This window comes from Bubalus bubalis, chromosome 13 (genome assembly GCF_019923935.1).
Source record: "Bubalus bubalis isolate 160015118507 breed Murrah chromosome 13, NDDB_SH_1, whole genome shotgun sequence".
NCBI classification, from domain to species: Eukaryota; Metazoa; Chordata; class Mammalia; order Artiodactyla; family Bovidae; genus Bubalus; species Bubalus bubalis.
The window spans coordinates 54,306,893-54,377,898 of NC_059169.1; the positions used below are offsets into that span (position 1 = coordinate 54,306,893).

The window sequence follows — 71,006 nt, forward strand, 5'->3', positions numbered from 1 at the left end:
ACTAGGTCTCAGTCTCTCAGCGAGCTGGAGTCTGGGATTTCCCCTCCCCCATGTTGAAGGCTGGAGGGGCTGGACTTGGATATTCCCTTCCCTGCAGGTGTGTTAGGAGCTGGTAAAATAGTTCCCCTTGAAGGCAAGCTATGTTAAGGAGAACAGAGAGCTCTGGGCATGTTTCAAAATGGTTACTGTTTTTCCTCTTCCTGAAGGGAGCAGGAATTTTTTTCAGATCTCCTCACTGAGAACCTGGTAGGATTTCTGGAGGTAAATCTCAGGAAAGTGTGGAGTCCCTTCTAAGACTGGGGCTCTTCTGAGTTTTTAATTGTCAAACTTGTCCACACTGAGCCCCCAGAAATTCATCAATTATAGTTGAAAATGTTCCTACTGATCCTGGTTCCAGTTGTGGGCTCCAGTTAAGAATTCTCTGCATCCGTCTGTCTCTCCAGTTTCCAGACAAGCAGTTTGTCCTGTGACCTCAGTTCTCTGATGGATCTAAGAAGAGCTGTTGACTTTACTTTGTTCAACCTTTTTCTTTCTGTGAAGAGAGACTTCCAAGCTCTGCAGGTCCAGACTGAGACCAGAAGTCATATTTGTCTTATTGATTTGTAGGAGCTCTTTGCATATTAGGAAAATCAGTCCTTTGTCTTGATATAAGATGACCATTTTTTCCCGTTTTGTCCTTTATATTTTAAATTTGTGTTTTCTCCCCATGCAGTTAAACAAATGTTTTGTGTGTTGAATTTATTATTATTCTCTTTTAGACATTTTCATTCTGTGACACAATTAGTAAGGCCTTCATAACTCAGATTATAAAGGAACTCTTCCATTATTCCTTCTAGTACTTGTTATGGTTTTATATTTTATGTTTAAATATTTGCTCCATTAAGGTTTCATCTTCATGTAGAATGTGAAGTATAGATACTACTATATACTATTTAGATATCTACTCTCCATTCAGTTACTCAATAGTTCACATTTTTCCCCCCATTGACTATTATGTATTAAATTCCAATATGCATTTGTGTCTATTTCTATGATTCCTATTCTGTGGTATTGCTTTATCTCTTAATTCACATGCTAAAATGAATGTTATAGGATAATGCTACTCTGTTTTAATTAGTACAACTTTAAAATATTTATGGCTGCTACTTACTTTCTCATTTTTAATGTCAATTTCAAACTTTTTTTGTCAATTTAAAATTTCTATATTAATTTTAGCATCAATTCTTCTAATAAAACAGCTGTTTTTATTATGATGCTGTTGTTTTTAGATTAATTTAGGAATGATTGCATATTTATGAAATAGTTTTTCCACTTAAGAACATTGTGTGGCATTCCATTTGTTCATGTTTTCTTTTGTGTCCCTAGAGAGCTTTAAACACATTTATTCATATAAATCTTGTGCATTTCTGTTAAGTTTTTTCCTGTGAATCTTATCTTTTTTTTTCCTATTTTAAGTGTGCCTTTATTTCTTCCTTACATATTTTAATTCGTTGTTTTTATGTGTATATGTTTATTTTACAGAAACATGCTATTTCTAAATGTTTACAAGCATATATCCAGTAAAACAGAGGGCAGTTGGGGTCTGCACCATGGAGGTCTGAGGTCTGTGGACTTGGCTCCACGACTTAGGAGCACCGTGGCACTGGGTACTGTTACTTAACTTTTATAAGCCAATTTCCTCTGGTGTACAATGGGATAGTAACAGTACCTTCCTCGTAAGGTAGTTTGCAGGTTAAAAAGATAAAGCAGGAAAGCCCTTATTAGAGTCTCTGGAGCACAGGAAGCCACGGATCAATGTTGGCTACTGTGGCTCTGTCCTCACCATTAAAGTTCAAATCTAGTCCATGGGGGTCAGAGTGGGAACTGACTCCAACCTGCGGGAACTACTGCCCGCCTCCCAGTTCTCACACGAAGCCCACCAGTAGAGGAAGGGCTATTGTGTGGGGGGATGGGGGGATGGAGATGGAAGGACAGGGATCCCTTACCTGGTTGTTGTAGGAAAAGAATGAAAGGGTTCTGGATGGTCTGCGTTTGGGGGGTCCAAGGAAATCAAAGGAGACACACGCGGATGGAGTAAGCAGCAGGTTACCACCCCAACAGGGGTGGGCAGAGCACTATTTCCAATGTCTCAGGTTTGTAGCGAGTCAATAGCTTCAGGCCACTTTTACACACAGGTATCCTAGCTCCATCTTTGCATCCGCTCAGCAGGACCGCAAGGGAGGAACCGGAAGTCGCAGGGAGCGGGTGGGGTGGCAAAGCCGGGTGCAGACATGCCACCCCGTCCTAGTGCGCACTCCCCTCAGAATCTCTTCATTTCCCTTGTCAAGTCTCCTGTTTGGGTCCGAGGACTAAATTATCAGCAGGAAAGACAGGGGGCAAATTGGAAGGCGGGGGAACCAGAAGGATGAACGTACTGGGAAGAGGTAGCCTAACGTGGCTTTGGGTTCAAATCAGTAAGTGTTTGCTGAATACCCCGCGCGCAGATGAAGCCACGGAGCTGTGTTAAGAAGAGTGTGGTCACAGCCACCACGTCTTAAGCGTCTATTGTGTGCTGCCTGTTCCATGACATTTTCTCTTTTATTCCTAACAACAGTCTTCCGAGGCGGTGACACCGCGTGCCTCTAAGAAAGCAAGGCCTGGGTCCTCTCAGAGCTGAGCCTCTCTGCACTAACTGAAGAATACCCGTGCAGCATACGCACAGGCCAGGGCAGGGGAGTCGTGCACCACGGCGGAGCCGGGAAGGTCGGCAGGGCGTCCGCCCCGGGCGGTGGGTGAGGTCCGCAGAAACGGGGTGTGATGGGCGAGAGGAAGGACACGGCATCCGTCCCTGCACGAGGGGCAGGGGGAGCTAGCCGGTGGGCGAGGGAGCCGTGCACGCTGCCTGCAGCCGGGGGTGGAGACGCAGAGGAGCGCGGGCGGAGAGACTGCGGCGGAGAGGGGCGCCCGGCAGCGGGGAAGGCGCTCCACCGGCTCGCCCGCCGCCGCAGCGCTTTTACTGGGGCCGTCACGCGGCTGCGGGGTTCGGAAGCGGAAATGCACTCGGCTCATTGGCTGCCGGTCCAAATCCAGACCGAAAGAATGCGCTCGGGGCCGGCGGGTGGGAAGCGTCCCCAGCCCGGCCTCAGGGCCCGTGCCCACGTGCCGCTCGGCCTGCCTAGTCGGGCGGCTCCCTCTCTCCGCATCGCTCCTTCCGTCTGCCCGCCCGCCTGTCTTTCTTCATTAGGTTTTACCAAAAAAAAAAAAAAAAAAGTAAGCAACCCGGCGCATTGTACCCAAGTGGTTCAGTAACGCCCCCGCCTAGCCCAGCGCCGCTGGCCGCCTCCGTGGTGGATGCGAGCAGCTCGGGTGGTTTCTGAGAAGGGACACTTCCTCCCCCGCCTCTGATGTCTGCTGCCGGGCAGTTCAGGTTCAAGCCCACCGTCGACGTGACTGCTGTAAAGGCCGCGGGGCAGGGCTCCGGAGCTCCGCGCACACGTAAGCGAGACGCACGAGGCAGCCCCGGACACGCAGTGACCCGGGACTGCGGCGGCGGGTGTGGGCACGGAGGGGCAGGACGCCGCGCCCCCCTCCCTCCCCCCCGGCAGGCCGAGCACGCCTTCCAGCCTGGGGGGCAGGGGCAGGTCGCCCCGGGTCGCCGGCACCTCCGGCGCCCGAGAAATCTGCAGATTCATTGCTCCCTTTCGTCTTCCGGCGACAGCCCTCCGTGCCGAGTAGGGCCAGCCCGGTCCTTTGCCGCCGGCCGCAGAGGCGGACCCGACTTCTCCCCATAAAAACGCTGCGGTTACTTCTCCCAGCGCCGGGGCCCCGGTCTGCGTCCCACCTTGCTTCTCCCTGGCACGTCCCGCGGCCTGGAGCGGTGCTCAAGTCTCGGCAACTTTCACCGTCTGGCCCCGAGAGTCTGGCCGTTTCAAAGACAATGTGAACAAAGAGGAGCAGGGGCGAGCGGGGCGCGCTAGCGGGCTGGGGGCGGGCGTGGGGGCGCCGCGCTCCAACCGGCCCCGCGGGGATCGGGCGCAGGGCGCGCCGCGCGGCTCCCTGGCCGCTCGGGCGCCGGATTTCTTTGTCCCGAGCCCGGGGTTGGGCGCGAGGGCCGCCGGCCGCGAGCAGAACCGAGCCCAGGGCTCGGGGCTCCGGCTTCCACGTGCGTCCCGCGGGTTTAGAGTAGGAAGCAGCATCTGCGACCCTCGGGCGCTCCCCGCACCGGGCTCCCTCAGCTCGGCGGCGGCTTCGGGGCCGCGAGGGACCCGGGGCCCTCGGCTTTCTCATCTCCCGAGGGCGGGCCCAGCTGGCCCCTCGGAGCGCGGTCCAGGGTTCCAGGGTAGGGGGAGCCCCCGGCGCGCGCTCCTGCACCCGGACTCTCCGCAGACACAGGCGAGCTCGCGGAGCGAGGCGGTGCTCGGGCGCCCCCCTACCCAAGCCGGCCGCGCCGCGGGGCGGGACCTAAACGCAGCGCAGGCTCGAGAGACGCCGGGAGAGCCCCGAACCCGGCCAGGAGCTGCCACTGCGGCCGGTGTGCGCGCGTGGGAGGGGGCTGGGCGCAGAGTCCCCCGCCCCCGCCTCGCCGGTCCCACCTGCCGCGCCACTTGCAGGAGAGATGAGAGCGGAACTGTGGGGTCCGTTCAAGCTCATTAAATCAGCCCCCTTCACTCCAACTCTTAGCTAAGTTTTATTTCTTAACTCAAAGCAGCCCCCGAGCCCCAAGTGGAAAACTAGTTCTCCCGATTCAGTCTGCACCTCCGCCGCCGCATCGAACGAGGGGTTAGCTTCGCGGCTGCGACTCCGTGTGAGCGACGCGGCCGCAGTGGCCCGGGGGCCCGCAGCCTTGAGCTTCCTTTGTGAGACTGGGGGCTCAGGGCGCCCCTGGGTCCCCGCGCTCGGGCGCACGGCGCGGGGCTTGCCGCAGAGCGGAAGGCGCGGCGGGCGCTAGGACCGCGGGGAGCGCGGGCGGCGCGGCGCTACCTTAAACCCGGCCCAATGCCGCCGCCTGCGCCACTCTGCGCGCCGCGGGGCTGCGCAGGAGGAGCGCTCCGGCCACCTCGCCCCGCGCCCCGGCGACACCTGTTCGCGGCCGCCGGCGGCACGCGGGTCCTGCCGCGGCGCCCCTCGCTCCCGCCGCCGCCGCCGCCCGCCGCCCGCGCCCGGCCGATGGACGCCAGCCGAGCCTCCGGAGGACTCTGGACACCAGCCTTGGACGCTTAAAGTTTTCCCTTCTTTTTGTTTTATTATCATCCTTCTCGTTTTTGGAGGAGGGGACGGGGCTGCAGATTCGTCGCCGCCACCAACGTGAGATTTTTTTTTTTCCTCCCTTGAAGGATTCCTGCTGATGTCTGCAGAGTCGGTTAGAGTAAAAACAGCGCATGCCTTCCTGGAGTCAGGATCCGTAAATTCTGACGTAGCCCGTGCATCTTAAAAACCCCTATAATAACGCCTAGGCATTTAAGTTGCTATGGTCATTCTGGTCGCAAGCCTAATGGAGAAACTCCGGATTTTTTTCCCTCCCTACGGTCGGATGAGATGAAGACCTGCGTGCCTGCCGAGAGCTGGGGATCTGTGTGTAGAGATACATAGATACGGTTATCAATATGTCAGTGTGCGAGTATAAAGTGGTGCTTGCTTAGACTATCCGCGGTTTGACCTTGAACCTGAGCCAGCGAAACGGCAGGTTACTTTTATTGATGCATTTCATGGATTGAAGAAAAGGACCTTTTTTTTTTTTTTTTTTTCCTTTTCTTCTCTCTGCAACTGCAGTGAGGGACGGAGTTGGATTTACCTCGCCGAGTACCTCCTGGGTTGGCACCATCATCATTGTTTATCGCTGTGTTCGGAACGCCTGCCGACTCTGCCGATGGCTCCCTTGGGTGAAGTTGGGAACTATTTCGGCGTGCAGGATGCGGTGCCGTTCGGGAACGGGCCGGTGTTGCCGGTGGACAGCCCGGTCTTGCTAAGTGACCACCTGGGTCAGTCCGAAGCAGGGGGGCTTCCCAGGGGACCCGCGGTCACGGACTTGGATCACTTAAAGGGGATTCTCAGGCGGAGGCAGCTGTACTGCAGGACTGGATTTCACTTAGAAATCTTCCCCAACGGTACTATCCAGGGAACCAGGAAGGACCACAGCCGGTTCGGTAGGTGCACCGTTAACCCTTGAGGGCCCGAGCTGGCAGGCTCGGACTGCAGCTGCCTTGAAGGCGGCCGGGCGCGGGTGGGGGATGCGGGAAGGGGTCTGCCTCCCTTGTTTTCGGACTGACTCGGTCTCGTTAGCTCCAGGGGAGAAAAAGGCCTCCGGAATTGCAGACCTGCTGCTGGCACTGATGCGGGTCTACACTGGAAGGCTTTTTTTTTTTTTTTTTTTTAAAGGAGGGTATGATTTATAAATATAACACATACCCCTAATTCTTTTGCATCATAAAGGCGGGCAAGATCGGGTTTAGGAAGTTTCTTTTGAATGGACTGATTCCACGAGTTTCAAGCTTTAATCATTAACTACGGAGAACTTAAAATGCATTTTGCTCAAGGCAATGGTTACCATCTCGTGCCAAATGAAGTTTTTGCCCCTTCCCTCTATTCCTCCAAGAAGTGTCCTGCTTAAATTGTAAATGAAGCGTATTGCTGATTCCCACCGAGAGGGACTGGGGCGCTTTAGGCGAAGGTTGCAGATTGTTCCGTGGGAGGAGAGACTGAAGTATTTCAGACTCCGGGGCTGCAGGGGCAGGGCGCAGGGGGGATGGGGGACGGACTCGGGCAGGGGCAGGGCCCTGTCCGGGGTCGTTTGTCCTTCCAGCCATCGAGTCATGCCCTGTGTTCTGTCCAGTTCCCACCGCGCGCAGCCCTGTGTAGGATTCCTGGGTGCCTCTGGTGTGCGTGTGTGCGCGCGTGCAAAAGCGGCGAGCTAATTTTAAAGGGCATTCCTAGGGCTTCATCTCCCGAGGAGGGTGTCTGTGACTCAGCACGAGGGCTGCAGACCCCGGAGGCTGGAGACCGTCCGCTCTAATGACTGCACACACGTGCCTGCTGAGCCGTCGGGCCCGACGGCAGCGCCCCGGGGGTGGTGGGTGGAGGGGCTTCTCCTGTCCCCCCCCCCCCACCATACTTACAAAATAAAGCGGGGGTGGGGGGGTGGGGAAGGTGGCGGCGTTTGGGCAACCGGACTGTTGGAAGGAGTTAACTTATTGAGCGAACCCACCTGACAACTTAAACTAGGTCGTAAAAGCAAAGTCCTATGGTGCTTTCTCTTCGTTAAGCTTCACGCCAGATGCTGAGCATGGTCTGAACTGTCCGTGTACCTCGTGGGCTGCAGACGATGGCCGAGGTGAGGCCGGCCCGGGCCTGAGATGGGCCGGCCCCGGGGTTTCCTGCCTCTGTCCTCCCTCCCCGAGCCTCAGCCCGGAGGGACCCACCAGGGAGACGGCTCAGGGTTCCCCCTCCCCGCCCCCGCGCCCCCGTCCGCTTTGCAGTCTCCAGTTACCCAGAGGAAGCTCGAGCAGTGGAGGCGGCTCCGGCCGCTGCGGAAAGAGGACGAAACTTCGCGCAAGCGCTCACCCCGGCCGCCCCCAGGCCGCCAGCGCTCGCGCAGCGCTCTGGATCAGGGAGGGCGGCCCGGTGCGGGGACATCGCGCCCAGCCCGGGCCCCCACGCGCCGGCCGGCAGGTGCCACTCGGCCGCCCGGGCCCCGCGCGCACTCGGCTGCCGCCGGCTTGCTCCGCGCGGTCCTAGACGCGCTCGGGTTCGGCGGCTCGCCCCCGCCCCGCGCGCCCTGGGCTGCTGGGACCGCCGAGTCCGGGGCGCCGGGCCCGGGCGTGCTCCGGCCGCGTTTAGGGATCGGGCTCCTTGAGCCCGGGGCCGCGTCCCTTCGCGTTCTCGGTATAAGAACGCAGGTCCAGCGGATCGGGCCGCGGCCGGGAGCAGCGTGGCCGCGCGTGGCGCGGGAGCCGCCGGAGGCGCGCGCGGCGGGGCCGAGGCCCCGGAGTCCCGTCCCGTCTCGGACCCCTCTCCGTCCTTCGGAGCGCACAGCCGGGTCCTGGAGCGGTGGGCTTAAGGCGCCGGAGGTGGGTCGAGCCGGCCAGCAGGGCCGGGGCCGCGGGGGGGAGAGAGGGGACAAAGGGCGGCGTAGGCAGGGGCCCGCGTGCCATTGTTGCGGACCCGCCGCCCCTCTCCGCTTGGGGAGCCCGCCATGGGCTCCCGAGTGCGGCCGGCGACCTCCGGTGCGGAGCAGCCGAGCCCGCCCGGGGAGACCGGGAGGCTCCGCTTGGGGCTTCTCCTCCCCACCGTGCGCTTTTTTTTTTGTTTTTTTGTTTTTTTAAACGCAGTCACCTTTCGGGTAGGACGTTCGCTACACGCAACCCGGTCATTAGGAATCCGGTGCCTCTGCCTCGGGGACAGCGAGGGACCGGGTTGGACGGAGGGGGCTGGGGGCCGGATGGGGGGGTGGGGCGGCCGAGAGGCGCGCTCCGGGGTCAGCCGACAAGGACGCGGGCCCGGCGGCTGCACGGAGACCGTAAAACAAAACGCGGCCTCGGCACCCCCGCCCCCAATCCCGGAGGTGACGCGTCCTCTCCCTGTCCGCCCGCGCGGCCGGCGGGCAGCTGGGGGCGGCGCTGGCTGGGGGGCCGGGCAGCGGAAGCCCGGGCCAGGGGCTGGGGTCGGCCGCAGCGGGCGGCGGGGGAGGGGCGCGCCCGCGCCGGGTTCGGATGCGGCGGAGCGGGCGGCGCGCGCGGTGGGGGCGGGGAGGGAGGGCGCCGCGGCCGGCTTCTTGCGGCTTCCATCCGGGGGCGGCGCGGAGCAGCCCCCACGGGAGCCGTCAGCGCTGCAGGTTCGGGTGTCAGCAATGTCCGCGGCGCGGCGCCGGCCGCCCACCCTTGCTCCGGGCCCCGCCCGGGGGCGCGCGCGGGGAAGTGTGGGCGCTAGGACCCTGCCAGGGGCGGGGGGGCCGCGGCCAGCACACCTGGCGCCCACCTCGCCCCGCCCGCAGCACCTAGGACCCCCTCATCTCCCCCGCGCGCGCCCCCCCAGCCGCGCCCTGGGGACCTCAAGTGCATCCCCGGTTTCTCTTCCGAGCCTCTGGAGGAGAGGAGCTGTGGGTAGGGGGCAAAGGGGGCTTGCACCTCTGTTAAAACATAAGGTGCGTTTTCCACCTGACAGGGGAAATGGCAGAGGAAGCGGGAGAGACGCCTCCCCCGCGCCCCCACGCAGGTGACTGCGGCTGCGGCGGTGACACAGCAGCGGCAGTGCGGGCGGGGGGCGGGGAGCCTCGCGGCTGTGCCTGCGGGAGCTGTGCGGCCACGATGCGGGCACGGGGAGCGCGGGGGGCCCTTTGTTTTCCCCGGGTGGGGGGTGCTGGCTTGGCGCGGAGGCCAGGCCCGGAGAAGGGGACCCGGGATCCCATCTGGGGTGATAGGCCCAGGGGAACCAGACGGTTCGTTCCCTAATACTGCTGGACGGAAAAAGTGAGCAGAAAAATCAGTGGAAGAAATGGTAATGTGGATAATAAAAACAGGGAGCCTGGGGCCTGATCCGCTATTTGACTTGGCACAGGAACCCGAGCCGGCTGACCCAGCCTGGTGCGGAGCCGGCTGGTCCTCGCTGGAGCCTTGGGGCGGCTGGTCCTGGGGGTCAGGTGTAGTAGTAGTACCAGAGAGGAGAAATATGATCAATAGCCGTGCTTTAAAAAGACAGGTTGAACAATCCTCTTTCCAGGGGTCTCACTTGAAACAACTTAGTTCTGTGTATCTGTTCTTCAGTATCTCAGTAAGGGAAAGGATGCTGTTCTCAGGGTAGGCCCAGATTCTGGAAAAATCTGTGAGGTGATGGCTCCCATTCAGCTAGTTATTTCCCAAATGAACCCTGGGCTTTGCTCAAGGCCTCAGGCTCTGAGATGACTGATCTGGCAGCCCTGGTGTGCGGTTCTCCCCAAGCAGGGGGCTGGAGGGGGGAGGTTAATCTATTTTAGAAAGCCTGCCCTGGTGCCTCTCTCCACAGCCTGCACACATTCTTGTCCTCTGAAGAATGCAGGTCTGTTAAGTGTTGGGGGCTTTTAGGCTGGAGGGTTGTTTCACATGGCCCACGCACTTCCCAGGGCCAGCGGAGGTGCGGCCCAGGGCTGAGGGGCTCCTGGGAGCAGGGCCAGCTTTGGGGTAATGGTCCATGTGAACAGAGCCTGGGGCCAAACACTACTTACCTAGTGAGTCTGGGGTCAGGGGGATACTGTGCCGAGGTCCTTTTCCTGAAGGGGTTCAGGAACAGACCTGGCCTCTTGTGGACCACAGATGACCATGGGCCCCGTCAGACCCCACCAGGCCTCCTGGGCCTGGGGACTGCATTCTCATGGGAGTGCTTGCCTGCTGTGGAAGGGCACAGCTAGATGCCACCATCACAGAGAGTGGCTGCCCAGGTCACTCCATCAGTGCCTATGGCTGTGGCCCTTCTGCACTGCCTAGAAGAGACGGGCTGCTCCCTCCCTCCCTCCCTTCTACTCTTCCTAGTTCTTTCCTTCTTGCCCTTCTGTGTCTACACAGAAGCCTTCTCCCCAGGTTCTTCCTGAACCAACAGCCACCCCCAACCCTGTGTCTCATGCTGGTGGAATCAGCCATGGAGGGGGGCAACCCCACTCAGATCAGTGCACTCCGTAGCAGATGCTTGGCACTGGCTTGGGCCCAGAGAGAGGGTAACCTACCTGCTGGAGGTTCTGGAGTTCCTGGTGGACAGGATAGTACCAGGAATGTCAAGGATTCCAGTCTGGGTGGGGCGGGGGCTTGTTGCCATGTTGCCTTGCAGCTCTGATGAGCTCTGCATGTGGGGGAGCAGCTGTGACTCAGATGTTCTAGATTCTGTTTGCCCCCAGATCACGAGGTGACCTCATGAAAAGCTGGGCTGTTCTTTTGAGGTCTCTGCGTCTTAAGGGGCTGCAGAGCTAAGGATGCTAGTTTGAGGTGATGACATCCTTTTCAAATGGGGTCCCTAGATGTAGCTCCTTCTCATCTGGAGTCTCTCTCCTCGAAGACTTGTCTCTGGTCTTAACCCTTGGAAGCACCCCAGACTCCCCTTTCCCAGCCTGAGTGAGCTGCCTGCCTACCATGAATACCCACCTCTCATTGCATCCCCACCCCCATAGTTATTACATTTACCTGGTTGTCTGTCCTGCCCACTAGATGGGAAGCTCTTTGAGGTCATAGTCTAGTCCTTGCTCATCGTCATATTCTCACAAAGGGTGTGGTGCTTGGCTTACAATTTGTTGTTGTTCAGTTGCTCACTGGTGTCTGACTCCTTTGTGACCCCATGGACTGTTGCCCTCCAGGCTCCTCTGTCCATGGAATTTCCCAGACAAGAGTACTGAAATGGGTTGTTATTTTCTTCTCCAGGGGATCTTCCAGACCTGGGGTTCTAACCCACGTCTCTTGCCTTGGCAGTCAGATTCTTTACTGCTGAACCACCGGGGATGCCCATTGACTTACTCCTTAGTTTGTTGATTTAATGAATGAGTGCATGTCTTATTGATGCCAGGAGATAACAAGATTGATCTCTTACCACTTTCAATTCCAAAATGTGTAATAATCATTTCAGAACTTATGTGGTGTGTGCACAAAATCAGTATGTTAACACGTGGAGCTGCCCACCTTCCCACGTCCTGTGTGAGGAGAGTGCAGACACAGGAGCCCACCTGCTCTTCATTTCCTCTGCTGCTGCTTGTCCTGAGCGCTGGCTCAGCCAAGTCTCATCTCGCCAACATCTTCCATTTCACTAGTGAGAGAATGACTATATATATCAGCAGATGAATGGAATAGAAAGCTGTGGTACATATACACAGTGGAATATTACTCAGCTAATAAAAAGAATGCACTTGAATCAGTTCTAATGAGGTCGATGAAACTGGAGCCTATTATACAGAGTGAAGGCAGTCAGAAAGAAAAACACCAATACAGTATATTAACGCATATACATGAAATTTAGAAAGATGGTAACGATGACCCTGTATGTGAGACAGCAAAAGAGACACAGATGTAAAGAACGACTTTTGGACTCTGTGGGAGAAGGCGAGGGTGGGATGATTTGAGAGAACAGCATTGAAACATGTATATTATCATATGGGAAATAGATCACCAGTCCAGGTTTGATGCGTGAGACAGGGTGCTCAAGGCTGGTGTACTGGGATGACCCTGCAGGATGGGATGGGGAGGGAGGTGGGAGGGGGTTCAGGATGGGGAACACATGTGCACTCATGGCTGATTCATGTCAATGTATGGCAAAAACCACTACAATATTGTAATTAGCCTCCAATTAAAATGAATTAATAAAAAAAAAGTGGTACAGAAATCCCAGACTTTTGAGGAAAGGTAAAGCTGATGGGAAGATGTGCGTGGTCAGTAAGGACCCTAGGCCTTGGAGTCTGATTGCTCCTGGGGAGGTTGTCCTTAAGCCTAGTACCCCCATATGTCATCTGAGGGCTCGTATGTGATGACGCCTTGGGCTGTTATGTGGCCCGAGTGGCAGGCCTCTCACTGGGCTGTTGGGGTTGTCACTGACGAGACTGGTGCTCCGGATGTCCTGTAGACCAACCAGGCACATGGCTTTGTGAGAGCTCATGTACTTAGGTTTTGTTGGGGCTGATGGGCAACGTTGGTTGATAGCTGTTATTAGTTCTCTCAGAGCTGCCTCATGTTAGGGAAAGCAAAGATCATCAAATACCCTCTTAGAAGGTGCAAGTATCTTTTAGTTTTATGACTTTCAGTTGACATAGTGTATTAAATTGTTCAGCTGCAATGGGGCAAAATGTTTCCATTTTACAATGAAAATTGGATGTTAATGAATTCCTTATCCTATTTCAGGATTACTATGATTTACAGTGTGTGTTTTCAGGTAGCTAAGAAGAGACTCACACTGTAGTATGTGACTCCTTTAGTAATAAAATGCCACAGTGTAAGTTATTTTTAATCCTAAGAGTTGGATGTGGCATAATGAAATAAAATGATTCATCAATAAGGGCGTGCATCTCACATGAACTGACTCTCATGGAAATATTGCTTTATTTGTCTTTCCATTTGCTTTGTGAGGTAGGGAATGGCTGATTAATGAACTTATTTCAGATGTGTTTTTCATTCGAGACTCACCGGTTATCAGATTCAGAAGGCAATTTCTCATCATATTTTCCCACACACTATTTCACATTCTGTTAAAAATACATAGTTTTTTTGTTTTTTGCAGGTTCAGATGGACAGTCTGTAAACTAAGCTCAAAGAATTTGTTACATTTTGTGCTTATAACAGGACTAGGAACACCCTTTTATAAGCAGTCTCTCTTTGTCCATCACCTTGGAACCTTTGCTTTATTAGATTTATGTACTCCATGTCTTGCTATGATTGCTGCACAGTCTGTTTTGTGAGAGTTGCAAAATTAATTGTTTAAAAATCCATGTAAGTGCTTTTTTACAAGTCACAGGAGACTGACTGTAGTGCAGTGTTATCCCTATTTTTTTCTAAACTTTTTAAATGTAAGTAAATTATTTTAATATTTGCAGATATTTCTGCAAGGTAATGCAGAATTTGGTATGTGTTAATGCAAGGTTTACATAGAGTGTAGCACTTTAATACAAAATGTGGAGAAAATGGCTGAGCGTGAGTGTCTTACTGTTGTCCCCAAAATGCCACTGGATAATCATGTTAAAACAACACTATTGTTACGGAACCTAGAGCTGCTGTTGTGTGACTATAAAATTCTGGATTTATGCCCAGCTTAGGCAATGTTATTCTTAGTGAGGTAAGCAAGAGGAAAGAAGGAAATAAGATTGTTATGTTGATTTGATTTTGGGTTATAGTAATCCATGTCTATTTTAAATCAAGAGCATTTTTTTGGAATGAGCATTTTTTTTTCCTCCAAATATTGTGTTATCTTAATTGCCTAACTATCTCTTTGCGGCTTAGATAAGCACAGAGAAAAATCAATACTTTGTTTAAGCAGGAATATTTGGGATGTAGGCCTTTTAGTTTTCCAGATGGAGCATAATACAGTTATACTGGATAGAGAGAGCTGGATAAATTTTGATGTAAACCAGAGAAGTCTTTGGTTGGCATCTCCATTCTTACTTGAAGAGACATAGACTTCTCTCTGAATAGAACTTTTTTCCAATCCATGTCCATACACGGATACTTCATTTCACAGCTTTAAAGTAGAAGTTAAGTTTTCTCTTACATTATGCTCATATAAGTTAGTTAGAACATGTACACTGGCTTATCTGACCTGTCATTTCTTAGCACATCTGTGTAAGTACCAGGTTTTTTCTTAGAGAATGAACTTATGGTTATGAGGGTGGGGGAAGGTTGGGGGGAAGATCAGGGGGAAGGGATGGCTGGGGGGAGTTGGGGAAGGACATGTCCACACGGCTGTAGTTAAAATGGATAACTAACAGGGACCTCCTGTACAGCACAGGGAACTCTGCTCAGTGTTATGTGGCAACCTGGATGGGAGGGGAGGGTAGGGGAGAATGGATACATGTATATGTATGGCTGAATCCCTTTGCTGTCCACCTGAAGCTATCAAAACATTGCTAATCAGCTATACTCCAATATAAAATAAAATAAAAAGTTTAAAAGAGAAAATAAATGCTATTTTTTATTTAAAAACTTTTTTTTGTTATGTGTCATGTTGATAAGTGTTTTTGTCTCATAACTAGAAGCTAAGATCTAGTGGAAAAATCAATGCTTTGGGGCAGTGGTTTTAAGAGAAGACGGTTCCTGAGTAAGTGCTCCTCTTCGGTGCTCCCGGGCTTGTGGACACGCAGAGGGCAGTGCTCCACGCCCTGACCTGTGTCCCTCTGTCTCGGTCTTGCAGGGATCCTGGAGTTCATCAGTATAGCCGTGGGTTTGGTCAGCATCCGTGGCGTGGACAGTGGACTCTACCTCGGCATGAATGAGAAGGGGGAGCTGTATGGATCGGTAAGTGCAGCGGGCCACCTCGCCAGCATCCCTGACTCACGTTTGCTGGGAACCACACTTTCTCGAGGTTATAAATAGAGATGAAACTGGTGGTGGTGGGAAGGGGAGTGTAGGCTTTCACTTTTTGAAGAAAACCACTTCATTGTTATGAATAGATGTCAGCCCTGAATCTTCTCTAGACCAAAGTTTCTAAAGCAAATGCTTTATTTATATGCTGAGCCATTTTCATTACCCAGTAAATAAAAAATTCAAAACTGTGAAAAATCCCATCTTCTGGTATTGAATGGGAGTTATTTTTGAAATGAATTGAAATGATCTCTCCCCAGCTTTGGCAAGCATTGTAATTAAAACTAGAAATAGACCATGCAGTGAGTATCAGCCCTTTTTCTGAGCTACATAAGATTTTCATTATGTAGAGACAAGGGAGATGGAAATTACTGTCAGATATTCTTGTAGGCGAAAAAGAATAGAAAAATATAATAATTATTTGTAAGTATTATGAGTTTCTTTTTTCTTGTGTCTTCCTTCCTATCTCCAGTGGGTTGGAAGCTCCCTGTGGAGGCAGAGAGCACTCACTGCAGCTGGCCGGGCACCTGGAATGGTGGTCTCCAGAGTTTTCTGAGCGTAGATCTCAGTGCCTCATGTCAAATTGTGTAAAAGTTGTGTACATAAAGTGTAGCCCATATACGTTATGTTGTTCTCTGCAGCCCGCATTAAGGTGAAGTGCTCTGAAGGCAGGGATGAACGAGTGGGCAGTCAGAGGCCATGTTCTGTCCACAGCAGATGGACCTGTGTCCTCGAGGCTGTGGCCCGTTGTGGGGGCTTCTCCAGGGGCCCATCTGCCCCATTCCTTGCCTCCGCCCTTTCCACGTGTCCCTGGCTGAGCCCCTCTGGGGCAGAGACCTGGTGACCATGGGGTGGCGGGGAGGCCTGACTGCGGGCTTGTGAGGCCCGCTGCCTGGTTCAGAGCCTGAGGTGCCCAGCAGAGGTGGGACGGCCCCCTTGCCCTCTGTGTCCTTGCTCGCCTGGAGGTGTCCTCAGGCTGGGGCCCTGCTCTGTGGACGGGTGACCAGGCCTGCATTTTCCCACCCCCTCATTTCCTTCCTCAGCCTCCAGCCTCCCCCGTGCCCACCCTGGTCCCGCCGACAGAGGGTCCCTCAGTCCCCGACACCGCTGCTTCCCGCTCAGACCGCTTGAGCTCCTGCCCTGAAGGCGCTGGCCACCTGCTTCCATCCACTCGCCTCGCTGGACCTTGCTGCCCGGGTCTGCTCTGCTAGGCCGTCTCCTGTCCCTGTCCCATGTGCCTCGAGTCTGCCTCCCTGCTCTTCTCTGGTCACTTGTCATCTGATGGGCTGTGGAGTCGGGTCCCCCACCCTGCCCTGCCGTCCCCTCCTCCCTGTGCCTCAGGAGACAGCTTTTTTTCTTTAGGATTCGGTGACAATACTGCCTCTTCTGCAAAACCTTCCCTACCCACTGGAGCCCGAGTTCCGGGTCAGCATCTTGTATGTGTGTGTGTCCTCTGGGCTCTGGCGGTGCCTTCTTTATATTTCCATCCTCGCCTGAGGAATATCGACTTCTGGTGTGATTATGTGTCTGTGTTGGTTGTGTGTTCATGTTGGTTATGTGTCCACTGGAGGAACATAGACTTCTGGTGTGGTTGTTTGTCTGTGTTGGTTGCGTGTCCAGGTTGGTTGTGTCCATGTTGGTTATATCCATGTTTGTTATGTGTCCACTCCAGGAATGTAGACTTCCGATGTGGTTGTGTCTCTGTGTTGGTTGTGGGTCTGTGTTCCCTAGGTGTTGAGGTGGGGGCTGCAGGTTTCCTTTCAGTGTTGCTCTGCACACAGCCTGGGCCTGCAGTGGCGAGGGTCCTAGTTGGGTTGAACCTTGTGGTTTCTTCATGGCTTCCCGACCCTCAATGCGTGGCCCTGGCTGTCTCTGCCTGTGTGGTCAGTGTGCCCCTTGGGCCCTGCTGGAGGGAATGTCCCTCTCTGCTGTCCCCCTGCTGAGCCGCGCTGTGACGTGTTGTCCATCCCTGGGGGAGGGGCAGAGGCTGGAGAGGATGGTGTCCGAGGAGGGTGGTGGCCATTGGGACGCCAGGCTCCCCCACCTGCTCTTCCTGTCCAGATAGGGGCTGGACTCGGGTGGCCTCATGGCTCCTCTGCTCTGGGTCTCGGCCTTTCATGCCTTGGGCGCCCCGGGCTTCACTCCCGTCTTCCCTGCCTGTCCTTTGATGTTCTCTGTGTGCCCATGATGTTACACAGCAGGATTGCCTCTTCCAAGCTGCCTGCCTGGTTTGCCTGTGTGCACATCTCACACAGGTGTGAGGGAGTCCATCTCCTCGGTGGCCAGAGCCACACTGCACTGTGGTTGTCATCACCCTTGTGTGGCAGTGAGAACGGGGTGACCCACACATCTCCTCTCCATCCCAGAGAGACCAAGAGAAGGAAAGAGATGCAGGCAGCGATTCTGTTATTAGCATGCCAGAAACGGTAGCTGAGAAGTTTACCTATGTGAAGTTGTGTGAAGCTCAGCGGAGTGGAGAAGATGTGTTTCTAAACATTGAGGAAACCTTGGAAAGACTGATCTCATTGGGAAAGAAGGTGAAAAGGAGATTTGGGGAATTAGCCATCACTTTTATAAAGTCTATGCATGTGTAAGTGCAGCAAAAGTTAATGTAAATGTATTTAGGATTGTTTTTTCTATTTTCATTTGTGTGGTTCTTTTGCTTCCAAGACTATATTAGTATTAGATCTAAAAGGTCAGAGGTGAATGGGGTAATACTTATTCAGAAAAATATATAGAATTCTGAACCCTGTTAGAGGGCTTCCCAGATGGCAGTCGGTAAAGAACCCAACTGCCAGTGCAGGAGACATAAGAGATGTGGGTTCTATCCCTGGGTTGGGAAGATCCCCTGGAGAAGGGAATGGCTACCCACTCCAATATTCTTGCCTGGAGAATCCCCATGGACAGAGGAGCCTGGGGGGCTATGGTCCATAGGGTTGCAAAGAGTCAAACACAACTGAAGTGACTTAGCATGTACACACCCTGTCATACTGTGGAAATAGAAAAAACTCTATTGCTGATGTATACTATGATGTGATTTAAGGAAAATCTGAGCCATTCTATTTCTGGGATGGAGTCTGATTATTGTAATCCTGTTTTGAGTTCATCCCTACGTCCATTCATCTGCTCATTTCTTCACAAACATTTGTACTTAATATGTGCCCAGATAACACAGCAAGTATCTCAGACTCTGGTGGGAGAAATATACCTATAAATAATTCAGTGCAGTATGAACTGTACCATGTTAGAGGAATCACAGATATCCTGGGAATCCAGAAGAGTGTCTAAATAATTGCCTGGGGAAATTGGGTGGCAGCACTTCACCGGGTTTTGAGGGATGTATAGGAGTCTCAAAAAAGGGAGGCATAAAAGGAAAGGTATGTAATTTTTCAAATGTAAAGATTAGAATACCCTGCCTGGGTGAGATTTAGGAAGGGTATTAGATCTCTCTCTCTCTCTCTCACACACACATATATGAGTGTGTACTTGGGCAGAGAATTAAAATGTTAGAGTACTAGTTTACATTTTTCACTTTTGTTCTCATGACAGAAAAAGAGTAGATGTAAGGCTTCATTACCTCTAGAGTCTTAATCTCAATCATCTGAGCATCATCAGGTTACTTCACAGTGTCAAGAATAATTCACTGTAATAAATACCTCTTTAAAAAAGAATGCCTTGAAAACAATCTGTTTCAAGAAGCCTGTGTTTAATGAGAGTTGTTGACATTTTCATTAAAAAGAGGCAGCGCAGTCTCTAAAACTGTAACGGTGCAGGAAGGGGGAACATGGGACCTGAAAACGTGGTGAGGACGATGACAGACCCCTGTTTGTATCCCTTTCAGCACCCGCTGTTTTCTGTCTGGAGTTTTCATTCCTGTTGGTCTTTCCCACTGAATTTGGCCCTTAGGAGCTGGTCTCTGTCTCCTGAAGGCCGTGCTGTGTATGTCGCATGCTGTTGGCATGTAGGGTCATCACCCCAGCCATTTGGCCGGTCACGCCTGCATCCGTGTAGTACGTCACACGTAGATGGCGTGACCCGAGCTGTCACTGTCCACCTCCACTGTCCTGGGTTTCCACCTGGGCCACCCTGGTTTTCTGCTGTTGGGACCTTGCTTAGATGTTAAGGCTGAAAGAGAAGGGGTGGGGTAAATTGCTCCTGGGCCAGAGCTTGTGGGGCAGAGCGAGGACTTAGACCAGCGCTGGAGCACGGGAGCCTGGCCACCACCTGCCAGAGACGCTGGTCACACAGGCACTTGCAGACCGTCGGTTAGTTGTTACGTTTCCAGAGACACAGGTGCGCCTGGCTGGGTCCATGTGAGTCCGTGTAATCAGTAACCAGGGTGTGCTGGATTTAAACTGTGTTTCCACTGCGTAGAAACTTTAAAGCCCAAGACGTCACGTGGGGTGCCTGTCCACACTGGCTGGGCCTGTGTGAACTGGAGCTGTCCCTCGTGCAGTGTTTCCACGGAGGGGGGCAGTGGTTGGGGGGCTTCAAGGACCACCCATCCCAGGATGAAGGTGTATGTCCACCCCTGTAAGAGGAAACAGTGAAATATATCAGATCCCCAAACCCCATTTGCCTTAAATTATTTTTGTTTTAAGTGAATATGTACAAACATAGACACTTTGTGCTCCTTTGGTGACTGCAACGCAAACCATACGTATATTAAAATTCACCCTGGACCGTGGAATGGCTGGACTCTGCAGCGGCAGGCGGGGTCTGATGTGATGGGTGAAGCTACCTGAGTGGGGCTGAGATACAGCTTCGGGGGCAGCACACCTATCCCCAGGGCTCCTGGGGTTGCGGGGGGGCAGCCTCCTCCCATGGCCTCCTGGGTGAATTGCTGGGAAGCCAGGTGTCACCTGGCCCTCACGGACGGTCCAAGGATGTCGTTTCTCTTCCTGTGAGTCCCAGTGGTGAGGGTTTTGCTGCTTAGTGCTGAAGGTGACGTCAGATACAGACACATCCTTGGGCAACCATGTGTGGTTATAGGCAGCCCTCAGGAGGGTCTTGAGTGACTTTAAAAGGATTCCTTTTTGGGAGATGAAAAGTCCGAGATGATGCTCCTGCAGGAAGCTTGTTGCCCCTGGATTAGCCTTTATCTTCCCAGGACGTGCAGCTGTGGAAACGTGCCGGGATGGGGGCGGTCCCTGTGGTCTCTGTGAGGCGTCTGCAGTGCCTGTGTGAGCAGCGTGGGCACATGCAGAATGCGCGTGTGCTTGTGGAACAGGACACCGTGCCTGGTGGCCAGTCCCCGCTGGACTCAGCGGTTTGTCTATGTGCTGTGTCAGTTGAGACAACTCCGGCAGCGGCCATGCCAGTGGGTCCTGGATGCTGAGTCTGAGGGGGTCATTCCTGCAGGGGAAATGGCAAGAGTCTTCTGTGTGGTGGCCTCCCTGGGGCGGGCGCGCTCTGCAAGTGGGTGGCTTTAAGCAGACACTGAGTGATGGAGCCCGGCCTCCCATCCTATGCGCGGGTTGCTGGCTGTCAGAGGACTGCGTGGCAGTTCTTTGTGAAGGAGGGCAGCGCCTCGGGAGACTGTTCTACTGTATTAGCCAGTTTAGCTAGTAGAGCATCTTTGTGCTGGAGGTGAGGAGATGGGGGTTGGTGGCTTAGTGACCTTAGTGAAGGTCACACAGAGGGTAAGAAAGGAGTTTGGTTTGAATGCAGGTGAATTAATCTTGTCCAATACACACAAGAGTGGCCATCTGTTTTTGTGAATTAAAAAATATATGCCCTTCACAGACATGATTTTGAAACAATTGTTTCCTTCTAGCAGCCTAGTTTTTACTTAGTGGTTCATTTGTTTCCTTAGCATCTATACTCTGGGCTGTTAATTAGTGGAAAATCATCTTTTATAAAAAAATTTATCTTCTTCTTTATGTAACTATAGTCAAGTTTCTGTTGTTAAGCAGCAAGCTGACTCCCCTGATGGTCTGAGGCCTATGTGGCTAACCTGGCAGGTAAGCGGTGGCAGGGCTCACATGTGGGGAGGCATCACAGGCTATGAAAAGTGAAGTCACTAAGTCGTGTCCGACTCTTTGTGACCCCATGGACTGTGGCCCGCCAGGCTCCTCTGTCCACGGGATTCTCCAGGCAAGAATACTGGAGTGGGTTGCCATTTTCTCCTCCAGGGGATCTTCCTGACCCAGGGATCAAACCCAGGTCTCCTGCATTGCAGGCAGACGATCTATTGTCGGAGCCACCAGGGACCTGGTTTTCATCGTCAGGCCCACGGGCTGGGCTCAGTGCACCCATGTGCACAGAGGGGAAGAGAAGGATGGCCCAGGACTGGGGTTCGTGCTCAGGGGCGGGCTTCCTTTAGGCTCCGGGATCTCGGTACAGAAGCTTCCTGAGTTGGTGCTCCGATTCCCCCCCACCCCCTGCCCCACACATCGCATCTCTTTGTAGAACAGGTGGGGCCTGGCCTGGGGCTTAGATGCTCGGGACATGACCTTCGGATTCTCTTCAGTCTCTGCATCCCCGCGTTCCTTGCAATGATGCTGTGGGGCAGCTGTGCACACTCCCTGCCACACGCACCCACACACAAGTGCACACTCACTTGTTTTCATAACCCTGCAGGGTTTGGCGGTGTCATTGTGCACACAGGCCAGCACTTCTGTAGGTGCTGGAGAACAGTTGACCCTCGTGACTGCAGGCCATGTGCTTGCACGTTTGTCCACCAGCTGGGGTTTGTGTACCCAATTGTATGACCCTGGAATGGTGTGACTCACACACCTGCCAAGAGCAGCAGCAGAAGCTACTGCTGGCCAGGGCCCCATGAGGCCATGCAGCCTTGTGCCTTCAACTCCTGCTGAGTGAGCATCCTCTCCTGCATCTGTTTAGTGCCTGGGGTCTCATGTTTTTGTGCTTTTCCAGGGTGGTTTCTCTGATCAGAATGCCCCTGGGGCCTAGTGCTGAGATGCTGTGCGTGTCCCAAGTGCAGGAGTCTGGGCGTGTGTCACGGAGGAAACACGGGCCTCACAGGAGTCTCAGCCGGCCTGAGTCACTGCCCTGCGTCCACAGCTGAAAAATCCACGATATTAACTTAAATGGAGACAGAACAAAGCAGGGCTGTGTATTGGTTGTTTGACAAGCATGTGATGAGCAGAGAAACAGGCTCTGAACCCACGTTTCCCCAGGAGCTGCAGTTCAGGGCCTGATCCACATGGAGCGGCCTCGTGCGTAAGGCTGCTTCCTCCTTGGGTGACCTTGGCGCTGGTTCAAGGGGAACTTGCCACTCTGGGGGGAGTTGGATGTGCAAATGTGGTTGAGGTAACGGAATTGCGTCCAGAGAGGGCTGGGGGTGGGGCTTCATCTTGGGCTGGGAGGGAGGTCTGGATGGTTCACAGAGAAGACAGTTTGTGAGGGGCCGGTGTAAAGGCAACCTTGGGGCTGCAGGGTCTGGAGACGTGGCTGCTCACGGGTCCCTATTCTGCCCCCCCCCCATCCCCACGCACACAGCAGTTCTGTCTCTTCTTCTGGTTTTCCTGGCAGCTGCCAGAGGCCACGACGTTGACATTTGAGGGGTCCTCCACTGCCACTGTCCTTAGCTGCTCAGGGGACACTGCTGCCATGCTGCTCTGTGTCCTGGCTGGCGCTCTGGAGCCTCTCTGAGAAAGCCCCCCATTCTGGGGCTACCCCCGCCACCACCCCGCCCCGGTCAGGAGGGTTTGTCCGTTGACCTGGGTGTCCGTCGGTGATTTCACAGGCAGCTGAAAGATGTGTCTGCTTTCCCAGCACCCCCGCTGAGGGCCCCCCAAGGATGGGGAGGCCGTGGTGTCAAGTGGAGCCCAAGAAGGGCTTGTGAGCACTTAGGATCCTGACCAAGCTCGTCTCCTCCTCCCTCAGCCCTTTGTCATCCTTGTCCCTGTCCTGACATCACCGCCGCAGTTTGCTTCTCCTTTGTGGCAGGTGCCTGTGTGGTGTGAGCTTGGACCCGCCAGGGTAATGCCAAAGCCGCCACTGGGCAGCTCTGCGTGGCCTGCAGGGGCCTTGCCCTGGACGTGGACATGGGCTTGCTGTCTGCTCCCCACCCAGGGTTGATCTCTGTGCCCCCTCCTTCCTGCACCCCACCAACCCTGTTTTCCTTCGGCCTCGCTGTCTGCAGGGCCTTGTCTCCGGGTCCTCTGGAGCGGCTTGCATCCCTTTTCCTTCCCTCCCTGTCTTTTGAAGTTGGTTTTCAGCTTGCTGTGTCTCTATGGAAGGTTCCTGCCTGTTCTTGCATCCTGAAGACTTTGAACTTGGAGATGAAGCATGGAGTGGGGGAAGCACAGGGCTGGGACCCCAGCTCCAGGCCTCAGGGTTGCGGGCTGGAGTAGGAACCAGGGTTGACGACAGCCCATTGTGAGGATGGCTGGCGTGGGCGCCATCTGGGCTCCCGGGGGGCTAAGCAGCGGCTCCTCAACCTCCTTCAGGACTGAGTGCGGCCATGATGGATGTGCTGTCCCGTCCGACCTCAGAGTTCCCTGTGCAAGACCCATGGAAGTCGTGTTTCTTGCACGTTTGAATTCAGAAGTTAAGAGTTAGGACATCATGTTTGAAAGGAAATAAGCATTTTCCTTCAGATCAAACTATGACATCCCTTGCTTTATCCTTCAGACTGTAAACCATAAAGCTGTGTTTGCCGAGGTTAATTTTGTATACCTTCTTCTTAAGTGCAGCACGTTAGTATGTTATGTTCTTAGTTGAATTAAATAGTTGGATTTCTTTTAAGGACAGAGTTTCCATCACTGATGGTGGCGAGGATGGTTTCTCCTGTCCACATGCTGGCGAAGTCTATCAGCCATGGCAGTACCAGAGTGTCCACCCCCAGAGTTGGGGTCTTAAGGTGATAGCACTGTTTTGAAAATGGCCCTGATGGCCTGTGGACTTGGTGCCCGGGGGGAGCAGGGTGACTGACAGTGTCAGCTCGAATTTGTCCTGGAAGTGGGCTGTTAGCAGAGGGGCCCTGAGAGAGGGACCCACATGTTGCCCAGAGGAAGGGACAATGGCACCGGTAACTTTCCACGAGCATGGGGCCATTTCTCTACCACCAGGTGGGGGCTGGGAGGATGAGTTTGGTTCTAGAGGAGTCTGGGTTGATGTGAATCCAGTTGGAGCTGAGTGGTGGGGGCACCCGGGGAGTCAGGAGGTAGCAGAGACACGTGTGTGTGTGTGACCCCATGAGGGGTTTCTCTCTGCATCTTGGGGGGATGACTGTGTGTGTCTGAGAAGTTCCCAGTCCTCGGTCACTTCTCTTTGGGGCCGCCTTTCCTCTGCCTTATGTGACACGTCCAGCTTTGCCCCCAGCTCTAGGCCCTCCCCAGGCTTCCCAGGTGCTCAGTGGGTAAAGAATCCCCCTGGCAATGCAGGATACACACGAGATATGGGTTCAATCTCTGGGTCAGGAAGATCCCCTAGAGAAGGAAATGGTAAACCTCTCCTGGGAAATCCCATCGACAGAGGCACCTGGTGGGCTACAGTCCATGGGGTCGTAAAGAGTTGGACACAACTAACTGACTAAGCACGCATGTGCTCTGGATACTCTGTGACTTTGAGAACTGTTTTGCTACAGGTTTTGGTTTTTCTTCCCAGTCAGTTCTCTTGGGGCAGCTCATGACACAGGTTTTGTTGGTCAGGCAGACGTTCATTCACGAGCTTTGATTATTGAGGTCAACATAGGGAAGAGGTCAGCGGTGGTCCCCCAACATAAGACACCCTCTGAGGGGGGTGTCGTGTGAGTCTCCCAGGGAGGGAAGAAGGGGCCCCTGGTGCCACAGCCCTGTCTTCGTTCCCGTCCTTTCTTCGCTGAAACAGCAGCTTCCCTGCTTGGCCGCTGCCAGAAGCATCACTTGGCCGCGTCTCTGCATTGGCAACGGATGCTGCACATTTTAGTTGATTTCTTCCCTACTTTCCAGTGACACTGCAGCTCCTTTTCCATTTCCCGTTCAGCGTGTCCTTCTCCAGTCATTGTGAGCATCTCGGCTTCCACACTGGATGCCCCAAGGCTGGCCCATTTGATCTTAGGCTGAGAGAGACCCTAGATGTCTCTGGGTTCTGTACCCTCTCTTCACAGAGAAGGAACTTGAGGCCCAGGATGGCTGATCAACCCCATTTGGGGTGTGTGTGTGTGTGAGGTCACTATCACTTCACTGCAGAGATTCTGTGAATCTTGTAGTTCTTCAGAAATTGCCTTTGGGCTTATACAGCCATTGTCTTTGTTAATCTTTCAGTTTCTCTAATTTCATCTCCGCAACCCAAGGCCTGAATTTTGCCTGTTTCGTCTACGACAGAAAATCTTTGGTACATTTTTCTGTTTTGACTCCACTCCCTGCAATGTGTGTTGATTGTTCTGCAGACTAGGTGCCTGGGTCCCATTGTTTCTAGGCATGTCCTTAACAACAGGAATTGTTTCCTTCATTCCACCTCCCTGCCTTGAAGCTCTCCACTTCTCCTCCATTGTCTGTGCTTCTACTTTCAGTTTTTAGAGAGAGTAATATTTAGCTTGAAGTTTTTTCAGCTTTTGCAAGTCTGTGATGTGCATTTTAAGTGGTCATTGAATGACTTCTCTCATCAAGATAGTTATTATGGTAAGAAATGTTACATAAGCTTTCTTTTTAACTAGGTGTTCTAAGATCCTGAAAGAAATTTCATGAACTTTTCCTGTAGAGTTCTTGGCAGATGAATCAAATGTGCATTGTCTAGACACTGAGACAGAAGTAAGAATATTGCCTACAGTGAATATTAAACTTCTCAAACTGGAATTCTCTTCAACCTTGGGCTGGACTTTCTTTCCCCTGTGGGTCTCCATCTCTGAAAATATATTGCAAGTATGTGAACTAACATGATGTACAAAACAAATGTCTGTCTCTGGGGGTAGCTGTGAAGATTACCTCTAAGTAGCCTTGTCTGCCCTGCAGTACTCTTGGCAGGTCCTGTCCTTGGCTGAACTGTGGGTACCACGTGGCTGGTGAGCATACAGCCGAGGAGATGTCGGTGTGTTCCTCCAGATTCAGACTGGGCCCTGCCTTCGAGTCCACAGATGCTTAAGCCACTTCTGGAGGGTTTGGTTTGGTTTGGTGGGAGGAGTGGAGAGAATGTAGGAATTCTTAATTTTCTGTATATTTGATGACACAGTATTGCCTGTCCACCTTGTTCTATGTGCATTCACCAGACACATCTGCTTCTTCACATGTTCCCCCAATTCCAGTGGCACATTTGATGGCCAGGATTGCAGGTGTAAAAGCAGGCCCATGGAGGATGGTGGGGATTTTAAAGAGGTTTTGAAACATGAGTCTGGAGGTGAGACATGTTAAGGGACTGGACCTAAATGGAGCTTCTAATCAAATAAGACACAGTGTCTTCCCACCTGTTCTCTGTGTTTGTTGCTTTCTGTTTGGGGACTTCTCCCAAGAGAGAAGCACTAAAAGACCTGGCTTCTTAATAGTGGTCCTTTCATCATTATATTTAATCACCCCTTGCAACAGTTCCCACTAAGACTTTACAGCTAGATTATTAATGAGGAACGTGCATCTATACAAGTAATTGTAGTTAAGGGAAGTCTAAATACCATGACTGGGATAAACAATAGGCAGAAGGCTGAGTGCTGAAGAGTTGATGCTTTTGAACTGTGGTGTTGGAGAAGACTCTTGAGAGTCCCTTGGACTTCAAGGAGATCAAACCAGTCAATCCTAAAGGAAATGAACCCTGAGTATTCATTGGAAGGACTGAAGCTGAAGCTCCAATGCTTTGGCCACCTGATGTGAAGGGCTGACTCATTGGAAAAGACCCTGATGCTGGGAAAGACTGAAAGCAGGAGGAGAAGGGGATGACAGAGGATGAGATGGTTGGATGGCATCACCGACTCAATGAACATGAGTTTGAACAAACTTTAGGAGACAGTGAAGTACAGGGAAGCCTGGTGTGCTGCAGTCAGTGGGGTCGCAAAGAGTCAGACACAACTTGGTGATTGAACAACAAGGAGGTAAGGAGAGTGGGGTTGCTGAATCTATAAGCCTGCACGTGGAAACCTCGGTGATGGATGAGAAAGGTCTTAGCAACTGGACAACAACAACAGAGAATGAGTGATCACATCAAATCATTAACTTATAAAAGGTCGGAAACTCTCCTATCAGTGTGACTTCTCACCTTGGGATTTACATATTGTGAGTTTATGCTGGGGGTTTAAACAACTCTTTGAGTTGAACACAAGCAACCATTTGGATGGTGTGGTTAGAACTACACCATATGTTTATATGTATAAAAATGGAACCATGTTTTAAAATAGCAGCATAAGTCTATGTATTTTCAATGAGAACTCTTGACTCTCAAAGTTTGAAAACTTCTGATTTCAGTTTTTAAATGGGGACTTGGGCATGGTAACGCCCATGTGAATTACACATTTTCCAATTGTCAAATAGTTGAAATTAGTGTCCATATGAGTTTATGTCGTATAACATTCCTAAGTATTCTCTGGGGCATACTATAATTTTCACATTATTATCTCATACTTTGGTTTTAATAGGATTGGTAAAAGTTTTGAAGTTTTAATTTCAGTTTTTCCCACTGCTTAGAATTTGATGATATAAAATGAAAAGAGGTTTCCATAGTTGCTAACATTCACCAGATTTTGTTCCAAAGCATGGGCTTTAGAAGGCTTTTGAATTAAAGCCACATTCTCCACCCAAGCCTAGTGACATAATCCAGCAGTTCAAAGATAGGTATGCCATAAACAGCTACAGTTAAATAATCTAAAAAAAAAAAAAATTAAAACATGGAAATACAATAAAACAAGAATTGATCACTTTATAGTGGAATACTCTATAAACCGTCTGCATTGGAAACATCTGGTGAGTTTTAAAACATCTGAGTTCTATAATTCTAAAGTGTATAGTTTATTTGAAGGCAGAAACTGTTTCTTCTCCTCTGCATATATATATAAAAATACAGGTTAATATATATATTTTTTTGCTGTCCTGATTTGCATCTATTTATTTATTTTTAATTTAGATAAATAACTTTGGACTACACCTTCCTAACATAAATATATTCACCTCAACTAAATATTTTATCGCTAAGTACTGAAGTCTGGTCATGAAAAGATTAATTCTGTAAATCTTGCTACTTTGTGTTTGTCTAAAACAAAAATCACTAATTAACATAAACCCAAATAGTAAGAAAAAATTATTTGAAAGCATATACATGGTATAGAAAGGTATCAGGGTCTTCAATTTTTATGATGCTTTAAATTAGAAAAAGTTTTTAAGGTCTGCAGGTTTATCTGAGCGGCATTGTAATCCTTGCATAATAATTAGAGGAGCTCAACTGGACCAGGCGTTTGGCAATGTATTGTCTGCATGCCTCATTTAACTAGTTAACTGAAGTTATCCAACCCTCCCAAGAATGAGATGATTGACCTTTCAGCCATCACAAAAACTGCTGTCTGGAGATCATAGTGGAACAGTTTACTTCATTTTCTGAGTTGTCTAAAAAGCTATATTGTATGTGTAACGATGTTACAACAGCCTCATAAGGGAAACAGAGCCATGTTTGTGGAGCAGTGAAAAGGTTAGTTCAGTTTCTTAACCACATTCAACTTTTTTAAAAAGGTTTTTTTGTAAACTGACAATACCCCCCAAACATGTAAAGCCCCTTTGGAGGGGCCTTGGAAGTCCCTGGACAGATAGAGTATCTGGAGGGAACCTCTGTTAGTGATAAGTGGGAGGTGGGGAGTCTGGGCAGGGCTCCTGGAGATGCCCCTTCACCATGACAACAGGATCCTGAGCAGGGACCCCTGTCGAGGGCATTTTTGGGGGAAAGACACACTTGCTGTTGGCTGAGGTTTGCTCCAGTTCTGAGAGGTTCTGATGTGACCACAGCCACCTTGGTGACCAGTAGGTGTCCTGAGCTCTGGGCGCCGGTCCCCAGCTGTGCGCCTGACCTGGTCCCGCCCCAGGTGTGGTGCCGACCTGCTCCAGGAGGGTCTGTGGAGGCCGAAGCTGGGGGCATGCCTGTGGCTCCAAAGGCAGGCCCCTCATGGGTGCAGACCCTGAGGTGGCGTGTCTTGTCCTGATCCATGGAGGGACAGTGCCCAGAAGGTGTGACCCGTATTCAGAGCAGACAGAGGCCGGGGCACAGCTCAGGGTCCAGGAGGAGGGGAACCCTGTTTCATAAACAAAGTATCTTCCAGGGCTTCCCAGGCAGTGCAGTGGTAAAGAACCCACCTGCCGATGCAGGAGTCATCAGAGACATGGGTTCCATCCCTGGGTTGGGAAGATCCCCTGAAGGGGGCATGGCAACCCGCTCCAGTGTTCTGGCCTGGAGAATCTCATGGACAGAGGAGGCTGGCAGCCTGCAGTACAGGGGGCCACACAAAGTCTGACACGACTGAAGTGACTTAGCACACACATGCATCTGTCAGGTAATGTGGTTTCCTGCTAAGAAAAAGAAAGCTGGATTTGAATTCCTTTTTTGATTTCCTTGGTAGAACTGAAGGCTCTACAATTCCATTCTTTGGTCCACTTTATTAAGCAGAAAATAAATGAACATCGCCTGCTTAGAAAACTTACTTAATCACTGCAAACTCAAACCAGACCTTTTAAGCCAAAAGTAATCTTGTCTGTTGGGAGAATATTTATTATACAGATGGAAGTAAAGTCTGAAGTAGCTGTTAATGTCTTTAACACTAGTTTTATTTTGTCCGCTTTAATGGAGATGGAAGAGAAATCACATTCAGCCTGGTCTCCCCAGTGTGGGGGTTTCCTTTGGGTTTGCTCATGGAGGGAGGTGGGGGCCTTTCTGTTAGTTCCCAGGGGAGGGGCTACCGCTCCCCCTGCAACCCCCTTGTCCCTGTAGACCTGGCGTCAGTGGTCCAGTGTTTCCCCATTGGTCTTTCTTGCTCGATCCTTTCCCCTGGTTCAACTCACTTAACAGAGACTTGTCCAAGGACATATTTTGCTACCAACCCACTCAGTGCATTTTGATTATCCAGAAGTACCCTTCCTAGGAGGTGTGGGTCCTGTGTGCCTTGGGTGGTTTAAGCGTTTGGTGAACGGTGTCAGGAAGCTGGCTCACGAGGCTTCTGGTTTTCACATCCTCAGCAGGACTCGCCCCCCTTGTCCTCACCCTCACTGTCCATCAGGCTGGCTGTGAATCAGTGCGCTGAGTTGTGTCCTCAAGTGTGTAACTGCGTGAACATATATTTGTAGGTTTTCTTACTTACATAAGGGGCCAGGTGTGCAAGAGCAAGGGGAATATTTTCAAAAGTCATTTTAGTGTTTATTTTTTACATTACCACCTGGGAAGGTGTGGACCTTGAAGTTTTAGCAGCCCCCCAACCCGCCCCGCACTGCCTCATTTGTGTCTGTGCCTGGAGTGAGCTCACGGTCGGGGTGAGATGTGAGCAGGGCCTCCAGTCCTTACTCTTTTTGGCGCTCAGGATACATGACTGCAGGGGCCCTGGTTGTGTGGTTCCTGGGAATCCAGGGTTTCATAAAGCTCCAGTGAAGGGCAAAGTGCAATACATTTATGAAAATGTGGAGCCTTTCTGCTTTTAAACCGGGAGGGGACTGGTTCTTCTGTCTAAGTTGAAGGAAGCCCAAGAGCTGGGATTTTTGTCTTCACTTCTTTGTACTAAGGAAGACCCAGTCCTGATAGAAAGCTTTGTATCTCAACTTGTGGACCCAGCGGTGGCTGCCTCCAAAGTCCCCAAGGGCCTGTTCAAAATGCGTATTTCCAGACTTTCTGGCTCAGAATTGTAAAGGGCTGGGGATTGGAACTCTACATCGAAAGAAAAAAAGCATCCCAAAGTGATTCTTCTGCACGCTGAAGTTTGAAAACCACTCTTGTAGAGTAATAAATAACTTCCACTGCTTCAAAGGGCAGAAAACTTGTAACCTCATGGGTGATGTTGGTCCACACGGCAAGGACTCTGAAAGGATGCTGACGATGAAGCGGCTCTCTGAAGCTCTGTCCACGAGAAGGTTCCCCGCCCCCAGGATGGTCTCCATCCTAACTGTTGTGGTGAAAACAGGAACAGCTCATGGTGTTAGTTGCCTTTGCCTGCTGACTCATTCAGATAATTGGCACTCGGAAAAGTTTAACTAGAAAAAATTTAGATTCTTTTTGTGCTTTAATCGTTACAAAAAAAATTAGAACATAGTTGAATTTATAGAGGTAAGTAGCTTTTGCAGAGTGCCTTTAAAGTGGGTTAAAATCAGTATTTTCTCACCAGTTATGTAACAACTTTTAAATACAGAAAGGAGCTAATTTTGCAAAATATTTGCTTTTGTTTTTTAACAGGAAAAACTCACGCAAGAGTGTGTCTTCAGAGAACAGTTTGAAGAGAACTGGTACAACACGTACTCCTCCAACCTGTATAAACATGTGGACACTGGACGGAGGTTCTACGTCGCGTTAAATAAGGATGGGACCCCCCGGGAAGGAACCAGGACTAAGCGGCACCAGAAATTCACCCATTTTTTACCCAGACCCGTGGACCCCGACAAAGTACCCGAACTCTATAAGGATATCCTAAGCCAAAGTTGACAAAGACCGTTTCTTCACTTGAGCCCTTAAAAAAGTAACCACTATAAAGGTTTCACGCGGTGGGTCCCTATTGATTTGCTGTGTCATCACATCCATTGTTGCCAAACTCTGTCGCATGCATAGCCTGACGGAGGCGTGGAGGGGACGTGTGACTGTGCTGTGCCCCTGGCTCGTCCTCCCGCGGGACCCCTGCCCGCTGTGCTGCTGGGTGGGTCTTGGGGCAGAGGGCGGCCGGGGATGCGGGGTGGGGGGCACGTGGGGGCAGGGCCTGCAGAGAGGGGGGAGCAGAGAGGACAGGCCATGCATGTTCCTGCCCGGTCTGTCCTTTCTCATCCTGGTCAGCACAGCCGCTCCACCTGGACGCGTCGGGACTGGCTGGCGGCCACGGGCCCGCTGCGTCTCCGCAGGTGCAGCGGGCGCGGTCTTACCGACAAGACTTTCTCGGTTCCTTGTCACGGGTGTCATCCCAGTGAATTTAAAGCAAAGACCTCTTAGTAAAAAAAAAAAAAAAGAAAAAGAAAAAAAGTTAAATTTATTTATAGAGATTCCAAAGGCGACATTTTATTTATTTTATATATTTATTTATTATATAGAGTTTATTTTTAATGAAATATGTACAGGCCAGATAGGCATTTGGAAGCTTTAGGCTCTGTAAGCATTAAATGGCAAGTCCGCTAGAACCTGTGGTGAGTCCACGTGCGAACGTGGCGTGCATGGATTTCAGACACTCGAATGGCCCTGTGTCCCGAAGGCGACAGCCGCTGTCGTGCCCATGTTACTGTAAACTGACGCGTACCGCTCATGACACCGAGTATCCACTCTTCAGACTGCTTGTCCCATAGCTTACCCCAGAGGATTAAAGATTAACTGGGTCTCAAACGTTTATTCTGTGTCTGTACTATTTCCTCTCTCCTAAGTGGCTTCCTCCATCACGGTTGGAGAACATAATGGTTGGTATATATCCTACTTGTCTAAATCTATCGCAGAATATACCAAAGCTAAACAATGACTGTGTTTTTGTTTTAGTCGAGCTCCAGAACAACAGGAGTCATTTCAAACATGTACTGGTTTAGAATTCTCAAAAAGGAAAAAAAAGCTTACTTGGTACAGATTTTTTTTTTTTTTTTTTTTAGGGGACAACACTGAATCAAAACAGCAGGATAATTCTTATAAACTTGGCTCTCAGATATTAAATTACACAAGCACCATAGGGGTCATTGTAACATCTTTTATAGAAAATTGCTTTCTGTGTGACCTGTCATAATACCTGGTAAAAACACCCTTCAAATAAGACTTGCAAAATGAAACTAATAAATCTCCATCAATCATGACAATGAGAGGGAAAATAAATACTTGTTGACTGTGTTTTGTTTTTTAAAAAGGTCTTCACAAGCACTTGATTTTTTTAGAGGGGAAGTTACTTTATAATATCTCTTTTACTAGCCTTTTATAACATTTTATGGTGAAAAGCATAAGAATACATATTTCTTTAGTAGCAATAATTTTGAAACCTTCCCTTGGGCAAGGGAGACTATTTCTTACTCTATACTAAGGAGAAGAGAGCCAAATTCTTAAAGCAATATTTAAGAAGAAGAAATTTATAACAAATTCAAATACCACATATAACACTTTCTAGCCAGTTACATGGGAAATTGAAAGTGGCAGTTAAAAAATGTGTTGGGATTTATGTAACTAATTTTAAAGTTTAATATTCCAGCTTTGTTTTGCTCTGATGCACATTCTGTATGAAAAATAAAACTATGTCACTGGTGAGTCAAAGCTGTTTTAAGGTAGAAGCTCATGGCTTCTTGTCATGAGCACAGGGGCCCCTTCCCTGGCCCAAAGTGGAGAATGGGCAGGTTCACTGATGTGCATTAAGGAAGAACCAAGTCCAGGGTTTGGAACTAAGAAATGATGTGGGGGAGGGGGCAGAAGCAATGTAAAATATCTGATTGATGATAAAGGTCAGAATGTCCTCTTCATTTATTTTCTTTTTTTTCCTCTAAACAGAAGCTGCATTTAATCCCAAGATGTAGTATTCTTATTTATTATTTAACCCTTTGCTGCTGCTAATATGTGCACATATTCAGGCTGTAGATTTTCCAAAAGGCATTTAATATTTTTGGCTGAGAAACACCAAGCCTCTGACCACAGGGAAGGATCACGTTTCTAGGACGTTGTGGGTACAATGTTTAGCACTGAAGAAACTGATTTTAGGAGACAGCCAAAAGTGATCTTAAGGTAGCACTGGATGCTGGATTGACCCGTCGGAGAGAAAGAAAACCATCTGCGAAAAAGACAAAGCTCTCCGTGGGTTCCTAGAAAGTGCTACTTTAATGTTGACTTTTGGAGGGTTTTTTTTTTTTTTCAGTGATTTTTTTTTTTTTTAAAGAAAAAATGTTATATGCTTTGGCAACTGATATAATAAACTGTAATGGTGTGTAAATAAATAAATACTGACTTATGCAATTTCTGTACATAAGTGTGCCAGGGGAGTGGATGGCTCAGGTCTGGGGCCGGCACTGTCCTGTGGGGCCGTGGAGTGAGCCCCCCAGCTCCTGGCTTTGCACCCGGTTCTTGTCCTAAGGCACCCAAGGCCGTGGACAGCTGCCCCTCCACTTCTGGAGTGGTGGGTCCAGTTTTCACAAACATGAGCCTGGCCAGCCCAACCACTGTCTTAACTGGTGCCAACGCTGCACCTCAGTCACAGACTTAATGGGCATGGATTGATCACCCCCCCATCTGTCATGCATATGTCCCCAGGCCATGCCAACAGACATGCCAGGTCACCTTGGGGCACCTGTCCCCAGGCTGTGCCACAGGACATGCCAGGTCACCCCGGGGCACCTGTCCCCGCCATGTCCTGCTCTGTGGGTCAGTGAACAGCTTCAGTTTATGGTTTTCATGCGATTTCATCTCATTGACACTATGCTGTGTTATTTACTTGATAATCTGTAATTGTATGTAAATACATACAGGATTATGTAATTTGTGTAAATACATAATTACAGACTTTGGAAAACTGGTATTTTTTACTCGATGTCCATGTTGGAGCTGCTTCCGACTTTGTGCCTACACCAACTGATGGAATTTTAAAAACACGATCTCCTTGCTCTTACAGCTGTTGCGTGTGTGTTGAGGGGACGAGGGGGTGGGGTGCTGGGAGGGGGAAGCAGACCCACCCAGGTGTCTGTCTTTTCTGTGAGCCTGAGATGAAGGAGTGGGGGGTGCCAGGGTTAGAGAGGCGTGGGCATGCCTCGGGCAGCACTTGGAGCTGTGTGCAGGCCTCCATGGACGGTGAGGGGACAAAGGCTCTGTCTGAGGTCGCATTCTGTGTGTGCTGTGTCATTTGACCTCGAAACGTGCCAGATTTAGATCCACTGTTTGTGGCCACTTGTGCGAAAGCGCAATGAAATGGTGGGGGTTGGGGAATGCACCAGATGGACTCAAAACATGCGTGAGCCACCAAGCCTGTGTGTCTGTGTGCATGCATCTGTGATACAGGCAGTGTCATACTGTGTCCACAGGCATTTCATGTTTTAAAACTGATATTTTATTGTTGCCAGTGGGACAGGGAGGAATTATGAGACTACAAGGTGCCTGCCTCCATCATTAAGAGTACCGCATCCTGGGGAGTGTGTAGGGCTGGCCAGGTGGGAGCAGAGCTCCGTGTGGCTTCTTCCCTGCCTTGTGCCTGGGCGGCCGGTTCCCTTAGGTCTTTATAAGAATTTTTGTTTGACGTTTTCTTCACTGGGTTGGTAGGGGGAGCAGGCAGAAATGAGACACGGCCTTTTCTATCATCTTTGGGAAGAAAGTGGCAATAAGTGTTGCCCACGTGGGCCCTACCTACCCCTTGGCACTGCACCAGCTCACACTCAGTAGGGCGGTGGGTCTGGCTCTAAGGTTGGACGGTGTTTTGACTGCGACCAGGGAGGCCGAGAAGACACCAAAGAGAGGCCTTTTTGCTGTTTGCTTGATAGTCAAAGAGAAAATCCATCTTTAGGTTTCTCATTATTCTCTGAATGTATTCCAGCTTATGTCTTGGAAAACATTTTTAAAACAACTTGAATTTAAAAAGTTGTAGGCATCCCCAGGTATCTCAGAATTCCCAGGTGGTGCTAGTGGTAAAGAACCCACCTGCCAATGCAGCAGACATAAGCGACCAAGGTTCAACTCCTGGGTTGGGAAGATCCCCTGGAGAAGGGCACGGCAACCCACTCCAGTCTTCTTGCCTGGAGAATCCCCATGGACAGAGGAGCCTGGCGGGCTGCAGTCCAGGGGTTCCAAAAGAGTTGGACACAACTGAGCACAGCACCTGGTATCTCAACAACCATTGGCCAACTGTGTTTGTAACTGGCTGTTGTTGTTTTCCCCAGCCCTTCTGAAGATCCTTCTGATTACGTTGTGGTTTTGGTTGTGATTCCCATTGTTTTTCATGGACTGAACCGGGCACATTTGATGCTGGGAATGAAGGATTTACAAGATTGTGTATCAGCCCATGTTGGGCTGAGCTGCTGAGTTTGCCTGCCTTGCTCAGGGCCTCTGGGGGTGGGTAAGTGGTCTTGACCATGTCCGTGGCCCGGCTTGGGGAACCTTGCTGTGAACACACTCTGGCAGGCTTCTTTCTGAACGCTTTGTGGGGTGCGGCAGAGCACTCTGGAGGCTCCACCTGGCTGTTGTCTCTGGCTTCCAGTGTCTGCGGGTGTGCAGGGCAAGTGGATGGCAGCTCTGTGGGATTTCTGCTTCTGATGAATAAAAAGAGGGCTTCTCCTGGCCCGTGAGGATGCTGAGGACTATAACTGCTCTTTCAGAAGGAGGTGGTCCTCTGAACATCACTTCACTCCACGGCCGAGCAAATCCTGCCCTCTCTCCCTCCCTTTCTGTTTTCCTTTTCCTCATGCCTTCCTTCCCCCTTTCTTTGGTTGTGTGGAGCTGGCATCAGCGGTAAAGAGACAGGCGGGGTCCCCCAGGGGTCCCGGAGCTTAAACCACAGGCACCGTGGTGTATTGCGATGAACCCGGGGATGGGAAGGGCCGGGGACCGGGATATGTACATGCGCCTCATGTGGACTTTTGAGGATCCGAGGTCGTCATGTCTGGGATGAAACATAAAAGAGCAGGAGGGATGGGAGAGAGAGCTTATAGCTGCCAGCCCTCTGGATGTGTCGACGGTGCTTTGTTCGTGGAGAATCTGGGCTTGTTGGGTCTTTTACTGGAGTTTCCTGGACGCCTGTGATGGACCCTGAGAAAGTAGAGAGGGCTGGCTGATTGGCCAGCACCGGTCGGGGCCTTGGTTCCTGGAGATGGAGGCGGCCGGCCTGCAGTCAGGCCAGCTTGGCTGCACGGTGTCTTTGGGGGCTGCACGCACAGACTTTCGTTGTGTTTAGAGGAAGGTGACCCTATTAGTTTTTGTTACTATTACTTTAACGTCCCCCTCTCATTTACCTCACGTCACAGGCACAGTCCACAACAGGATAGCACTGAAAATACAGAATAATAAAAGAGGTGAAAATACAAGCTTTAAAATATCCACTTCATTCTTTCAATAAATACGTATTGAGCAGCTGCTATACGACATGAAGCAGTGCTAAAGATGTAGTGGAGGGAAAGAAGTCAAATTCAGAGCTTGTTACTTAAATTCAGGCTGAGTTCCATGGCGACTGTTATATAAGCGTGCAGTTTGGATCCTGTTGGACTGAGGTGCCCACATGAGAAGGCAATTAGGAGAATGTTCCATGAACGTCACCCGTCTTCAACTATGTATCCAATTTACAGGAATATATAAGAACACAGTTAGATGTACTCCCGTTCAAGTCCTATTGTTTTAAGACAATTTTCCCCCCCTTTTTTTCATATTCTTTTGCGTTACAGTTTATCACAGGATTGAATGTAGCTCCATGTGCTATACAGTAGGACCTTTTGCTAGCCATTCTATATATAAGTTTGCATCTGCTAGACCCACCCTCTCACTCCAACCCTCTTCCACCCCTGCTTCCCCAGGACAGTGTTTTAAGAGAGTGTTCTTGAATTTGATGGTACAGATTCTTTCTGTAGATGATCTGCTCCTGGGCAGTAAATGGGTTTCTTCTGAAACGGAGGCTGCACCATTTCTCCTTCTGTGGGCAAATCCACAGGAAAGCCCACCAGAATTTCAAAACGTTATCAGTTCCATATTTGTGATATCTTTTAAGGATACCAGGAGTCTGAAGGTACAAGAACCAATGAAGCTTTGGAAACAACCTCATCTCCCATACAACCGACCTCATTGAAATATAAAGAAAGGAGCAATAGAGAGAGTAGCATGGAAACATATACAATACCATGTGTAAAATAGATAGCCAGTGGGAATTTGCTGTATGATTCAGAGAACTCAACCCGGTGCTCTGTAACAACCTAGAGCACTGGGATGGGGTGGAAGGTGGGAGGGAGGTTCAAGAAGGAGGAGACTTAAGTATACCTATGGCTGATTCATGCTGATGAATGGCAGAAACCAACACAATGTTGTAAAACAATTTATCCTCCAGTTAAAGGTAAATAAAAGAGAAATATAAAGGGGCATCTAACAGCAACTTTTATACCGTAGAGATGAAATTACACATTGTGGTTAGGGGGATAAAACTTCTCATTTTGTCTTCACCAGAATTAAAAATCTGTAGTTAATCCTTTTCTAGTTTAGGTGGCCCTGGCTTCCTGCTTTCCTGGGTCTTCTCTCTTTGCCCCATATTTGAAGAGTAGAGATGCTTCAGTGCCTGCTGCAGAATAAATGGAACTAGTGGGATGTGGTCTTTAGAATTTCTCTGGAGGAGTTTATGATGTTGTGTTTAGGGGACGAGGGCTAATTGAATTAGAGCAGTGTTCAAAGCAGGGCTTCCCTAATGGCTCGGATGGTAAAGAATCCACCACAATGCAGGAGATCCAGGTTGGATTCCTGCATTGGAAAGATCCCCTGGAGAAGGGAATGGAAATCCACTCCAGTATTCTTGCCTGGAGAATCCCATCAGCTATGGTCTGTGGGGTTGCAAAGAGTCAGACATGACTGAACAACTAACCAGCACCAACTACCACCAGGGGCATTCAAAGCAGAGTGTAGTGGCAAGAAGAGAGAGTGCCATCCTCAGGAGACACACGTGACCAGCCCTGGATGGAGAGAACCCGAGGGCAGAACATTTCCCTGACACGACCGTCCACCAGTGTGGTGCCGTCCAGAGATTGATCTGAGTCCTGAAATGCTACTTTGGTGCTTGCCTGTGCTTGCTTAGTTGTGTCTGACTCTTTTCGACCCTACTGACCTTAGCCCACCAGGATCCTCTCACCATGGGGTTCTCCAGGCAAGAGTACTGGAGTGGGTTGCCATTTCCTCCTCTAGGAGATCTTCCCAACCCCGGGATTGGACCTGGATCTCCTGCATTGGCAGGCAGATTCTTTACTGTGGAGCCACCAGGGAGGGTGCAAAATTTGGATTTTTTCTGATAATCTGCTTCCAAGAAGCAGTTTTAAATTCTGAGGTGACTCTCATGTGCCTATGTCCATGCTTCCTGTTGCCTCCTCCTGGCATATTTCCTATTCAAGAAGGCTGGATTCTGCTGTTCTCATCTCAGAGCTTTCATTTGGTTCCAGATGCAAAATGCTTGCTTCTCTTAAAATGTGGATTATTAAGGGGAAGAGTCGTATCAGCAGTGCTTCCTGTCAAAGTACATGAATTAACGTGCCTGAAAATAAGTCTAGTCACATCGAGTCCTCATCTGAGAGCCACTGCCCTGCTCTGCATTCTACATGGTATTACACGTGTTGCCAAACACATCAACTCCTTGAAACAGTCAAACTGCACTCCATCGAGCTGCTCTGTATCCTAATTAGCTGGTTGCTATGGACATGTTTTTTTTCAAATAACAGGAGCTCAAATTATAGGAAAACTAAAACTAAAATAGAAAGAATAAATATTATTATTGTAGCTTGGATAAATAGAAGTGTTTTTTTCTTTTTTTGTAGTCATAAGGTCACATTTGGTGCTTTGAATTTTTAAGCCATTTAAAATTGGTCAACTATTGAGTTTTATTCTTAGAGAAACTCATGATCTTTCAACATAATACACACTTGATTATTTAGAATCTGACCAAAATTTAAGTGAAGGGAACTTTTCAATGGAAACTCCTTAATTTATTCAGAAAGCAAATATTAATATATTTGGGGGATTATAAAGCAGAACAGAATTGTTAAAATTTGTTTTCATATACAATACGAATCTATATGGACTCACTTAGCTGTGCCTGGAGAAGGAAATGGCAACCCACCCCAGTATTCTTGCCTGGAGAATCCCATGGATAGAGGAGCCTGGCAGGTTACAGTCCATGTCGCAAAGAGTCGGACACAACTGAGCACCTAACACAACTTGTGCCTACCTCTTGTGAAAATGTCGTAAGTTCATTGTCGTAACTTTTCTTCTTGCCCCCTTTGTATAAAATATCACTTTTTTCTGGAGAAGAGGACTGGGATGTGGTTTAAAGCAGAGTGTCATCTGGTGCTTTATAATATAATGGATTTGGGTAGCTTGGAGATCTTCTTTGGATTCCCATTCAACTGGATGTTTAGAATTGTTCTCAAAGGTATTCCTTCTTGGTTTACTTGGAATTGAAAAGTAGCTCCAAAAAATGAAACATACATAAAGTCAGTATGATGTAACTTGGCATACATTTTGGGCACGTTTTATAATGATTAGTCTATATTTGTAATTCAGAACAGTCGTTAAGTTTCCAAATTCCTGTGTGACTGTTTTTATCTCAGAAACATGTGATGGCTCATCATGAGGCTCTCTTACTGGGGAGCCACACCCAATGGTTCTGAGCACACTGAAGGGACTATATTAAGGAGCTTGTGACAGATGTATGAACAATTTATAAATACATTTGATTAGTAATTGCCCTCTAGAAAGGGTAGAGGAATAGACTGAAAAATCTCAGGATTCACAGAGCTTTGGGTGGAGTATACAGAAAGGTCTGATTCAGTCAGTGGTGGAGAGTAATTAGCCTTAGACTAAACACTGTTCCAATTCTACCTAATATATTTAAAAAGAAACACCAAAAAAATATCAAACTATTTTAAAGTAAGCTTAATTTTATCCCCAAACAATGCTCAATAATATCTATGGAAATAAAAAATATCAAGCAACCAGTAAGATAAAATACTTTCTGACCACAATAGAATCCAATTTAGCAGAAAGGTCTCTGGATAATCCATAAACACTGAAAACTAAGAAAATGTAACTTCTAGATATTCTGACTTTGAACCCATGATTCAAAGAAGTCAGAAGTGAAACTATAAAGTAGCTTGAACTAAATGAAAATTAAAATACAACAGCTCAAAAACTGTGGAACACTGCTAAGTTAATACTTAGGGGAAATTGATATTTACTAAATTCCTTTATTAGAAAAAGGAAAGGAAGAAACAAAAGAAAAGAAAAAAATCCTCAAACCAATGAACTCAACTTCCATCTTAAGAAACTAGAAAAAGAAGAGAAAATTTGGCATAAAGTGAGCAGGGCAAAAGACATATAAAGATCAGAGTAGAAATTAATGAAATAGAAAACATAAAAACAACAGAAAAAAAATTAATGAAACAAAAAACTGGTTCTTTGACAAGATCAATAAAATTGATAAACCTTTAGCCAAACTGATCAGAGAAAAAAGTAAGAAGACACAATTTAGAGATATAAAAATGGAGAGGTTACATTACTATAGATTCTATAGATGTTAAAATGAAATAAGGGAATACTTGGAACAATTGATGACAAAGTTTAATGTTGAATAAATTAAAACATTTAGATTAGATGGACAAATTACCTGAAAAACATAAACTACAAAATACCAAGCTTACTCAGGAAGAAATAGATAACATGAATAGCCCTATTTTTACTAATAGGATTAATATAATTGCTATTAATATTTAAATGTGAAATATTAACTTTACCAACAGATATAGATACTCATATTAGTTACAAAATTAGTAAATGAATTTGCAATTAAGAACCTCCCCACAAATAAACCTCTAGACTCAGAAGCATCACTAGTAAATTCTGCCAAATGTTTAAGAAAAAGAAATATCACTTTAAGATAAATGCAGAAAATTGAAGAGAAGGAAATATTTAAAACTCATTTTATGAATTAAGTCAGAGAAGGACTTTACAAGAAGAAAAAATGACAGATCAGTATCCATCATGAGCATATGGATTTAAAACTTCTAAATATAATTTTAGCAAGTTGAATCCAACCTTTTTTTTTTTTTAAGACGAATAATGTATCATGTCTAAAGTAGGACTTTATTCTAAGGATGCAGGGTTGACTTGGCAATTGAAAATTAGTGTAATTCAACTTATTACCATGCAAAAAAGAAAAGCAAGTTATCAGTCATCTCAGTAAATTTAGAAACAGTATTTGACAAAATTAAAAATAATTCCTGACAAAACCCTTAGCAAGGTTGTTCACTCTTACCCCTTCTGTTCAACATTGTCCTGGAGATCCTAAGCAGAAAGAAATGAAGGGCATCCACATTGGAAAGTAAGAAGAACCATCTTTTTTTTTTTTGCAGATGACATTACCATTTATGCAGAAGATTTGATGATATCTACAGAAAAGCCAGTAGAATTAAAAAACGAGTTTAGGTTGCAGGATGCAAGTTATCGATTAGTCACCAAGTTGTGTTTGACTCTTTTGCAACCCCATGGGTTGTAGTGTGCCCGTCTGTCCATGGGATTTCCCAGGCAGGTATACTGGAGTGGGTTGTCATTCCCTTCTCCAGGGGATCTTCCCGACCCAGGGATCGAACCTAGGTCTCCTGCATCTCAGGCAGATTCTTTACCACTGAGCCACCAGGCACTACAAAAACCAATTGCATTTCTACATATTCTTAATGAATAATCAGATATTGAAATAAAAGTAACATTTAATAGGATACAAATATTTAGGGACAAATGTCACAGAAGATATTCAAGATACCAATTCACCACAGATCTCAAAATGTGGCTGAGATAAAAGAAGTCAAATAAATGGAGAAATACACCACGTTTATGTGTTGTTAAGCTGTATATCTCCTACATACTGGCCTATTGATCAGAGGTCACCTCAATCAAAATTTCATAGGTTTTTCATTTTTTTAGAAATTAGAGATTGATTCTATAATTCATATGGAAATAGAAAGCAGTGAGAACATCCAGAGCAAGGAGCACAGTTGGAGTCCTGACACTATGTAAATTCAAGGCTTATAAGGCTACAGTAACTGAGACTGTGCCGACCCATCACTGGAACAGAATACAAAGTCCATAAAAAGACCCACAAATCAGGAGACACCTCAATTTAAAAATTGTATTTGTTACCCTCTATTTTATGCTAAGAAGCAAATACTCATAAATAAAATGTATTATAGCAGCAACATCACTGAAAAAGATCTGATGTGCTAAATTCACTATTTTTATCTCTATACTTCTAAAAAATTAAGACTGTATGTTTTTAGAGCAATTTTATGTTCAGAGATTTCCCATATACTACCCCCGTCCCCAGTCCATACAACATCTTAACCACCGAAAGTCCATAATTTCTGTTATAGTTCATTCTTGGTGTACGTTTTTGGGGTTTGGAAAATGTATAATGATACATATCCATCATTATATTAATAGTATCATACAGAGTATTTTCACTGTCCTAAAAATCTTATGTCCTCCACCCCTCAAGCCTTTAGAAATCACTGATCTTTTTAATGTCTCCATAGTTTTGCTTTTTCCAGAGTGTCATACAGTTGAAATCATACAGAACGTAGCCCTTTCAGATTGACTTCTTTCACTCAGTAATATACACTTGAGATTTTCCCCAGTCTTTTCATGGCTTGCTAGCTCATTTCGTTTTAGCACTAAATAGTATTCCATTGCCTGGATGGACCTCAGCTTATTTATCCATCATCCAGTGAAGGACATCTTGTTTTTTTCCCCAGTTTTGTTAACTATGAATAAAGCTGCTGTAAACATCCCTGTGCAGAGTTTTTGGTGAACCACAGTTTTCATTTCTTTGGGTAAATATCAAGGAGTAAGATTGCTGGGTCATATGGTAACAGTATGCTTAGTTTTGTAAGAAACTGTCAAACTGTCTTCCAAACTGCCTGTACTGTTTTAGAGTCTTACTAGGAATGGATGAGGGTTCCTGTTGCTTCACATCCTTACCAGTCAAGATGACTAAGTTCTGACAAAAACACAAAGGGAATTCAATGAAGAAAGGACAGCCTTTCAACAAATGGTATGAACAGTTGAACATATCATACACAAAAAATTCAATCCATACCTTGTACCATATATAGAAATTAACTAAAAATGGACTATAAACCTAAACATCAAACCAAAAACTATGAAACTTCTAGAATCAACTAGGAAAAAAAATATCTGTGAACTTAGATAAAGATTTCTCAGATACAACACAGAAAGAGCACAATCTCTTTCAAAGACACTGTTAAGAGAATGAAAAGAAAATCCACAGACTGACAGAACATAACATCTTCAAGTTATGTCCAGACTTCCCTGCCTAAGGATCTAGAGCTAGAACGTGTGAAGAATTCTTGAAACTCAGTAAAGTGGGCAAAATATTTAAACGGTCACTTCTCCAAGGATTATGCAAATGGCAAATAATTACCTAAAAAGATACCCAACATCATTGCTCTTTAGGGAGATGGGAGGTGAAACTGCATTGAGATACCATTACACACCTATTAAAAGGGCTAAAATTTAAAAAACTTGACCCTTCTGAGTGTTGGTAAGGATTCGGAGGAACTGGAATGCTTGTTCTATATGATCCAGACATTCCACTTCTATGTATGTACCCAACAGAAAAAGACATATGCAGCTGTTAAGGTAATAGCCAAGTACTGGGAAAAACCCCAAATGTATTAGATGTACTCCAGGGGAATGAATTAACTCTGATGTGTCTGTACAATGGAGGACCGCTCCACAATAAAGACGAGTGGATTATTGAAACATGCCACAGCATGGATGAATCTCAAAATAATTGAGCTGAATGAAAGAAGCTAGACAAAAAAGTACACGGTACATGTACTTGTTTCTATTTGAATAAAATTCTAGAAAATTAAATCTAAATGCAAAGTTATAGGAAGTACATGGTGGTTTCCTGGGGAAGAGCAGGGCCAGCAGAAGTGGGAAGAGGGGGCAGTGAGGAGACCTTGGGGTGATGGGTTTGGTAGTGATCTTGATTTACTGGCTGGAGAGACGTGTCAAACCTCACATTCTACATTTCTGTACAGTTTGTTGTGTGGCCATTTTACAGCATGGAAAAAATAAAAAATATTACATAAAATATTTTACGTATTTATATAAATAGCCATCATGTAGTTGACATGCGATGATGGTGGTAGTGTGATCCTGGAGCATGAGTCAGCCCCCTTCCTGACAACCACAGCCTCATATCCTCCCTCAAGGAGATCCTCACGTCTGCTGAACAGCAGGACAAGGAACACCCAGAGGAAGGGAAACTATGACGATATTTGTCCCTGATCACCATTTTCTAAAACCCAGCTCCTTGGACTTGAGTGATCTGCAAGAGACAGGAAGGTGAGTCTGGGGCGGGAGAGAGCAGCTCATTACCGGTGGTGGTCCAGGGAGCCCTCCACCCCAGCCCCAAACCACATTGCACACTGCAGGAGAGAGAGGCTTGACTTACAACCTCCTGTGAAGGAGACCTGTGAGCGAAACAAAAGAACAACAGCAAGAAAAATCGAGACATACATGTGGTGTCATATAGAATACCTTTCTGGGCTTGCTTTGTAATGATTCGTTCTGTATTTTTAGTTCAGAACTAAAGGAGTTAAGTTTCAGAATTCCTGTTTAGCTGTTTTTATCTCGTGACAACTTGTCATGGGGCTAAATCGGGAGCCACGCCCGATGGTTCTGAGCACACTCAGGGGACTATATTAAGGAGCATGTGACAAATGTATGAACAATTTATAAAACCATTCGATCAGTTACTTACTGCTCTCTAGACAGGGGCTAAGCGTTTGAAGCAAACTTGGGAACGCAGACGATGCTGTGAAGTTCACTAGAGATTAGAATTAATACAACATGTAACACAGTGACTGACTCACCTGTTCTTAGGACCGTAGGACTTTATACTGAAAACACGACATGAACGTCAAGACTGTATACAGGATTGCAGATTAATGGTCTGAAAACAAGTTTTTGTAAGGCAGAAGAGAATCAAAGGCTCATTTCTGTTTTCTACACAACTAGGATGAGAACTTTACATTTGGAGGACAGCAAATAAGCCAGCTATGGTTGTCTCGATGGAAATCAGGCCATGTTGTGCCTACACTCTATTGGACTTCAACACGACACGTTCCCACTGTGCTAACTGTTTACAGAGGGATGGAACCTGTGGAAGTAGTAATCGTTTATACTGCTATTAATTCACACACGGGTGATACCAGCTTACAAAGAGTATTTACTTGCATCTTCTCCTGGGATGGAAGGTCAATGAGGCTGACTGATGTTTTTAAATCATGGAAGTTGCATGAGTGTCGTTATTCATTTATTAAATACCCATTCTCTACCAAGTTGGTTAGTGTTTACAAGTGTAAGCTTTGTGGTCTGGTGGCCTGGGTTTGAATCCCGTATCCATGGTTTCTTCTAACTTTGTGGCCAGGGACACACCATGTTCCTCAGTGTGTTTTTGCGTGGCCCTTCATCCCTGCCTCTGAGGGGGCTGTTGTCAGGATGGGGTAAGTGAGGTTTGTAAAGCGTGTTGAATAGAACCTGACCTGCATAGGCTCACAGCAGGGTGAGCCTCTCCTTCCACACCTCAAATTTGCATCCTTGAAATCACACGATCATGTCTGTCTCAGAAAAAACACACTAGCTGATTCAAAAAACACACTAGCCAGTCCTGGGATTGCACTTGGGCTCTCTGACCTTGGCCTCAGCTTCTCTCCCCCATCTTGACTCAACACCGGAGAGATGGGTCCACTTGAGTTCTAGGTTTTGGAAACTCCCACCTAGCATTTTCCTTCAATCATGGTGGACTCCATGTGTACCTCCTGACTTTGCCTGAGCAGCCGGAACACCACGTTTAGCCAGCATGTCTCAGACTGCAAAGCAGAGGGCAAGCGTGGCTTCACCTACCTTCGCCACATTCCAGGGAGGTGGGGCCATAGCCCAGAAGTAGCTTTTTTTTTTTTTTTTTTTTCTTCTTTGAATTGGAAACACATGAGACTTAGGGATGTGAAGTGAGTTGATCTGGTTCAGTTTCCACTGGGAGTGAGAAGCAGTCTTCCTTAGTAGATCAGTGATCCAGTTTTCATTGTATGTGTCCCAATAACATACCCCCTCTTCAGTTTTCTAAATTGGTTATCGTGTCTCCATGCAGAGGAGACCTGGCAGGTAGTGGTCCAGTAGCTCCGGTGGGTATCTGCTGGGACTGCCATGTCACTGGGCCTGATGGGGGAGGACCACGGGCTGAGATTCATGGTCAACATGTTCAACAACGTGCTTCCCTCCTTTCAGCCACCCAGCTGGAGACTCAATTCCCAACCTCCCTTGCAGAGGGCTTGACTACCTGATTAATTTATAGCAATAGACAAGAGTAGAAGAGATTTTATGGGATTTCTAGAGCTGGCCTCAAACACCACACATCACTCCTCCTTCCCATATGACCCTGAGACTCAACTTTGACCTTGTAGACAAGCCCAATGTCCAAGAGGCTGGAGGGATAGTTCATTGAACTCCTCTGGGCTTCCCAGCTGGCTCAGTGGTAAAGAATCCTCCTGCTAATGCAGGAGATGCAGGAGATGTGGGTTTGATCCCTGGGTCAGGAAGATCCCTTGAAGAAGGAAATGGCAACTCTGGTATTCTAGCCAAGGAAATCCCTTGGGCAGGGGAGCCTGGCAGTCTATAGTCCATGGGGTCATAAAGAGTTGGACACATGGATGTACGTATACTCTGGGCTGTTCAGAACTAGCAGGGACACCAGTGACCATATCTTGTTCAACCCTCTTCCACTTCTGCCTCCCCATCACGTCAGGATTCTTTTCTATCTCTAGCATCTTTCTACTGGATCACTTAAGTGGGTAACAAATTCTAAAGACAAAACCAGAAAATAGCCCATCAGCTATGCTATGTTCATGGAGTGAGAATGCATTTCACAGAAAATGACTTTGCCATCTTTGGTGATTCTGCTGTTTATTTTCTGCCCCAGAACTACTTGTTTGAACAAAATCACCTCGTTATTTACTTGTGGCTACGTATATCATTAGGTTTCCTCCCTGGTTTGGAATTTGGTGGCTTATTGCTAGGAGCCATACCTGCATTTTAGAAATGACTTTTGAAACCATTTCAGAGATTATCCAGAGAAGACCAAAAATCTGTGTAAGGAATCTAGTAGTAGGAAAAGTGTGATGGTGGAGGTGCATGGAACTGTCTTATTATTATACCTGCTGAACATAATAACATCCAAGCTCAGCAGACTCTGTAGCTCTTTATCACCCCAATTTTAAGAGGTGCACAAACCACATTCTCCCACCTGTGAGCATTGTCTCAAAGGTGCCACCTCTGCCCACCCCTGCATCCAGGACAAAACTTGTGAGTCCTTGTCCCCACCCCTTCCTGCCCCTACCCTACCTCTCAATATCACGAAATCCTACTGATTTACCCCCAGGCCAGCTCCTTCTCTCCAGCCTGTGGGCGGGTCCCCTCCATCTGTAGGGCTGATCTCGTTCTCGCCTCCCTCACGACCCCTCTCTCCATCCTTCATGGAGCTGTGAGAATTGTACAGCCCTGCCACTCCCTGGCCCTGAACTGCTGTGTTCTAGAACATTCTAGAGTTTGGGAAGGGGACTTGGTACATGCACCCCATATTAGGGAACACCCCAGCAGGGTCTGATGTACCACCTCAAGTTCCAAAGTGTTAATGTTTCTGTTCAGAACAATTGATCAAAGTGGACAAAGTCTATATGTAGCTTCAGATCCATGGAGGTCGGACTGTGTGGCCTTAAGTTCTGACTTTGTGCCCTAAAGTGTTGACCCCTTGCTCTGAACATCTGTTGTGTTTCTCCGATCTGCTTGCTCCACTTCGGAGCAGATTCTAGCAGGATCTCCCAGCTTCCCACCCACCCTCCCCTCCAACCCCTCCACAACAAACTCAGCTGTTTCCTGTCCCTCCTCCCTGGGGTGACTCCACCCAGCTCAGATGCCTCCTTCTCCGGTTTCCTGTGCTCAGTGCCTAGTGTTGACATGGTGGGTTGTGTGACCCCCAGACTCCTGAGTTATGTTGGGCTCTGTCCACAGCGCCCCCCACCCCACAACCCCCATGCACCTGGGCCCTGGGGGCAGCAACCACTTTGAGGACTCAGTTGAGAAATGACTCTCCCCACTGCTTTCTCCCTGGAATGTATTTACTGTTTTATTGTGGGTGTTAATGGGGAATCGGGATTCCATAGATGGACTTTGGGCTTTGAAGTTGACTTTTCCAGAAACAAATGTATGCATCAAGGGCTGTCTGGACTTTGCCTCCAAATTTCATAACTACGGCTCATCAGCGTCGGCTAAGTTGACAGGGAAAATCCCGTGCTCACCACAGATCTCGGCAAACCAGTGCCTGTAGCTTTGTCACACGAGCTGCTGCAGAGGAGTCTGGGGTGTGGGAGGGGACCCCAGGAGGTGGCCCAGAGGAGCAGGAGGCTCAGCAGGTGGCCCGTGCGGTTTCAGTCTTGAGTTGTTTAACTTAAACCTGCAATGTCTGCCTTTCCACTGGTTCACTCTTTTGTTTTAGTCGATTAGAGAGGCTTCGAGGTTTTCCATGGGAGACCATCCTTCTCACGTGGCTGCGCTCTGAGAGGCACTCTCAGGGTGGAGAGAAGGCGCTGGGTGTACATAGTGTTCTGGAGACTGTGCACAAGCACCGGGGCACACAGGAGCTGGTTTGGGAAAATAAATTGAGAATTGTTGAAATGTACGATTTTTAAAGAAATTTTTATTGATGTGTTTTAGTTGATTTATCATGCTGTGCTAATTCCTTCTGTATAGCAAAGTGACTCAGTTATTCATATGTGTTCTTTTTCATGTTCTTTTCCATTATGGTTTATGACAGGATATTGAAGACAGCTCCCTGTGCTATGAAGTAGGACCTTGTTGTTTATCCATCCTATAGGAAATATAGGATGTTTAATGGCCCTTCTAACCTTAAAATTCTTACAATCCATAGCAATGAACCTGCTAGGTCTTTGGTCTTTGGTGTTTTACCATGACCGCTACCTCATGTCATTTTTGGTAACAAATGCTTTATTTCTTCGCAAACTGGTCATCTGCTGTGTCTTTCATTTGGCTGGTATTTATGGGATGATGACCATGAGGTGGGTGTTGCCTTAGGTGCTGGGGAGTCACTGGTGAGCAAACCCAGTGCGTTTCAACTCTGCCGAGCTTGCGGTCTGTTGGGGAGAGGAGGTGATAGCCACGGGCTCCAGCAGTTGGGGTTGGAGTCACGCAGGGTGGACCGGAAACCAGTAGATTCGGAAAAGCAGGATTTCCTCCTGCTGGGTTGGAACAGTACTCCTCAGTGTCTTTAATTTCTCTCTCTCTTCAAAAGAAGCCCACACAGCTCTCTGAACGCCCTTCATAAATTGTCCTCTCCGGCGGGCTACCCTCCTTCTGCTGAGCCTCCTGGTACCGGCCGAAGCGTCTGCCGCGCTGTTTACATGCCTTCATTATTTATAGGCTGCTACGATTCCCTGCCTCCTCAGCAGTCACCACCCAGACGTGCTGTACATAGTTAGTTATTTTAATCTTTCCCAGTAAATCACGGCTCCCTACCACCCCATTGCTTTTATTACTGGGTTCGGTACTCCCTTCAGCTTTCCTGCATCTTTATGGTATTGAAGTGCCCGGAATTTCATGTAATTTTTCAGGTGGGGTTTGGAGAAGGCTATTAACGAGGGACTCTCACCTCTGTTCTCTGCTGATGAAACCACTGGGAACAAAGCCCAAACCTGCATTAGCCCTTTCGCTGCTGTATCAGCTTTACTAACCCATATCTCATTTTCTCTTCACCGTCACCCTGCCTTGGCGGGGCTGGCTGAGCCCACGATGCTCTCACTAACTTGGAGCTTTCCGTCAGGCCTCAGCACTGGCAGGCGGAGGAGGGAAGAGGGGGCAGAGCCCCCAAGAGCAGGTGTCATAGCATGGTGAGTGGTGGTGACCATGCCTGCCCCGGGGAGAGTGATGGTGTGCAGGCTGGGGCTGCTGCAGGCCTTGCGTGTTTTATATTTGAGGCTTGCAGCATGCTGGCACGGAGGCTGAGGAACAGGCCCAGAGACGCTGGGGAAGTAGCAGGAAGCCACCCAGCTCCAGGTGAGCCAGCTTGAGTCGGAGCTGCAGGACTGCAAAGCCTTTGCTCTCTGGAACCAGTATGTCTCATGAGGGGACTCAGGGCAGGTGGGGTGACGCTGGGCAATGGGGCCGGGACTGGATTCATGTCCGGTCCCCAAGTTATGCGCTGAGGTGGCCCTGCTCCAGCCTGTTCCTCGTCCTCATGGAGTGTGGAGGAGAGAGGCACACTGAAATCTCAGGTGAGATTTCAGGTGAGTGGTGAGTGGAAGTTAAATTCCTGGCTGCAGTGGACACTCAGAAAGCATTGTCACACCTCCCCTCTCCACTCCATCACCTGGAGAGCAGAATCAGGACACAAAGCCCAGCCAGACCTTTCAGAACCGTCATCTGAAGACGAGAACCAGCCACCCTCGGAGGCCGTCTCTAAAGGAACTTGACCTGCAGCGTCTTAACGGCCTGTCGCCAACCTCAGCAGCGCCGCCACTTCTCAACACTTTGCTTCTGTTTCCTCCTCCTTTTCAGGTCAAAGTTGAAATGGAGCAACTGGACTTTATTTCTTCTGATGCATATGTAAACCCTGATCAGGAGTCAACGAACTGTGGGTTTTGATGTGTTTCGTGTGCAGAGCCCCTGCTCTGGAGCCGTGGCTATGGTGGAAGAGCTCACTGGCTGCCTCTCCCTCTGCCCATCAGTCCTTAAAGGTTCACTTGCAGGACAGCCTGCTGTACATGGCAAAGGCCTGACCATTGGGCTTATGCAGATCTGAGGCCCAGGCAGTGTCATTTCTTAGTTTTATAAAACAGGGCAAGTCATTTAATTTATTAGAGCCTATTTTTTTCCCCTCATCTTTAGGATTTCTGTCCATGTGTTGCAAAGGGTGAATACGGTCATAGTCCTGCTTGGTAGGCTTGGCTTGGTGTCCCAGCAGCTGCTCCACATGTATTGGCCTTCACTTCTGCTCATCTCTACCTCTTATTTCCTGTCAAAGCCCATGAGTATGTGTGGATTGCCAGGTGACCCACATGACGGTGAATACTTCTAAGTTACTGCTGTACGTTCAGAACTATATGATGCATACTATCCACCCTGCCACCAGCACGACCATTACCGCCACCACCACCATTGTCATCACCATTACCACCAACATCATCACTGTTTTCACCCTCACCACCACCATCGTCACCACCATCAGCATTGTCCCATCATCATCACCACCACCATCATCACCACCACCACCATCAGTATCACCATCACCACCATCACCACCATCATCATCACCACCACCATCAGTATCACTGTCAGTATTTTCACCATCACCACCACCACCACCATCAGTACCACCATCACTATTTTCACCTTCATCACCATCAGCATCACTCTTACCATCATCATTATCACCACCATCAGCATTAACACTGTCATCACCATCATCACCACTACCATCAGTATCGCCATCAGTATTTTCACCATCACCACCACCATCACCAGCACCACCATCAGCATCAGCATCAGCATCATCATCCCATCATCATCACCACCACCACCATCACCACCACCATCACCATCACCAGCACCACCATCAGCATCAGCATCACCATCATCATCATCCCATCATCATCATCACCACCACCATCACCATCACCACCACTACCACCATCAGTACCACCATCGCTATTTTCACCATCATCACATCAGCATCACTATTACCATCATCATCACCACCACCATCAGTATCACCATAAATATTTTCTCCACCATCATCATTACCACCACCAGCATCACCACTACCATAAGTATCACCATCACTATTTTCACCGTCAGCACCATCATCATGACCACCACCATGGTCACCACCACCACCTTCACCACCAGCATCCCCAGCGCTGCCATCATTGCTTCCACCAGTGCTTACTGAGCACACACGGTATGCCAGGCACTAAGCCAAGCCCTTTGCAGACATGCTTTCATTTATTCTTCAAAATTACCCTTTAAAGTAGTTGCTACTGTTATTCCAGTTTTGAAAACAAGAATACCAGTGGTTGGAGAGGTTAACTGTCAATATCTTATTCAAGGCCATATAGGACTTGAGAGATAAAAAAGACACATGAGGCATGAGCCCTGCCCTGAGGAAGTATATGAACAGCTGGGAGGAAAAACCAATGCAAAATGAGTGACCTTGAGGGACTGTCTGTAGTAAGTGCCAAATGGCATAGTTCAGGCTGGAAATGCTGCAGATGCTCAGGGAGCAGGGCTAGTGAAGGTCACTGCATGTGTATGGTTCTTTGTTTTATGAATTAACTTTAAGGGAATTCAACTTGCCCTCAGGACTGTATGGATGCATGTGGGAAACAAGACTCTTAGCCACTCAGACTCCACAAGAAGCCAGGAAATGCTCTGCTCATAGGGCTCTAAAGGAAGACAGAAACTGACTTAGACCTGGACCTGCAGAAACGGCTCGGGAGGCTGCACAGGACCTGAGTCTGCTCTGGTAACAGGGTGGCCTCGTGGCCTGGCAGCTACAGGACTTCTGGCTCCTTCTCTGAGGCTCTGCTGTTAAGGAAACATGACCATTTGCTCCTAGAGTACTCTCTCTCTCTCTTCTGTCCAGATTTCCAAGAGCAGGCTCTCATGTCCTGCCTAGTCCTCATCGTCCTTCTTTAAGCAGACTCTCTGTACCTGCCCAGCAAACTCATTGGCCACTGGCCAGCCTAGGACTGTGGACCTCAGTTAGGAGTCCATCCTCACCTGGTCAGCTTCAGCCAGAGTCTCTTTTTTAGTCCTATAGATGCAGAGCCAGTCACTTAGGCAGCAGGACCCCCAGGAGGGCTGTGTCGCAGGGCTGGTTCACACAGGCGTCTGTCACAGGAGCTCTGGTGTGGCCGTCACTGTCACCTTCACTGGCCTGGCCTGGTGATGGCAGCCTCTGAGGATGCATGGAATCCAGAGGGAAGGACCTTTAAAAGAGATACAGAGGGAGGACTGGAGTGAGCTTTTGGCGGCTGAGGACACAGGAGAGGACCAGCCACATCTGCCCTCTCGGGGGCCTTGTGAATTAAGCAGCAACATTTGGATAGCAGGTCCGAGGCCCTAGGGAGCCACTTGGGATGCTGGAAAACGGTGTTGAAGAGGCACCAGTGTGGCTGGACACTGAAGCCCGGAGTTGGGGGTTCCCGTCACCAGCTGTTAATCCTCTTCTGGGAGTGCAACCAGAAACAGGAAGACAGAAATTCCTTTTCAGGGAGATCCTAGTTTTTGGCTGAGTCACCTTTTAGGATTTCTGGCCCCTTTGCAGACTCAGGCAATTAGCATGCTCACATGACCCTCTGTTTATAAGGTAACTCACACAGTCTGGTTTGAACAACAGCAAAAGACCAAAATGAACTCAAATCATAGAGTAGGTTGGTAATGAGTCACAAGATGTTTTAAAAATAGCTATTTTGTTTACTGAGTCCACCTGCTTGCTAGATTCCTGAACTAAACTTCCATACCTCTTGCTCTCATATTTTCTCCCCTATATTTTCTGTTTTAAGGCTTTTTGAGAACTCCCCTCTCAGTGTCTGCCGAGGCCACGTCGATTCTTATTCTTTAATTTTTCTGTCTTCTTACATGCTGCTGCAGGAACACGCCCAGCTCTTGACCTGTTGCTCTATGGTCCCTCAAGCCAGCATGCATAAGAGAGCATGATTAACGTTTATCCAAGAAAACGCTTCTGAGTCTGAAAGCTTCCTTAGGAAACAAGACTTGGAGACAGAACTAATAGACAACACCCCACAATGCTTGTGCTTCCTCTGAATTAACACGAACTATTTGATTTTCCATTGTGTGTTGAACACATTCAGCATATTACAAAAAAATATGAGATGCTGCTGATTAGAAAATCCACCATTATTTAATGTACTGCTATGAAATAAATATACTGCTGATTAAGCGGAGACATCATGAACCTTTGTAAAATAGCCCTTGATTAGAGATGTTAAAAATGAATGTGTTAAAAATAGATGTGAAAAATAGTCCATTTGAGACTCTGTGTGTTACAATGGGTCACAAAAATCTCTTGAGTCATGTGTTCAAATGGGAAGAAAACCAGTGGGGGCCTTAATTCTAGGCCAAACCCTAATCTTAACCCTAACCTGAATGCCATCTAACTCCACAGCCAACCTAGTCTTAACTAAACTTCATCTTAACCTGAATGCTACCCAACCCTGCAGCTAACCTAGTCTTAACCCAAGCTTAGCTCCTCTACTTGCCCACTCCTCTGCTTACTCAATTCTTTGAATATCATAGTAGAAACTGTTCATGTTTGAGATGATTTCTCAGCTGCCTTATCTTAGGCTTCCATGAACAAAATACCAGTGAATGGATGGGCTAAACAATAAGCATTTATTTCTCACAGTTCTGAAGGCTGGGAGTCCAAGGTCAAGGTGCCAGCAGATGGGAGTCTGGGAGCTGACTGACCTCTGACCTCTGGTTCTCACCATGTCCTCACATGACAGAGAGAGCAGAGTGGGACAAGCTCTCTGCTATCTCTTCTTCTAAGGGCACCAACCCCATCACGAGGGCCCCACCCTCATGACCTAATCACCTCCCAGGACCCACCTCCTGACACCACCACAGTGGGGATGGTGATTCCAGCACACGAGTTTGTGTGTGTGTCAGGGGACACAACACAGAGTCCATGATGCCAGCCACTACCCCATGTTCCCGGGGGCTCATCCCCATCTGCCCGGCCTCTTAGCCCATTCTTGCATCTCTGCCTCTGGTCCTGTCCTCTTCCATCCTTCCCTATTGAAAGTGTTTGTCTTTCTAAGGTGAAAACCTCATGCCAGTGTTCTGTTTAGCAGTTTCTCTCCTCTACCTGGAACCTGCTTTTCTTCCTTCTTTGTGTGATTAAGACCCAGCTCGTTATGTCAGCTTGGTGACGTCTTTTGTGACACCACCAGTAATTTTTTTTTTTTTTTTGCTGTGTCCTCATATTTATCACTTTGTCCAGATAAGACCCATGGTCTGGCATTGGGAGATGAAAGCTAGGGCATGTGAGGGTGGTGCTGGTAACAGACAAGCATGGGAAGGTCCTGTCCATGGTCTGAAGAGCAGGGCTCTGGGAGGTTGTTGAACATGGAGAACTATGGTTGTTGAGAGACCCACATGGGAGCCAGGCTGTCCCACGGGTCTTGGGAGGCTGGACAAAGAATGTGTGCCTGGATGAAAGGCTGAAGAGGGCAGCTCCCTTCCTGGACCCTTCCCTTGGGTTCCTTTATCTGGATTAGCTCTGGATTTGAGGTCTCAGGTTAGATCTGCTTGCTGCCTGTTTTTGTAAATAAAGTTTTATTGGGGGATAGACACACTCCTTTGTGTGCATGTGTTGTCCATGGCCGCTTTCAGCACGTGGCTATGGCGGAGAGCGTGCAGCCTGCCGAGTCCAAGCGCACTTGCTCTCCAGCCCTTGGCAGAGACCATCTGCTGACCCCAGACCCAAGACATCTTGGAGGCACAGTCCTGCGGTGTGGGTTTTGTAAACAGTCACTTCTTGTTCCTGCTGAATAAAAGGAGGAAAAGATGAAATGAATGTTAATAAAAGTAAAGATGAAGTTAAAAGTAGCACATAAAAAGAAAAAAAAGGAGTGAAAGCAAAGGACGGGTTAAAGAACAACAGACCCAAGGTCTGAGCCAAGGTCTCTGTCTGGATGAGTCCCTCTGAAGGTGCCTGGAGAATGCTCTGTGTCTGCAGGGACAGCAGGGTCCCTGCTGGGACCAGAGGCCTTGAGGGGTGCATGCGCCCGCAGGCCTCGGAGGTGGTGGGGGGGGAGGTGCCTTTTCTTTTAGCTTAGGGAGGCTGGGTCCTTCTCCCTCCCCTCACCCCCATCCTTTCCTCCCCGCTCAACCCTATCCTCACCCGGCAGGAGTCTCTCACAGGCAGCCTGTGGCACGGATACTCCTGTCCTCCTGTCTGTGGTCCCCTTAGTGCAAACCCATGCTCAGGAGAGGCAGGACGTGTGGCTGGGAGGACAGAGGCCAGCGGGAGGCCTCTCTCCACGGAGGGGCCTCAGACCTGCCTGTGGGCCGTGCACTTCCTCAGGAAACATATGTCCATGTGGGCTCCTTGGAACGGAGCCTCTGGCCCTGGCTGGCCGGGTCTCAGCAGCCTGGGTTCCTGGGAGAGCAGGCAGGCCTTCTTTCCCCAGTGCTTCCTCTGCTGCTTATAGTCAAGTGTCATCCTTTGTCCAAGGCCTCTGGCGATGAGAGGTAATGGGGGCGCAGGTGAGCAGTGCGCAGGCACACAGGCCGGCCCCTGGAGAAGCTGGCCTGTGGCTCGCCTCCAACAGGGCCATATGTCATGTAATCCTAACCCGGCCCCTCTGCCAGGCTGAGTCCATCCGACTGTTGCTCAGAGACAGGCTCTGAGAACAAAGTCGGCAGGATATGTGGAGGAGGTGCAGGGGAGGCCTTGCCCAGGTCAGAGATGTGAGACGTGCTTCTGGTCAGACAGAGAGACAGTGGCCCTCTGAGCCGCGATGTCAGGGCCATCCTTGGGGGTGGGGGCGGGGGGAGGAGCAGAGCCTGCAGCAAGGTGCAGTGACTCAAAGCAACAACTTTCCCCCTTGGGGTGATGTGGCTCCGAGGGGTGGCATGGCTCTGAGGGGTGATGGGAGACGGCTCTGCCAGCTCATGCGTCAGGGAGCATGTCCAGCTCATGTGTAGATGGAGCCACCCCTGAACCCTGCCCCTGTCCCCAACTGTCCTGAAGCCTGCGAGGGGACTCTGCACGTACCTTTGGCCCACTTGTTCTCTTGCTGGTGGCTTTCCTTCTCAATTCAATCACACGCATCGTGACAGAGACGCACCATTCCAGGTGTGTTGAGCAGCAATGTCTGGGCCTGAAGTTGTGTGTGCGTGCATGTGTGTGTGTTAGGATAAATATAATGCAAGGGGAAGTGAGAGAGAAACAAATGAGGAGCTGATGGGATTTGGCAAGGAAACATGTGCTTTGGGGGGATGAAGAACAATTTGATGGGAGTGAAATATGAGATCTGAGAGAGGAGTCCTCTCTCCTGGGAGAGGGATAGAATTTCATCATGAGAAAGCAGTCCAGGTGGAGCATGAGACCGGGTGGAGGTGGGAAGCAGATGCACTTGGGGAACTGTGTATGGCTTAGTTTGGATGATGGATGGGATCTGCTTCAGGGAGTCAGGAGAGGTATGCTGGGAGGGATTGGGGTTTGTGAGGATGAGGTTTGGCTGAGAGTGACAGAGAACCAAGAGGAGCAATGGCTTAAACAAAATGCACACACAGGGAGCCCAGTGGTCTCTACAGCTGCTCTGGGGCCCCACTGCATCCTGGTATATATTCCTCATGCTGGTCCTCAGTGCAGGCCCTTAGCTGACAGTCCAAGGTTGTACCATCATATTCTAGAGTCAGGATGCAGAACGGATCAGAGAAGAAGGGGTGAGGGGAGGGGCACATGTTCACCTTTTGAGGACATTCCCAGAAATGACCATGAAAACTCATCATGTGGCCATGCCTAGCTGAAAGGGATGCTGGGAATCTGCTCCAGCTTAGCTGCCCCTGTCCCCGGGAACCACAGGGTCCTGCTATGTCCAAGGATAACTGGTGGTACCCATCCCAGGTCACCAGGGGGTCTCAAGTGCTGGGCTGGGAACAGCATATGGAACTTCAGAGCCCATTGGATGCTGTGGAGCTTGGAGCAGGGGAATGACATGAGAAGGAGCATTTTAGGAAGGATAACCAGCCTGTAGTGCACGGACAAATTAAGATGGAGATGTAGCGAAGCTGGGGAGGCCGGTGAGTCTGCTGCAGTGCTGCAGTGGAGAATTCACTGGAATTCTCCAGGAATTCTCAGGACACAGGAATAAAAGGAGGATTTAGATTCAATACCTGTTGCAAAGCTTAACAGAGCAGAGCTAGCCAGCTGAGAGAAAAGAAAAGAAAACATCCAAGAGGTTGTGGAAGTTTCAAACCCGGGTGCTTGGAGATTGGGGTTGGCAATATCTGAACCACAGATCCATGAGAGGAGCTGGTTTGGGGGAGGTTATGGGGAGTCTGACTGTTTTATCTGAGGGTCCAGAGGGCTTTCAAATGAGGCTTAAAATGAGTAGTTGAACTTGTTGGTGTCGGATAATGCATAAATGGTTGCTCACAGGTCACTTCTGGCTTTAGGTAGGATGGTTTGTGCCTCATATGGGCTTTACCTGCACCATTAAAAAAATGGAAGTGGTTGCTCATTAACTGCTTATAAAAATCTGCAGTTCTGACTTCTTTTGAAAAACCTTATTATTTGGAGCACTGAGCGCTCATTCTCCCAAGATGGCAGTAGTGTGGACTTGGAGGGACTGTGTGCTCCCACGCTGCCTCAGTCTCCACTGCTCCCTCCCATCCTCCCATCCAGCCTGAGTTATTTATACCACCTGGCTGGCCCCTCTGGGTACTGGGGTGTTCACGCCCTATTCTGAGGTTTGGAAAAGATGTCAGGGTCACACATGCAGATTTGGGAACACTAACTTTAGAGAGATGAGTTGAGGTATTGATTGAGTGAAACTGATGAGGGGGAGTGAGTAGGAGGTGAAGGGGGGCGCCCATCAGAAGGACAGGGGGGCCTGGGATGGAGGCTGGGGGGGAAGTGTGGAGATGGAGAAGAAGACCCAGAGCAGTATTGTGTTGCAGAAACCAAAAGAGAAGTGGTTTTCAGGCTGGAAACCAGCCAGGTTAGTGCTGCAGAGAGAGGGAGGTGGAGGAGTCCTGCTGAAGGTCGCTGCTCAGGAGAGGGACGGTCTTGTGGAGTCTTGGTGCAGCGGGGAGGGCACAAGTCATTTGCAAACATGGCTTTTCTGTTTCTAATAATCTGAGGTCATCTGCACAAGGGTATTGGGGTGCAGAGAACGGCGGGGCACACCTGGGACTGGCCTTGCTCTCAATTTCTCCCTCACCTGGTGAGAGCCCTGGGAGGGGGTGGACAGGAGGCAAGCAGATGATCTTCCATTAAGATGGGGAGTCTTAATTCCACACCTGCTCAGGGCTAGGTGCTTGTTTCATTCTCACAACAACCTTGGCGGTGGGTCTCCTTGTTTGCATTTTTATGAATGAAGAAAGCTCACAGAGATTATGGGATGTGCTCAGATGACTGCAGCAGTGATGGAGCTCAGGGAGAAGTTCTGAATGTGACCTCATTCCTCTTCTCACACTGCCTAGGTGGGGGATCTAAGGCAGCCCCATTCTCAGTCATCTAACCCCAGCCTGGGTCACCCCTCCCATGGGCAGGAGGCTCTTCTCATTGCTCTGAAGCACTGCTCCAGCCAGTAGTCACGTCTTGCCCTGAAATGGTTGAAGGACGTTAAGTTTTAAAGAGAAAAGAACTTATTTTGAGTCCCGTAATATTGCTCAGCACATGAAAGGACTTTACTGTATCCTGAGTACACTAACATCTCCTAGGGCTCAGTTTATTTCTGAAAATCGTGTGCCGTGAATAGTATCCACACTATTATACAAAAAATGGAAACAATCTGTGTTCTGTGATCAGTGGTCTGGACTTGGTTCTTTACCGTCTTTCTATATAGGTCAGAGCACTGACTCAACCCCATTTTGTAAGAGGGTAGACAGTCGCAACACCTCCTTGTAAATACGAGGCCCTCTATTCACACGTGAAGGAGTGAAGATGCCTTCATGGAAGATCACAGCTCTGCACTTGTCCGACCACCTCACATCCTCTGGCTCTGGGGAGAGGGAGACAGAATCTAGAGTCAACATTCTCAGAATCTCCCCATTCCCCCCAAAATGACTCTTTTTCCCCTTAGGGGAATCACTAACATCTAGCATCATAGGATCTAATATTTCTTGAATACTTACCATGTGCCAGATACAATGATAAGTGCCTTGACCAGCGCTTCCTTGTTTTATTTTCACAACAACTACTTCTGATTGTTGTTGTTTAGTTGCTAAGTTGTGTCTGACTCTTTGTGACCCCATGGACTGGAGCATGCCAGGTTTCCCTGTCCTCCACCATCTCCCAGAGTTTGCTCAAACTCATGTCCATTAAGCTGGTGATGCCATCCAACCATCTCATACTCTGTTGTCCCCTTCTCTTGCCCTCAATTTTTCCAAGCATCAGGGTCTTTTCCAATGAGTTGGTTCTTTACATCAGGTGGCCAAAGTATTGGGGCTTCAGCTTCAGCATCAGTACTTCCAATGAATATTCAGGGTTGATTTCCTTTAGGATTAACTGGTTTGATCTTGCAGTCCAAGGGACTCTCAAGAGTCTCCTGCAGCTCCTTGTAGGTATGTTTATTATTTACATTTTACCAATAAAGAAACAGAGGAGGTGAGAGGGCTGGAGGCCATACATTCAGCTGCTGAGCTGGAATTAGACGGACTCTTCCCCGTGTTGCTGTGAGCCCGCCAGAGAATCAGCTGTCCCAGGAGGGACCTCAGGGCAGCATCAACCAATGTGATTATCAGTCAGTCTTCCCTCCAAGGCACCATGGTGCCCTGGAGAGACCTGCTTCTCCCCTGCACTGGCTCACTCTCCTCGGGGAATTATCCCTTCCACCGATTTACAAAATGGTAGACTTCAGACCAACGGTGCGTCCTCATTTCTGACCCTAGAACCAGGCAGGACGTGCAGTCCGACCAAACATTGTTCTCTGACTTGTGCCAGGACTTATATGGAGAATTATGCCATGAGTGAACATGAAAACCTACTTACCTCATGTTTAATGACTTGGTGATTAAAAGAAAAAAAAATGACAAAAAAACCAAACCAAAACAAAACAGATTGCTCTGGGAAATCTGGGGACTGTGTGCTCAGCGCACTCTCTCATCTCTGTGATTCTAGGAGGGTTTTTTTGGGCTGGATGGGCCCAGATTACTGCACAGCCCTAAATGCAGATGGCTTCTCCTTCGGGAAGTGGCCATCCTCAGTAATGGACCCCTCGTGTTAACAAGAAACATAAGGTGGGGATGGGCAGGGGGCTTCACAAGGTATTTATCACAGCGACTGTGCCCAGGGCTTTCTCACAGTGATTGCTCCATAAATTTCAGTAATCTTTCCTTCTCTGATTTATATGGCTTTTCTAAAGGGCATTGTTCGCCAGCACATGAACGCGGACGCTAAATTTAGCTGGAAAGCACCCAATCTCTGATGCTCCAGTGCCCCGTGGAAGGCAGGCATCTGCCAGTCAATAACCTACTTTTGTTCCAGTCTTCCTTGCTCACATAGATCATGCCGTGGAGGCTATTTATAGCTGGAAAACATGCTGGAAGTTGTCAGGAGCCCTTCCTGCCGCAGTGAGCCGCCCTCCCAGGAGCCGAGTGGGTACGTGTGCAATCTTCCCAGCAGCGCCCGCACTGGGTGACCTTGACGGGCTTCATCCTTCCTTTGAAAACTGAACCTCAACTTGAAATTTCAATTAAAAGGCAGCGAGCTGGCTATCAGGCTTTGGTGTTGGCTGAGCTGCTGTTCATCATGGTGTGGATTGGAGATCCCATTGTGAGGCCCGTAAGGCTCACTTATCGGGAACCACAGCCGCTGAATTCATCTCCAGGTTCACCAGGAGTGGGGGTGCTCAGGAGAACTTTGTTTTTTTGGTTCATAAAAGAGATGTGGTTAGGAACACAGGGAAATCAAGGAGGACAAGGACATCTGCCCTGTGGAAGGGAGGGAGTGAGGGGTGGACAGACGCATCCCTTGGTAGGTACCACATGGAGCCCACCTGTCTAACCCACAGCAGTGGGCACCGACTGGTGGTGGGTGTAATGGCTCTGACTCGGGGCTCAGTGAGGCTCTTGGAGCTCCCCTGGTTCAGCTGGCCCATAAAATGACTTAAGTCTGGTTGAGTGGGTTGTTTTGCATTGAGAAAGTTATTTAAAGCCTTTTAAAAAATGGCATTATCGGAGCCTGTTATTGGTTTACGTTACTTTGTGGGGAGGCACACGTCGTTTATTGCAATAGAGATCTCTCGATCCCTAGATAAAAAAGCCCTCTCTGTGATGGGGTCACCCCATCAAGATCCCCAGACACTGGACCCCTGAGTGGGGGTGGTGGCAGGGCCGTGCACCTGGGCCCCGTGAGTCAGGGGGGTGCTCCCCAGGCTGGGATGCCAAGGGGTCCTGGAGTTTCCTATGCAGGCTCATTCTGTGCTCCCCTCAACCTGCTGCAGAGTGCTGTCCTTCAGTGAGCATGACTCTGTGCTTTTAAGGTTCATAAAAATGCGGTTGGGAGCACAGGGGATCGAGTACAGTGCCACTCACCTGGCTGAAAGGAGGGAGCGAGGAGCCCAACAGACATGCCTCTTGCTGGGCACCACCATCATCTCAGACAAAGATGTGGGGAGCTCCTGGTTAGGAGCCTCTGAAGTCCAGTGCGGTCTTGGGAACATGATGCCTGGGATCTTCAGAGAAGAAGTAGGACTCGGACCATGCTGCTCTCTCCGCTTCTGCTGTGATGGTAAAAGACTGTCTCACGACTAGTCAGGTGGCAGCTGGGTGGGGCTTGCCCTGCACCCGCTGTTGGGTGCTCCAGGAACCATGCCCCTCAGACCTAGCCGCCCTTGGGCAGACCCTGGCACCCCCACTTTACAAACAGGGAGCCAGGCATGGCACACAGCGGGTCCTGGCAGGAGGTAGAGACCTCGGCCGGTCCCTCTGTCCCCGCCTCAGTTTCCTCTTGGGTGAATGGAGCCTCAGCTCTTCTTCACCACTTGTAGCCATGAAGCTGACCCCCTCCCCCATACCCCCTGCCCACTTCAATGGGTGGGAGTGGGTGGGGGTAAGGAAATGGGACTGCCCCCATGTCCTGATCCTCTGCTCTTCATAGCATCAAGGTCTAATTCTAAGCAGAGGTTTAGCCCAAGGTTTGCCAGACTCCACGGTGTCCCACCCTTCCTGCTGGACCCTAGAGATGGAGGGCAGAAGGGGGCAGGCACCTAGAGCCTCCTCCACAGTTGTCAAGGAGATAGGCAGGGGATGGGATGCAGGAGGCCTGACAGAGGATTTGCTGATTTCCACAGTGAACATATTCTCATCATGGCTGACTTCAAACTACCCATGGCTTAACAACTGGCTTTGAAAGTTCCTGGACATCTGACCCCTGGAAATCGCATATCAGCCCTTAAACGTGTGCCTGGCATCTGTGGCCGATGTCTGCGCCATGCCAGCTTTCCTCTGCTTGGCCAGCCTCACTCTGCCTCATCTCAGACACCCCTGCGTGGTGGTCTTGGTGCCAGTCCTGCAGATGGTCTGATGCATTCTGTGTGTGTTATATACATGGTTCCACAGAGGGCACGCACTGGAGCGATGGTGCTGACGACCTTCCAGCAGCTCAAGTTGCTCATGTGGGCAGTGCGCAGGGACTGCCCACCTGAGGGGGTGGGAGTCAGCCCCATGGTCTTGGGGGGCCCTGGGTGTGAGGATGGGTGCAGGGTGGGGCTGGGCTGGCAGAGCAAGTGGAGACAGAGGGGCCTCTTGCAGCCCCGGCGCCGCCTGAGCGGGTCTGGGCTGGTGACGAGCAGCGCCAGGTGCAGACGGAGCAGCTGTGTCTTCACGGCAGGACTGTGTTTATCTGTGCCCCACGTGGAATCCCTGGGAGCTGCTCACTGGGACTTTCAGCCTCTTCTCCCTTGCACGCCATGTCCAGAAGCTTCCGTGGACAGGACCGTGGAGACAGGGAGCTGGTGTCTCTTGCTGAACTGTGACCTGGTCATCTTTAAACCTCCCGTGCTCAGCGCGGTGCTCTCTCTGCAGTCACTGGTCCCCAGGAGCCTCGGGTTCCAGAATCCAGCTCCCAGTCCTGGGCTTTGTGGGGTGAGTTCTCTCTGGGGTCCTCCTGCCCCTGATTTGAGCTCCTCCCATCTGCCCTTCACCCTGTTTGGTAGGTGTTTTCTCTGATGAAAATCTGATCATCGCCTTGAATAAAATCTCTCCTGTCTTCAGAGTGAGGTCTGGACTTGGTGAGGCATCTGCCCCACCCTCGCTCTCAACCTGGGGTCTCTAGGTTGGCCTCCATCCCTGTGACCCCCTACCCTGGGCTCCAGTCCTGCTGGCGGTCCTGCTTTCCTCCACTGGAGGCAGCCTGGCTCCCCCTGGCCCCTCCTCCGTCCTCCTCCTCGATGCATTCACCTCGCCCCTCTTTCCAAGCTCGCCTGGGCTCTGAGGGCCCCTCTTGATTGCCCATGAGACCATCACAGCAGGTCCATAGCTCATGTGTCTTGTCCACTCTGACGCCAATGACTCCACAAGATGCCCAACATGTAGCAGGCACAAAAAATATGCTTCTTATGTGAATTGACTCAAATGGATTATTCACCTTGTGTGTGTTTGTTTTCATCACACACATCAGAACCTAGCCTTGGCAGCTCTCTTAGGATCACGGAGTGGAGGGAAGGGTGGCAAGTGGAGTGGGTGTGTCAGGGTCAGGCAGAATGCCCATGGAACCCCTGCCCCCCCTTACCCCCAGGACCAAAGGGTTGATAGTGGACTGCATGCGTGAGTGCACAAAGCATTCTGTTCTCAGCTCTAAGTGGAGGGCAGACGACACAGGGACCCACCAGCTGCCAGGAGCCTGGTCTGGCCGTGGATGCCCCGATGCCTCTAGGAGCCTGAGTGTCTGGTCCCTCTGGCCTCAAGCGCAGCTCCCAGCAGCCCTGTCCGTGAGGGAAAGGACCCTGCACAGCGCCAAGCGGGGACCCGACATCTGTGCTGTTGTGTAACCGGCTCTCCTCTGGTCCTCGACAGAAAGTGGGTCATTGACGTGCAGACACAGCATAGCCTGGTGCTGTGTGTTTGGGAAGGCTGTGATTGAAGTCCTGCCCTGGCGCTGTGACCCCAGAGGCTGCAGTGCCGTGACGCAGGGGACAAGGAGAAGATGACGAAGCAGCCTTCTGGGGGACCCTGGCCCTTGGCCTGATGCGTTCGTGTTGGTTTCTGCAGCTGAAGATGCAGTGAGGCCAAGACAGCAGTGCCCCTGGCAGCCTCCGTAGAAGAGGGTGAGCGGCCGTCTGCGCTCCTTCTCCACCCGTTTCACAGACACCAACCCTCATGCGTTTAGATAAACAGGCCCAAGGCCTTCGCTATGGGGGGTTTCTTAGTCACTACTGGTGACTTCCTGCTTTGGACCAGCTTCTTTTTCCCCTGGCAGCTCTACCAAGTTTGGGGAGAACATCATTATTTTATTTTTATATATGTGTGAGTAAATCATATTACCTCTCATGGGGCATTAATAAATCTTTTCAGTAAATAGCAATTTTGCTTTATTTATTTTTTAAGTAGGCTACTGAGAGTACAATGAATATAGATTCCAAGACCCAGCCCTCCCTCTGTCATCCCCAAGGAGATGTATTTGTGTATATCTATTATCAAGATGTCTTGACCATCATCTGTAAAATAGACAGCCAATGGGAATTTGCTATATGGCTTAGGAAACTCAAATAAGGGGGGTGGTTATCAACCTAGAGGGGTGGGTTGGGGAAGGAGATGGGAGGGAGGTTCAAAGGGCATATATGTATACCTATGGCTGATTCATGTTGAGGTTTGATAGAACACAACAAAATTCTGTAAAGCAATTATCCTTCCATAAAAAAAAAAAAAAGAAGTCTTGACCAAAACACACTTTGTCTTCTCCAGACTTTCTTGACTTCATTCATTGATGTCAGAGCAGATAGTTGGCTTTTAAGTTACACAGTCACATGGAGGAAGTGAGGCTAAGTGCTGGCACAGCAAAGTCAGCTGCATCAGATACTGGTTTGTCACCAGCAACCGTGGCCGTCATGCTCTAGAAGAATAACTCACACGTATTAAATGCTGTTTATGTGACCAGAGCCTTTCGTGGATTATCTCATTTAATCCTACCAGGTCCTTCCTGTGGTCATGCCCATTTTCCAGATGAGGAAGCTGAGGCTGATGTACGTTGTGCAAGATCCCCTGGTGAGGGACAGAGCCAGGATGTGAATTAGGTCCCTGAGCAGACGCTCGTTGTGCATGGGCAGGGTGAAGACTTGGGTTCACCATCGAGACACCTGCACCTGGATGAGAAAGTCCTCTGCTCCGGGTTTTGTCTTCAGGTGAGAGTGAGATGTGTCTGTCTGTGCTGCAGGTTCTTGGTGAACTGCGTCGGCCCAGACAAGAGCTGGGTGGCCGGCCTGTGTGCGGAGCCCGTGGCCCCTGTGCGTTCCGCAGGGGGAGTTCTGTGGATCTCACCTCTGCCCACACCCTCTTCTTCTCCCTCCTGCACCCCAGATCCAACCAGGTAGGCAGGCAGGACCCCAGCCTGTCAGGGCGTCACGTGGCTGTGGTGACCTTGCACCTTAATGGGCCGTTAGAGAATCTGTCGCCCAAGTTCCCAGATGCTTGGAAGTTTACGAGCCGTGAACCCACGGGGACCATCATGGGTTGAATGCTGTTCGCCCAAGTGTGCTGAAATCCTACCCCTGGCCCTTGGGACAGTGCGCTTATGTGGGAATGGGATCTTTGCAGAGGCCATCCAGCTAAACGGGGTTACAGCGGACTAGGGTGGGCCCTCGTCCATGACTCCTGTGGTCCAACAGAAGGGGAATTTGACGCAGACCCACAGGAGATGGCCCCTGAAGACAGAGGCGAGACAGGAGTGAGGTGTCTACAAGCTGAGGACAGCTTCCCACCAGGAGCAGGAGGGAGGTGGGCGAGGGGCCTCCTCCAGGCCTTCAAGGGAGCAGACCCCTGAGCACACTGCCTTCAGGCTTCTCGGCCTGGAACCATGAGAGAAGGACCCTTGCTGTGCTAAGGCACTCAGCGTGCACCATTTGTCGTGGCGGCCAGAGCAAAGTACAGTAATACAGGGAGTAATATGGGGAGCTTGGTTAGAATGCATATTCCTCCCCCGACCCAGGTTCTGAGGGCATCTGTGGGGGTCTTCAATAAAGAGCCAGGTGACATGACCTGGAGGGTCAGGAGGAGTGACCCCAGCCTGGTGGGTGCACACCCATCACCTTCACCATCAGAACTACAGTGTAAGTTTTATTTCCTAGAACAAAAAGCTGCTTGTTTTTGTCACAGCAAATGATAAAGAAAGAAAAAGAAAAGCCCGCCGCTGGTTTTGTAAGAGAGGGTGTACAAGGAAAGCGTCCGAGACGCGTTCTGGATAAGGCCGTGCTGTCTGCACACCTGTCTGGGCTCTGAGGCCAGCGTTCGGGTTCACACCCTGTCTTATCTTTATTACTTTCTTTATCTCTAACATTTGAATGTTGACCCAATGCGGGGCGTGGGGCGGGGCTGGGCCATGGGTGGACCTTGTTTTGAACCAAAGGATACAGCCCAAGGGAGTTGGAAATGTTTTTATGTAACTTCTAGCTTGCCTTCTGGGCTTTCGCTCCCTGAATTCCAGAAGCCAGAGAAGCTCTGGAGCCCGAACCTGTCGCTGCCTTGCTCTGCTCACCCCTGCCAGGGCACTGGCTCCGCAAGACTGAGTTAAAGCTTTTGAGTTTGATGGGGGAATTCCCAGTGGTAAAGAACCTGCCTGCCAGTGTAGGAGACCACAGGAGGCGCAGGTTCGATCCCTGGGTCGGGAAGATCCCTTGGAGGAGGAAATGGCAACCCACTCCAGTATTCTTGCCTGGGGAACCCCATGGACAGAGGAGCCTGGTGGGCTGCAGTCCATGGGATCGCAGAGAGTCGGGCACGACAGAACACACAGAGGCCTGAGCACTCTGCAGTTTGGGCCTGACTTTTTCTGCAGCCTGTGTCCCTGGCTTCATCACTTGATCTTCTTCTCCCTCTGCTCATCCACCCTGGCCAACTTACTGGCTTGTTCCCCCATCGGGGTCCTCAGTTTAGAAGTCGCTTCCTATGCAGACTTTGTTAACCCTCCAAGGCTGGCTTAGGGTCCCTGATCTGTGAATCCCTGCAGCACGTGTCACTCTCTGCACGTGTCATGTCAGGGCGCTGAAGGCTCACCTCTCCACCTCCACCCTCCAGGTTCCTATGTTGAGATCCTAGCACCCAACATGGTGATGTCAGGAGATGGGCCTTGGGAGGTGGTGTGATAGTGGGAGGGTGCAGCCCTCATGAATGGGACTGGAGTTCTCATGAGAGAGCCCCCCCAACCCAGACTCCCCAGCTTTCCCACTGTGTGAGGACACGGCAAGAAGTGACCTGGATGGCAGCCCTCACCGGACAGTGGTGGTACCCTGACCTCAGACTCCCAGCCTTGAGAGTAATCAATCCCATTGTTTATAAGCCACCCAGTCTGTGGTGTTTGGTTAGAGCAGCCAGGATGGACTGGGACAGGCCAAGCCCTGGATGTGATCGTCCTGGGAGATGGGGCCTTTGGGTGAGGATGGGCCCCCCTGAGGGGATGGGTGTCCTCAAAGAAGGGAGACAGACCAGAGCTGCTTCTCCACTGTCTGCAAGCCCCAAATGGGCCTCTTACCAGAACCAGACCAGCCCTGGGCTTTGCATCCTTCAGGACTGTGTGTCTGCCCCCTCACCCCTACTTCTCTGCCTGAAATATCTTCCTCACAGGCCTACTATTTCATCACCCTGGATTTATTTGTGTAGTGAATGTCTACTGCATCTTCACGTAGTATGTTAAGTTGCGCTGATCCAGGATGGAGACACTTGGCCATGTCTCCCAAGACTCCACTTCCACCTCCCTTATTTCTGTTTTTCCCAGGGGGTGAAGCTCGATAGAACAGCACAGGAACAGGTTGAGAGAACTGGATTCTAATTCTTGGGCTACTAGGAATATACTGTGTGATCCTCAGAAGTGATTTATCTTTCAATTCAGTGCTCAGTTGTGTCCGACTCTTTGAGACCCCATGGACTGCAGCATGCCAGGCTTCCCTGTCCATCACCAACTCTTGGAGCTTGCTCAAATTCATGTCATTTGAGTTGGTGATGCCATCCAACCATATTATCCTTTGTTGTCCCCTCTTCCTCCTGCCTTTGATCTTTCCCAGCATCCGGGTCTTTTCCAATGAGTCAGTTCTTCATATCAGCTGATGAAAGATATTGGTTTCAGCTTCAGCATCAGTCCTTCCAAATATTTAGGACCAATTTCCTTTAGGATGGACTGGTCGGATCTCCTTGTAGTCCAAGGGACTCTCAAGAGTCTTCTCCAAAACCACAGTTCAAAAGCATCAATTCTTCAGTGCTCAACTTTATAGTCCAACTCTCACATCCATACATGATTGATCTTTGGGGGGCTTCTATTTTATCATTTGAAATGGAAATGAACGGCGAGAAGTCTTGATAGCTTTAATTTGTTGATGCTTACTGTACCAGACTCAATATTACATCTTTTCCCTGCATTTTTTTCCTTTTGATTTTCACAGAAACTCTTTCTGAAGACTAGTTGTCATTATTCCTATTTTACAACTGAAGAAATGAAAGCTCAGAGAGTTAAGTTATATGCTGGTAAGTGACTGAGCTGGGGCAAGATTCAGCTTTATCCATTAAGTTGTATAATCAGGTCACTGCCAAGTTTCCTTACATTTATAATATTCCATGAATACAGATGGACAAGATCTAGGGCAATCTCTGTGCTCCTGTGGTTAATAACATTTGAGCTTCAAAGTTATGTAAATATAAGGACTAAAAGCAAAATCATTTATATTTATTGTTGGTCACCTTACATGCCACATTTTTAGATATCTTTTTAATTGTCGGTTGGATATTGGACTTTTTCATTTTATCTCCATTTATTTTCATCTCTTTTTCTCTGTTGTGTTCTATATAATATCCTCAGGTTTATCTTCAGTTTGCTAATTCTTCCTTCAGCTTTGTCTAACAGTGTGTTAAACTGATCCACTGAGATGTTTTAATTCCATTGACTATACTTTTTATAACTATAAGCTCTATTTGGTTTTTAAGTCTGTCTTCCTTTTTTTATTTTTTTTTTTTTTGTCTTCCTTTTTTTAAAAAAAGCCTCATTTTTTACATTTTTAGTTATTTTCATCTTAAATCATTTAATTTTTTTTTAGTTGCTATACAATTGTTCTATCAGCATAAGCTAAATAGCATGATCTCGAAACTGTGAGCTGCCCTGAGGTTTTGAATTCTCAGAGGGGAAAAAAACCCATCAGAGACAGAAAGACTTTCTCTTTCTCTGCCTGTGTTGGGGGTGAGTTTTTTCCAGTTCACTGTTTCCTGGATTCTTCAAGA

At 49.1% G+C, this 71,006-nt stretch overlaps 1 protein-coding gene across 4 annotated transcripts; it reads left to right on the forward strand.

Moving 5' to 3' along the window:
* The first annotated feature begins 5,097 nt into the window (after nt 1-5,097).
* FGF9 (fibroblast growth factor 9) lies at nt 5,098-33,965 on the forward strand. 4 transcript variants are annotated; one of them, XR_006544058.2, is made up of 4 exons: nt 7,132-8,042; nt 14,657-14,721; nt 14,815-14,918; nt 31,266-31,303. XR_006544058.2 is itself a non-coding variant. In XM_006073218.4 (3 exons), exons 1-3 carry the CDS (start codon nt 5,846-5,848, stop codon nt 31,509-31,511), a joined length of 627 nt encoding a protein of 208 aa, XP_006073280.1. In that variant the 5' UTR covers nt 5,098-5,845; the 3' UTR covers nt 31,512-33,965. The 4 variants fall into 4 exon arrangements, 2 of the variants coding, with proteins under 2 accessions (XP_006073280.1, XP_044783224.1); XM_006073218.4 differs by lacking the exons at nt 7,132-8,042; nt 14,657-14,721 and adding an exon at nt 5,098-6,122 and having other exon boundaries at nt 31,266-33,965; XM_044927289.2 differs by lacking the exon at nt 31,266-31,303 and having other exon boundaries at nt 14,815-14,919.
* Nucleotides 33,966-71,006: the final 37,041 nt, after the last annotated feature.

Bases quoted from the DNA above. Each gene is read 5' to 3' on its own strand.
- FGF9 (XM_044927289.2), top strand. From the start codon at position 7,329: ATGGGCCGGCCCCGGGGTTTCCTGCCTCTGTCCTCCCTCCCCGAGCCT. The intron at 8,043-14,656 runs GTGGGTCGAGCC...TCTCATAACTAG, and splicing joins GTGGGCTTAAGGCGCCGGAG to AAGCTAAGATCTAGTGGAAA.